The 72,089-nt window shown below is 35.5% G+C and overlaps 1 protein-coding gene across 1 annotated transcript; it reads right to left on the reverse strand.

Moving 5' to 3' along the window:
* Positions 1-16,041: 16,041 nt before the first annotated feature.
* On the reverse strand, positions 16,042-38,749 carry PXDNL (peroxidasin like). Its single transcript, XM_067290016.1, is given in 10 exon segments — positions 16,042-16,239; positions 16,241-16,470; positions 16,473-16,508; positions 16,511-16,567; positions 16,570-16,926; positions 16,929-17,086; positions 17,088-17,259; positions 17,262-17,376; positions 17,378-17,461; positions 38,651-38,749. Coding segments are annotated over 10 exon segments (1,506 nt in total).
* Positions 38,750-72,089: the final 33,340 nt, after the last annotated feature.

Consider the following 72,089-nt stretch of genomic DNA (forward strand, 5'->3'; position numbering starts at 1 on the left):
CAAAATGCAATAATGAAGGAGATGTTTCCTCCATCATTAAAGAGTACAGATCAAATTCATCTTTACATGTAATTGCTCAGGGGTTACCCTCAACTTTCTGGTAATGTGCAACAGTTGACTAATGGGTCTAAAGAAGTATTTTCTTGGTTACCTGAGGAGAGGTAACTGAGGCGGGCCCTTTTCATCCTTGATGTTCATCCCAGCCATCTGTGAGTTTCTCCCATGCCACAGATCATAGCCCTTTAGGGTGACTTCCAGACAGTCCTTGGAGGCAGGGCAAGACGGGATATAAAACAGACATTAACATGTGAGAGGTGGGATGCGATTATAGAAAGAGCTGAGGAAGAACTGAAGCCCCTGCCTTCCAAAAAAGTCAGGTTTGATTCTCCTGCCATATAAGTTGTTAAGTGAGAGGCTCTACATAGTCTTTTCAAGCAAAGCACAGACCAGAAACAAGTCTTTAAATTATCAGATGTGAGACTGAACTCATACATACTCAGCCACAGTAATTCTTAAAATGCATCATCTATTCTTCGATAACTGTCCTGTAACAAATTAATCTAAGTTCAAAAATAACGAAGAGACTTCATAATACTTGCGCCCCATCTTTCTCCTAAGAACTTACAGCCAAGTTATTTCTCCCAGGAAAGGCTACTTAGTTCAGAGGATACCAGTTAATCCTGTAGGTCGAGTACTAGAGAGCTGTGCAAGGCAATTTGAAAAACAATATTATAACGTTATTGAATCCCTTAGAGTCTATTACCTATTATTAAATCTATTATTTTCAAAGGATTTATTGAAGGAACATGGTGTTACAATATCCATACAATTATGACACAATTCAGAAAAATGAGAGTTTTTGAAATTTTGATAATTTATCTTGTGTTAAATAAGTGTACAGATATGAGAGATTTGAGCAAACCATGGGATGAGCTAACCAATAATACAGCATAAAGCCTAACTGTGGATACTCTAAATAAATCTCAATAATAACTTAAAAACTCATAGGTTTAAATGTGATTATTGCAAACCACTGGCTGAGCAATTGCAGAAAATGTCTACAGAATCACTCTCTGTTTATGAAAAAATCAGAAAATAAAAAATGGGTCAAAATAAAGTCTAGGGCAGGAACAGTTCCATTATCTCTGCTCATTACTTACTTCACTATTCTTTGAAATTCTTCAGATTCTAGTAAACTGTTATCTGACAGCCACATACTGTTGGAAGAGGTTAGGCATATATGCAAAGACATCTGTAAATTTTATCACCGCTAGTAACAAAAATATGTTGAAATTGTTGTTCCTTTTGTTTAGTTTTTGTTGTCATACTTTTGTATTTGAAACCTGACATAGGCTATTCATCTATCAATTTTAGATATTGCAGCCTCCCAGGAAGCAAACGCTTATGGGAAAGATACGCAGGCAATGCTGACAAATATGATACCTGCTGCATTTGATTAGATAAATTGCCTAAACACAAGAGTAGCTGCAGAAAACCAGAAAGGTAAGTGTTTCACATTTAGTAATAAAACAAAGTAAAAATTTTTCATCATACTAGAGAGTAATCAGAATGTGCTTTTATTCACTGGAAGCTTCTAGGGACATTTAGAAACCCAATTCCTGTACAGCCAACATGGTAAGGTTTCTGAGACCTGGTTCCATAATAAATTTTAATTTTAATTTTCCTATGAAAACTTGAGAGACTGAAAATTTCCACCACTTCAGCAGAGGAACAAATGTTGTTTTACAGAAATGTATGCTGTTCATTAGAATTTTACTATATGAAACAGGAAATATGCTGCAAAAGGAGCAAAAGTTCAGTATTACCAAAATTGAACTCTGACATGAAAAACTGATTTTTGTTTTTATTCTCTAAAGTATAAAGGATATTAATAAAGTAGTTCTGAGTTTTAGGTCATTTGAAATTCTGATGCGGTCCAAGTATTCTTTGTTCTTACTTAAGCTCAGGAATAATACATTCCTTTCTTTTCAAATTTCCTTCAGAGCTCTATTTGTCTTAAAAAAACAAAACAAAACAACCCCCCCCCCAGCAATATTCCCAATTAAAGGAGCAGATTACAATTATTCATTCTTTTCTATTGTTCAGTCCTGTGGAATTCATACCACTGACTTAAATAAATGTCATATGCTGTGTCACTACAACTGATTTCCTTAGAGTTGAATCACAAGCACACAAGCACAGTAAATCAAGTCTACGTGCTTCAATGGATATATTGCCCTAATGGGTCTGCTGCTGCAACATTGAATCTGCTCTTCTACAGGTGATGATTCACAGAACATTTCTTTTAAATCAGATGACAGGACTTTTTTTCAAAGCTCTTTTTTATATTGCTTGTAAACAAGAGTTAGCAATTTCCATACATATTCTCATTCTTCCTTTGGTCTCAAAAAGGAAAAAAGGCTACTCATGGAGGGGGTGGGAGGGAAGGGGGAGGATGGAAGAGGAGCCTTCTTTGTTTTAAAGTTTCATTGTTGTGTCCCACCAATGAAAATAAGTAGTTTCTGATGGCTTTGCATGTATATGTTCAGTAGTACAGTAATATAAGTAGTTTCTTCAAAAACAGCTTCTGAACTGTCTGATGTTATCTGTGTCTGTCCATCTATCTATCCAGTCATCATATGGTACTTCAACTTCTGAAATATAGACAACAACTACTGAATGACAGCTTTCTATTTGTTTTATTTGACCACAGAGCTTTCATATCAAAGTACAAGTGTTTCAAAAAGGCTGACAGATTAGATTAGATATTGACACTGACTTTTGCAATGAGGAGAATAGTAAAATGTTAGCTTGAAAGAAGGCATGATCCTCAATCATTCAAGGATGATGGAAAAAGGATGCTCATGATGACAGGGAACATTAAGCCTAAGTTAATTCATCATTTACAAACTCTTTCTAAATTATACTCTCAGTGTCCAAAATAAAGTATGATATATTGCTTATACACCTGTCTTCAGGCTATCAAAAACTAATTCTTTTTGTATCTCCCTTCCTCCAAGTAAATAATTACAAAGATTTAAGGCATAATTCTCACAATAAATAAATCAGACTTGGAAATTGATTGAATATGGCAGAAAATAAAATTTTGCCATTTGGCAAAATGTGAGTGAAGGGCACAATGAAATCTTAGAGGAAAAATCTGGCTTTTATGTAAGGATGTGAGGAGGTATATTTGTCTTTCTAGCAGTTTGCCATTCTATTTTTTTCACCTGTCCTAGCTATTGCATTATCAGCTCCCTAAAGGCCAATTTCTAATGTGTATGGTTTAACAACCAATAAGAATGAAATAAGCACTTTATAGTGTCCAAATAGTATTGATGTCATGATGCAGTCATAGTGCCACATTCATATATGTGTCCTCTACCAGCTGTTTATCAACTGGCAAGTTAAAAAACAAAGCCTGCATTCACCCATGTTAAATATATTATTTTTGTATTCAGGCATAAAACGCAGAGCGTTCATTTGAAGCACATTGTTTCATATTTCACTTACAAGGAATTTAACTATATGCATTCGACATTATATGAATCACAGTAACAAGAATTGTTTCTGGGTGAAAATCTATTGTGTATAAACTCTACCCAGCTCCTGCTGGAGAGGTACTATAGCTCACATGGTTCTGACTGCTTCTGTGATAGATATATTTTCTTCACATACAGCCAAATAATCTCAACCTTGCAGAAGTCAAATACATTTTCTTATGTGCTACTGACCTGTATGTATATAATATTCTCATCTCAGAACTGGTCTCAATTTCCTGATTTCAGCAATGGGACCTGCATGGCACACTGGAATGCACATAATGCAAGGCTGGCAGGAAGATCAGAGATCAAAAAACCATCCACCTCCATCATGCACTCACACAAATTCAGCTTCATGGACATGGATGAAGAGCCTATCTCATTCTCCAGAGACATGGAATTCAATTTCCACTTCTTGTGGTCTTTTTATTAAGATTAAGCTTTGTTAGCCTGCTGTACTTTCAGATTACATGTGACAACAAATTGGGTTTCAGTCCTGGCAGAATTTAGAAACAATATTTTCCCCACATCATTCAAAAAAAAAAAGGTCACACATGCTAATTAGGTAGGAAGAAAGGGACAATATCATACTACTAGCAACAAGGAAAGAACAATAGTAATAATCACCACTGCTTTTAAAATGCTCTGATTCAACACCTTCCTAAGGAACCTGTGTGCTCCATCATCATAAAAATTAATTAAAACATAAGAAAATACTTTAAAAAATTAAAACAAGAATCTCCTGAGAATTACAAAACACAAACAATTATTGCCTAAAGACAGAGCAGTAAAAATGAGAAAAACATCCTTAATGAGCCAAAGAGGAAGGCTTTCAAGTAAAGTTGTCCTTTTATGTCTAATTAAATGCATACTGTGTATTATTGCGCAATTTCAGGTAAGTGCTTTCATAGTTACTTCTTACAAAAGATGAAATTGTAATGTACTTCATAAATAGCAGAACACTGTCACTTTTCTTAATTAAAGTGGCCCAGATGTCACTTTCACTAAAATTTTAATTTCACTAAATTTACAGGAATCAAGTTATGCTTCTTTTAAGTAAAAACTGAACACTAGGAAGAAAGGAGAACAATATTTTCAGCATGATTTATAACTATCTTGTCTAAAAATGCTAATAAAAAGGTAATTGTTCAGGTTGATCTTTTTCTTGGTAACAGCAGTATTTATTGTATATGGGCAGCGCAAATAAAATATTAGAAAAGAACAGCTATTATTTTCACCAAGTACTTAAAGTTGGGGAGCTGTTAGCTAATTTTAGAAGAAAATGGTGATGATGTAATAAGAAATTATAATTTCTCAAATAATGACAGATCCAGTTAAAAAGTCTAGTTAAAGACATAGTCTAAAAGAAAACAATTCTAAACTTCTAAAGAAAAACAGTTCTAACTTCACATATAAAATAATGGGCTTAAGATAACCATTATTATTCAGGGAAAAATTGTAACAATAGGGTTGATAGTTCAATGAAAATATCAGATCAATGCTTTAGTAGCTCTCAAATAACACAGAATGCTAGCAATTATTTAAAGAGGAACTGTAATTAAAATAAAGTACATCAAAATGGCATGGTACAGATCCTTTCTATGTCTTCATCTTGTATATTCTGTGAATTCTGGTCTCCCTGTCTCAGCAAGAAAATAGTGGAACCAGAACGTGTTGAGAAGGGAACAAGGATGATCAGATAAGAAATAAAGATGACCAGATCTGAAATAAATCTCAGTTGGGTCAAAAACAGTTCTTAAATTTTGCAGATACAATTTTTTTCATTATTATTATCTAAGGGCTGAGAATCACATTAAATTGTGACTATTTCACTTCCTTTTGGTTGTTCAAAGTAGACTAACAGTGGGTTTAATAAGTGTTATTTTCAAGGCTGCCTCACACTAAAAACAGCACAAAGGATTGCTCCGAAAAAGACAATCAGGCTTTACATTGCTGGCTGCCACCACTGTTGAACTCTTGGCTGTCACTATAGCTAAGGAGTACTTGAAGGGATATTTGAATCCAAGATGCTACACAGAATTAATGTCATTACAAAACTATCCAGATAGTAATTAGACTCTGAAGGCAAAACGCCTAAGGTGGAAATCCATCTACAACCCCATATCAGCTTAATGGTGGGCACTACCCATTAAGGCTGAAATCACAGTTCTGTGCCATTGGCAGTCTCTGTTTAGGAATCTGGCAAAATAGATTCTTTGGGTTTTGTTTTCCTTTGTTTGCCTTTATCCTTCTCTGCTTCTTGATTTTTACACATGTTCCTGTGTGGCTGGCAGAAAGGTGCTTTCTACAGCACAAAACAATTCTACAATTTACATGGCAGAACAGCAGCTATCCCTTTACAGCTGATGTCAGGCCAGACACTTCTGTTATGCTTTGCCATCTACTTCAGATTATCACGTAGTGAGGCAGTAGTTGGCATAGACCATGTAAATTAGATATCTGATATGACAGATGCAATATTTTGTGAACGTGGAATACAGAATGTCTATTATACTGAAATACGTCTTTCGAAAGCTGGCTGCCACTACTTAACCCTGCCACTGCCTCTGAAGATCAGGATTACAAATGCCAAATTAAAGTCACAGTCAATAACATATCTGAAAGGAAATGATCATTTTTCTGACAGCAGGGTTACTTATCCAAAAAAAAGGAGATGATAACTAGGAACTAATATTTGAGTTCTGACTACTAATCATCACAGGGAACAGTTACATCAATGTCTTCTTCCATTTTTTGGTAAGGGACAACCTTACAGACTTTTGCCTTGATATGCATTTGACTGTTACTGAGAAATTATATGTGCTTGAACAACAGTGATGCTACAACTTGCTACACCAACACAAGCTGTTCTGCATATTTCATACATCTCAGCCATTCATTCCAATACAGGAATCAACATATTAACCTGAATCACCTGGCTTATTTCAATTTACTCAATACTTCCTAATGGACATGATTTGAGACAGGCATACGTCTTTGAGGGGGCAGGGAGCCTGAACAAAAACTACAGTTGTGAACTCAGGAAGAGCACTGACATTATTAGCTTGAAAAAGCTAAGGTGGATTTATGCCATTTATGCATTTTGAGGACCAAAATAATATTTTTTCATGAATATTTGTAGTCCCGTGGCATATAACATTGACCAATGTAGAAAAATATTTGACAAAAATCAACACTTGTGTGAGCTACATAAAAGGGCAAAAGATATTTAAAATGTAAGCTAAACAGAAATTCCCCAGAATGAAAATAAATTAACAACAGAATGGTATGTGTATAACTGAAACACAGGATTTGATATTAGAACTGATTTCTTAACTTCAGAATATACTTCAATGACCTAAATATTAAGGCTGACGAATTTAAATTGGCGACAGTTACTCAGAGTGACAAGCAGGAAACTTTTTCTAAGTAGAATCTCTCTCCTAACAGATACTTAGAAGAAATACCTAATTCTTATATAACTGCTTTTCAGTAGTACGTTTCAAAGCATCTCTTAACAATTTCGTGTTATGTACCTTTAATACCTTCTTGTAGACAAATCTGATCCATACTAGAATGTCTACACTCATACTGTATTCCCCAAATTACTGTTCACTACTCACTCAAGAACCAATTTTAATTTTCAATCACATGAGAACTAGCTGAGAGAATAATCAGTTTTGTAAGTTAGCTAGAAGTAGGTAATATTTTTAAGGGCACTAATAAACAATTGAAAATAAAGCTGCAACAACATCTTTGTTCTAACCTAAAATATCTCCAAGTTAAAACAGGACAGTGACTTCTAACAAAACTACAGGAAGATCTCAGATCTGTTTTTCTGACAGTTTCTATGCATAAAAGACTAACAAATGCAGAGACTTTGAAAATTTAAAGTAACAACCATAATCTTTTTTGTCCACACCTCTTTTTGCTGACTGTACATAAGAAGGCTAGTCCAACTACACTACCAGTTTAGGTCATTTGTTTTGTTCTTCTGTTCAGGATAATTATATTCAGGGAAACATTTGTTATGAAATTAATGTGACAGTTCTGAATTGTGCCCTTGCCCTACAATCTGGAAAAATAGTATTTCGTATTAATACTGTTTCTAAAATTATTACTTTTTATTTAAAAAAATGCAGAAGAGGTCTGTTGAGTTTCATCTAAATAGTTTATATAGGTTACAATTACTTAAACACATACTTAATTTTAAGCATGTACTTCAATTCTGTTGTAATCAAAGGTGTGACTAAACCTCTTGTTATATGCTTACATATTTTATTAATCAAGACCTTTCATTTCTTTGCATTTTATTTACTATTACTCTACTTTCAATCAAAACTTTAATTTATAACAATAGAAAGGCAAAAAGGATGGGCAAAACTGTTCCAAACTCTGTTCTTAAATGGTAAGCTAATCAAAAAAGTGTCATTCCAATACGTCTGTGTGCAATACACAGTCTGTCACACCACCATGCCAACACAAGAAAATGAAAAATGCCAGCATCCTAAAAAGTAAGAAAAGTTTTAGAAAGGTAGACATAACTTTTTTTTTTCTTTTTTTTCAGGATTCAATGGGGCAAGATGACAATCTACTGAAATGAAGATTGTTGTTATAGATTATGCAACAAAATACACCTTTTTCAAGCAAATTCAATCTGGAAGAGAAATCCTACTTACTTTAAGTGTGTTAACATGGCCTCTCTAAATGGAGACCAAGATTTCCTTGCAAACAAAACAGGTGTGAAGATAATTGTCAGCTGTAATAATTGTAAATTTTGAGTATAGAAGTATAAAAATTTGAGTATAAAAGGACAACGTAAGAACTTAAGAATATGACACTAAATTTAAATGAAAACTCAAAAGTCTTATATTTAAAAAGGTCTATCTTGAACCCAGGAAAGGAAAATCTCGTGGTGGCAGCCCTTTCCTGGAGCCCTTTTGCTAAGCTGGAAGGAAAAACAATGGTTAATGTAACAAAGGCAAGGTACTGGGTCTGCTGCCTGACGGTATTTGCATCATACATTTGTACAAAATACTCCTGAGACATTTATAATACTTAGCTGCAAACTACTAATCACTAACACATGGATGATTAAAAGATCCTAGTGGCTTTTTTTTTCTCCCTTACATTAATAGATCTGAAACATTGAAGTTTTGTATTTTGATAAATCTTCTTTTCTAAAGCAACGTAAAAGTGTTTTAATATGCAACCAATGTTTTCAAGAAACTGACAAAAACAAATTTTTAATTTTCTGTCTACAACATATTTTCCTCGGCTTCAGTCATCAAATTCCATACTCACACTCAGAAGCTATCTGTCAGAATCAGAATGTCAGTTAAATAAGTACTTTTGAGCCCATAAGAAGCAGGAAAGAATATTTTGATAGTAAAATTCTGTGTACTGCTAAGAAAATTACTTTTGGAAATTTATTTATTTATTTATTTTTAAGGAAAACTGTTAACAGTATTGCATCTTTAACTATAAAATTCAATATGTTCCATTCTTAAGTCTCAGAATATTTTCCATGTGACCTACTCTTCACTGTTGCTTTTGTAGTGTACAGATCTCAGAGCCCTGGCAACCCCTGGTGTCAGGTCTGATAGGGACCAGAGACCAGGGCCAGGCAGGAACCAGACTAAATGGTTGTGTTTTGTTTCAGTGAGTGGCAAAGAAGAGAAAGTAGTCAACTCATGATGATGCTCTCTACTTCAGATGAAATCAAAGTCTATAGCAAAGAAATTCTTCAGAAAAATTATGCTAGCTTGCACAGTAATATTATGCCCAAATATCAAATACAGTTTTTAATAAAGCTCAAACACTCAAAAAGCTCAAATATTAAAACTCAGCAGTTGATCCTGCTGTACATGGGTGAGACTGTATGTACGGACATATATGTGATGTCAATATAAACCTGAATATACACAAAATGTATACAGGCACTGTGTTCAGCAGCTTGTGGTACAGATTATAAGCAAATACACAACAAATTCCATAAATGTTATCCTCTTCACAAATACTTCTGTGCAAGTTCACAACCTGTACTGAAGTACTGGCTTATAGAATTTTTAGGAAGACAGGCAAATCAAATATTTAGGAGAGTTCAAATTTTGATAGACCTTGGATTTAGAAGTCTTTTTTTTTCCATTGGATTCATGGAATAAGGTAGAACTCTAAATCACGTTTCTATTGAGTAAACTTACCAACTTCTATTATCCTGCTAAAACTATTTCTAGATAACATCTCAATGTGGTGAAAAGAGATCTAAAAGGTAAATTCATAATCTAGGTAGACTTAAGAATTATACAGTAAGAATCTTTACTGGAGAATTTTACTCAATTATATTCATCTGCTCTTCTTCATCACGTTTCTGCATAAAACAATTAAAATCCACAGCCATCCTGTATCTGGTAGGAGAAATTACCCCCACTGCCTTCTACGAATGAACGATGACTTGTTGTACAAAGAGAGCTACAGGCTATCCTGATATAAATGACACAGTCAGCGATGTGCCAAGTTGATTAAATAAATCCTTCTTCAAATAGCACCAGTTATACAAAAAAGTGACAGATGTATATTTTCTGCTGGGATTTATACAACCATCTGGCCTTGTAACTTCCAGATGGAAGTTTCACATTAAGTTTTTACACTGAGATTCTAAGATATTTGAAAGATCTGTGTTTTCCTTTTTTTCAAGTATCTGTGGGATAGACGAAGCGTCCTCAGCACTTATGGGCTTTTGCTGACTAAGTAAAATTGCATATTTACATAGTGTGAGATCTATTACCTTGGCAAATATTCCCTTAATAAATTTATTCTATTGACAGTTGCTGCATGATTAACGAAAATAGTATCTTCAAAGCCATTTGTAGAAAGTCAGAATTCCATAGCTCATAGCAAACTTTAATGAGACAATTAAGACATAAAATTGTTTTTGTTTTTATTTTTGAGTTTAGTTGCTATATTTAACTTTAACCCATAAGGCAGTATCTCAGACTTGTCTTTTTACTGTTTCAGAACAGCTTGTTAGAAACTAATATCGCAAAGCAGGACAAAGACAAATATATCAGAACTAAGAACATTGAAAATCCAAGTTAAGGATGAGAGAAGTACAAATGGAGATAGATAACCCCAAGCAAAATAGGCATATATATATATATATATATGTATGTTAATAAAAGAAAATTTTAAATCTCTGGGACCTCACTATCTCATTAGCATGTAAGCTGTCTCGTTGGCTCAAAATCAGCCCAGTTTTCCCTTTTATACTTTTTATACCCTCTAAACTCTTTTTCTCTAAGACACCTTGCAGATATCTTTTAAATTTATACTCATATCAAGGTAATAGTCTTCCACACTCTAAAACATCTGAAAGAAGATCCAGTAGATCTTTGTAGATCTGTAGGTCTTTATTCTTGCTAGGGTCAGGAAAATAAAATCTCCTCCTTGTATAACACCTGATGTTTGCAGATTTGGTAGGCTGCATGGGTGTGTGCAACAGGTCCAGGGAAATCAGCTGCACAGCATATTAGATACAGCTAGGATGGAGGGGGACCATCTAAAGATGCTAAACTCATTCAGCTGATCCACAAGTGAGGCAGATACTTTTTAAAAATATAATCTGCAGCAGCCAGTAGCCTATAGCTCTCTCAGAGAAACTCTTCTTACTCGGGATTGCGCATGTTCTTCCCAAAACCTGCAACTCCTAGGGACAGCTCTACCACCTGACCAGAGAAATCAGAAACAGATCTATTCAAATTGTCTGTCCCCTAGGCCTGATCCCACTAAACTACTTGATTGCCTCTCTGTTTAAGCCAATGACTCCTTGAAGAGGGGAAAGGAAATGGGGATGTACAGAGGTATGAAAATCCTTGACAATATCACAACTCTTCTGGCTGCAGAAGAGGACTTGATTTGGTAATGACCACCTCTGGACTTCACACAGTATTCAATTCTTGAATTCCATGCTAACTTACTGAATCACATAAGGCTCACACCTTAATTCAGTTGTTTGGAGAAGAACATGTACTTCATGAAAAAACCTTCTCCTCTTACCTTGTTGAGCTGCAAAAGTACAAGATACTTCATACTTTTTATCTGCTTGCCTTTTAACTGATGGTTGAGCTTCAGACCTATTCTCCCTCTTCTTTTCCCTCCTATAGAGCATCATTTGGGCCACAGTCCCCTGTGAGACCTTGCAATCTGTATAAATTAAGTATTTACTATGCCAATCAGTATGTTTACTGAGTAGCTTCATATTTAGGGTAATGACCTGTAAACTCAAAAACAGCTTGACTAATTTTCTTCTTACTTAGCAGAAAAACACTTGAGAGTTATCCTGCAAAAAAAATAATTACTAGATGACTACATAGTATTAGAACACAAAGAATCGAACCTAGGTCATATAGTTCCAAAGACTGTGGCCTTGAGGTATGAGAAAGCTCATTTATAGTCCTGAAGTATGTACAGATATTATATTCTCTCTACATTGCCACCAAAGGACAAAATGGTGATTATTCAATTGCTTGTTCAGTATTATGCACACTATAATTATCACAGATACAGACAACAATAATTAATAACTTCAGTTAATGATACGCAATTTTCTTCAACTACAGTTAATACTTAAGGACATTTAACTAGGTGAACAGTTGGAAGCTGTTAAAAGGAAATAAACATTGAAAATAAATTTGAATCTGGATATTTACTTTAGTAGAGAAACTTTAGCCATTTTCTCATAAGTTTGTTAGCAAAAGAAAAATACTTTCAGAGGCTTTTTTTTTTTAAGATAGTGCTGGAAGTTATATGAGTAGCCAACCCAATCCCTTTTAACAGAATACTGTTAAAAAAAATGCAGTCTTTTGAAAGTAAAATTACTTTCTCAAAACTTAGTTCATCCTCTTTTTACTATACGTCCTGTCACAATATGTGATATTAACATGGGAAAAAATGTTTAATAACAATTCTGGGCTTTTTTTATATATACTTACTTTGGATTTAGATATTCCATCTGCTACTTGCATTCCAGATTATTACAGATCTTCACAGCAGTCTTGCTGTGCTGTCACATTCTGAGATCCATCTTTGCAAGACTGTTCCTGAGAATAGTCTGCTTTTACGAAGACATCAGGCTGGGTTTGCTGGATGTTGCCACAGTTGTCGCAAAGTAAGCAAGTCAAAGAAAATAAATTGTGCTGTGGTGAACACTCCAGGAGTTTCATACCAAAATCTAGTCAGCAGGCAATAAATAAATAAATAAAACAAAAGAATCACAGATCTGCTACCTGGAAATTAAACATATTGCACAGTAGTAATGAGGCAGAAGATAAATGCAGACAGAGAACATAAGTATTGGAAAGGGTATCATCTGTTCATACTTAAATTTATTTTAATTACTTCCACTTATTTCTTAAATCAATTTCTCAATTTTTATGACCTTACACAGTTGTTTCGGCTATGAACTAACTCATGTTGAAACAAGTTTTTGAACCGCAGGTTTCACACCTTATTTATCATTAAGACAGTTTCAAATAGTTCATTGCTCTCATAATTTTGATTTTTAGTAATTAAAAGTATCAACATGCAAAAATCTAGAATCAAAACAAGCATCTGGCAATTTGCAAAAAGCAGATCTGCCTTCATTATCTACATTACGATATTACAATATGTCATACCCTCTCTCTAGCAGCATTTTGCCTTCTGTTTTCAGAAGACTTCTGTTGAGGAAGGAAGGGGCCAAAACTTTTCTATTATTGTTGATTAAAGAAAGGCTTTTAAAGTTAATTTCTTCACAAATTCTTGAGCTTACTTAAGTCATGCAGTACTCCCAGTGTGATGGCAGCATGTAGCATCTTTCAAGAACTTTTAGATTAAAAACTTTTCATTATAGTGACAGTATATTCTAATTAAAAATCCTTATGTGCAGATTTAATAAGGTTAGCTCAAAATAAATAAATAGCTGCAAAGAGGAAAGGTTATGTATCTTTTCTCTCCTCTCTTATGGCTCACTGCTAAAATTATCCTTTTTTTTTTTCTCTCCGTTATGTCACATTTTATAGGATGATAACAAGTCTTGAGAAGATGAAAGGACACATTCATAGTGTGAACTGGAGTTTACCACTGAAGTCTTAGTATTTTTTATAAAAGGTATTAATGATATACCCTATTTGTTCTTGTTTCAGAGATTTTAAAGATTGAGTCTGGTTAGATCAGCAGGAGAACAGCCAATCCAAAATCCATAACTTGCAGTGGGATTTTAAGTACTAAAAGTGTTCAAAGCTCTCCCATCCCTGTAGGTAGCCATGAGAAAGAAGCATGGAAGGGTAAGTCAGTAATACAGCTGAATGTAAGTGATTATCTCACAACACAGTGGCAACATTCCTTAACCACAGTCAAAATGGAATCATATAAGTTACTACAGACTCCATCAAATCTGAATTATAAACTGTTAATACTATAAGATTAGAGTTTTGCAGACAAAACTATAATATCATAAAGTTGGTTACCAGTCTCCATCCTTAAGATACTGAAACTGAATTAAAGAAAAACACATTTGAGTTGATCCCACTCTTGTACCAGGAATTATATTTTCCAGCTTAAGTGCGCAAGCTGATGTTCAGTGGTGTGCCATGTAGTCTACAAAAATACATATAAAAATATTAGAAATTCAGAACTAGACTGATGTTTTTCAAAACTTAATTTTCACTTTTCTTGAATTGAAAATATTTTAATGGGTATAATTCGATGAATAATAATGCACTGTAAAAATAAAACTGGCTCATGAAAAAATACATTTTTCATGTCTTATGATCTCTGAAAATCTTCCTGATGTTCTCATCATAGTATTATAAATGAATGTTAATATCCTCACTATGCAGCTACTCAGATGTAAAAATTACACACAGGAAAATAAAATATATAGGGATTGTATAGATATAGCTCCTATCCAATACTAGGTTCCTCTTTAAATAGCTGATAATAAAGTAGATATGCACTTTAAAAACATAATCTTAGTGAGTAAAATTGTGGTTTCATAACATTAAAATATATTGCCTGACCACAAGTAATCAGTAGTCACCAACAGAAGTAGTTTTACTCCATTTAAAAAGGGGGGAAAAAGAGAGAGAGAAAAAAAAGTGTATTTTCCTAAGTCAAGTATTCCCGTACTCTGTAAAAGCATACTAAATTGATATTTGCAACTTGTCTATTAGAGCAAATGTGTCCCTCAAACTCTTCAGCTGAACTGGAACAACATGTTATAAAGAAACTTTTTTTTTTTAAACACAGAAAATATTAACATACAATTAGATTAGCTTACATTCGGTGACTATGATTCACTTCATACAGCCTTGAAAACATTCCAGCTTGACTGTCCTCTCCCAAAGGTACTATTCTCTATTTTCCCTTAAGTCCTTCAGCTCAGTGAAAAGCTCTCAAAACTTCAGTTTTATTGTCATTATGAAACCAGTTTTTCATAGACATTGTAACCTTCTAAGCATGAAATAGTCCGTTCCAAAAGCTCTCAGTCTTTTCAAGAGCATAATACTTTTATGAGCAATATTAGTTGCTGTTTCAAGGCCTTCCACAGCTAGAAACAGAAACTAAAATCAACACTGGACAGTCTGGCTCTTCCACAAAAGAACCTGTTTCTTTATAGATTTGGAGAAATTAGGATAGAGCCTTTTCCTCTCTTTTATTGGACTGGTTTAGCTTCTATAACCAATTTCAGTTCATCCAAGGGGCCTAGATAGGTTTAATCTTTTTCCTTTCCTGTCTTTTCCCAGACAGGCTGGTAATTAACCACTCCGGGATGACTAATCCCCATCATTTTCTGGGTAGTCACACTATAACATACAGACGTAACATTTTCAAATTTCAAAACTGAAAAGAAAGTTTCCCCTTCCTTTTTTAGACCCCACCTGTATTCATCTTTTAATGGAAGTATCTTACATACAGGGTCAAAAATTAGAGACTATGAAACCTTAACCAAAAACATAGATCCTAAGGCAGGGATAGGAACAGGTATCATAGTCCATAAGTAGAAGACGTAGAGAGATGAGGGAAAGGGATAAAAGATTATTCAGAGCAAGAGAAAAGATGAAAGTGGAACACCTAAAGAATAAATACAAATAAGATTTGTAAATGTCAGACATCAAAGAGAAGAACAAAAAAATGTTTAAGAATTTGAGAGAAAGAGGGAGAGGAAAGGAAATATGTGGAATTAAATAAATATTTCTGTTGCTTTTGTTTGGTCAAAAAGTTTCTAAGAAAATACATGGAAAGAAAAAAGGATTTTTTGTGACTCATATTTTAGAGGAAGCAATACAATTATAAAACTGTTTTAAAACCAACTCGTTACTGCTGGTGCTGACAAATTAAAATACCACATGAATTATCATGTATCATACCATGCACACATTTTAGCTAATACTCACTTTTTAAAATTCTCTCAAATTTTTGTTTCTTTAACCTCATTTTAAAGATCCACAAACTTATCAACTCAAGTTAAGTTAAAGAAAGCCCAATAGTCAGCATAGCGTGGAATCCCACAATCACACACCCTCTGGATATCTGTAGCTGCCAAATCCAGGGTAGAGCGTGTCATGGTGTAAAACCTTTCTGTCAGTTTGAATTTCAGAAGCTGAAAAGACACTCTGATTTTACCAGCCACACAAAGCAAACCACACAGGACAGGATCAGTCAATGACTCCCTCCTTGATTATTCAGGATGGTACAAAGAAGACGTTGTGAATCAAAAGGTGACCATGCATTATTTCTCCAAAAGTCTCATTCAACAAATAGAACAAGATTGATCAGCATGTGACCAAACATAAAGCATTTGTTGCAAATTCATTAACAATTCCAGCATTTAGACTGGGATTACAACCTTTGTAATTACCCATCAGCTTCATGCCATGCTCACCAAGATCTTGGGTAGCCAGTGAGTCAATGTGATACTGCCCAATCAATCTTTCTGATTTCATTATAGACAATGTCTCCATCCCAGTGCGAATTTATTTTCAGCATTCCCTTGCTATGTGGTTATGTTTATGAAACCACATCATGTGCAAAGCATTTAGACGCAACTTCTCATTTTCTCTATAGTCTCCTGCTAGAAAGCATGGTACAGCACTTTCATTTTCCTCTCTTGTACATTTAGTTGGCAGACCTGTGGCTAATAGCAGTAAGTGCTTTCTGGTTTGGCAATGAAGATCTTCTTTGAGGAGGCCATATTGAGTAGTTTCATCTCTTAGTTCTTCTGATTCTCTCTCAGAGCTTCCATACACTTTAGAAGCATCAATATGTGATGTCAGATGGTTAATTTGCTCCCTCACACTAGCTGAGTTCATTATGAGAGAGGGCATCCCACTGCTGCAAACTGGCTTGAGCAAACCCAGAACATGCATTTTGAATTTGTTACTTGGGGATCATCATGAGCAGTAATGATGGGAAACCACAGTGGATCATTAATACATGCTATGCTACATGGCTGACTATCAGCAAAACAAGGCATACTCAAAGCAGTCATTGTCTTATCCAAGTCAGTCTAAAAACTGGCCCTACTGCATGAGCATATGGCTGTATCTGTCATCAGGCTTTATTGTCTCTGTATCAATCACTTTTGTTGAAATAAGCCTTGGCTGTGGAAGAATATAACCACTATACAAAGATGCATGATTTAAACCCCAGGGTATGTTAAAACCATTTTCATGCATGGGTTAAGGATCTGTTCAAAACCAGTTGTAGAAGTGCCCCGCACTGGGTGTTGTGGACTGTTACATGTTCCATGATAGCTTCTGTACTTTAGATGGAAACAGATGTCAGAGCAATCTCGGAACTATTCTGTGAGCAGTACATCCAGAAATACTGGCAGTGAGACTGGGGTAGTGAGAGGAAACCAGGTCATCATAAGAGAAATTCTGAAATACAATGTTCAAAGAGATTAATTAATTTCTTATTAAAAAGTCAAACAATTCTTAGGTTCAGTATTAGCACGAAGTTTAAACTTGGATAAAAGCTTGTCTCACAATATAAACTACCTTGAATTTCTGATGGACTGTGATCTTGCTCTCAACAAAGCTGATGATGGAAAGACAACATGGCAACACAAAGAGAGCTAGCAGAGTCAGTGACAATTAGTTTAAACTACTAGTGTACACATGACAGAAAAGAAATATGGGCACAATTTTGATTTGCATCTTGTTTTGAGGCCCTATGCCACAGATTAAGGAGATAAAAAGCCTAAATGATAAGAAAACTACAGTACTAAAATCCATTTGCTGAACTTCAGAGCCAAAAGATGCAGATAAACTAGATAACCACAGCTGGTGTTACTTAAGGTGTCAAATGGACTGATATGTGAAGAAAGACTAAAAGAAACAATAGTATGACAAAACAAATTTTGAGGAGAGTATTTCAACTACCCAGAAGTGTTTGGAGGATGCCAGCTTGAAAGATTAAAAGTGCCTAAAAATGGCAAAGTAAAGATGAGCTTACTTTAAACAGGGTAGACTTTCTAAAAAATTCTTTGTCTGAATGATTTACTAAAAAGGAACAGAAAAATATACTCTGAGCTGATTCCTGGATCTGGATATACCTTAAACTAATCCATCCCTATTGTCCTCATGTTTTTTAAAACTGCATAGCAACATCTTCCAAAGATCAAAATATATTGTCAGTTAAGTACAATGTTTTACCCACTGAAGATAGTTGTTAAGAGCTCTTCAGTACTGTTCCATTTTTGCTCACTTGCCATCAGTGCCACTAAAAATGCATCTGTAACAAGCTTTTAAACAATCTTGTTACTTGTCCATATTTGCCTCATTGGCCTTCAAGACATTGAGAAGACACACCAAAACAGAGCTTCACATTTGAAAATCAATTTCAATCCTCTTTTGCTGTTCTGACATGATTAACATGTAAAGACCTAAACTGAAAGCAGACTGAAGTATCTACAGCCCTAAAGATCTGCTTTTTAAAGCAGAAGCAGCATGCCAAAAATTAAATTGATAACAATCCTTTGTGAGATGAATGTATTTAATCGAACTTAGAGGAGAGGACAAGTGTTTTCCTTTAGCATCATCCTTGAAACAGCATTTTCCTTTGACAAACCCAGTCACAAGTAGCCTAAGATAGGGAAAACCTAATAATTTTTACATTTAACACAGTGAAGAGAGTAATCCTTATGAAACTTATCTCCATAAATGAGGAACCAGGAGCTGGCTCATTCACAGTATGAAGAGGTCAAAACAAAACTGATCCAATAAGGGAGGGTTACACACGAGCTACAGACCTCCAAAGCATGGTCATACAAACGTGCAATTGGATTCCCAGCTAAAAGGTGGCTGGCTTAGGCGAGGTGTTGTCTTTGGATACCTGAGCCCAGCCTCTGAGGACAGATATGTGCATGACACTGAAGATTTGAACTGTGGGGCCCTTAGAAATCAGAGATAGACTGGACAGACTTAAAACTGGGCAAATGTGGAGAAAAAAAACCCTACTACCTCATCTATGAATGTTAGAGAAGAAAATAACTGCTCTAAATAACCCTTCTCATACTCACTCCAGAAACGGCAGGGCTTAGCACCCACAGGAAAACTATGAAAAAGTAGATAGAACACAATATAGATTTTAGGTGAACAAAGGACAACACAGAATACAGAAATACTAAATACAGAAAGACATAAGCCTCAGGATTTACAGAGAGAAACATAGATTTAAATGCTTATTAAAGGAATTCCATCAGCCAAGTACTGCATTCCTAGGGTAAGACCATGGTGATAATGTAAGAAAGAGTTGCCTTATTAAGCCAGTGCCAGCTTCCCTTTCCCCCTTTTTTTCCCCCACGGGAGGTATGTTTCCACCTTTTATTATTCACAAAAAGGCTTTGATTTGTTACACCTGATGAATAGTAGTTTTCAGCATGTCTGGGAGATCAACATTATACACTTTGGGGGAACATTTCATGTACTCTGAAGGTCTGAAAGATGAGTAATCCTGAAGTCCATGAACTACCTTTTCACAGTTTCACTATGTGATGGGAGCGTGGCAGTGTGCGAGGGGACACTGACCTCTGCATACAGAGCAGAGCTGGGTTTGAAGTTGTCGCCTTTGGGGATAGAATGATGTGGACCCAACATCCCCAAATCTCTGCACACTAGTTTGTACAAAAGGTTCAAAATGAATTTTGCAGCCAAGAAACCTGAGAAGCAGCCAAAGAAATACCAAAGCCACTTTAGATCCTGCTGACAGATTTAACCTCTCAAAAAACCCTCAACAAGCAAACTCAACACTGCTAGACCTGTAGTGCTGGATACCTCAGCCACCTAACTGAACATAGCTTCAGCTGAAGAAATATTTTTGAGCACCATGTAAACATAGTTTTAGATCTTAAAGTTATAAATCTTTCTGCAATATATGCAAAACAAATCTTTCTGATTTTTTAATTCTTTACAGCAGATTCGATTCAATGGGGTAAAGTTAGTTCAACAATATTTATTAGCATTGCTGATTAGCATAATTGCTGTTTTCATCCTTCGTTACACCCAGAAATCAGTTTACAAACTATCATCTATAATATTTTTCAGCAAATGCTGTTGTACTGCTATTCCTTACACCTTGTTTTTGAACAAACCTGAATTCTTTTGCCAAAAGAAAAAATGCTTGTAAATAATATTACATGCATTTTATTTCCTTTGCACATGGAGGATTTTAAATGAATGGCAGCCTTCATTCATTCATAAAGAACAAACTGAATTTTCAGTGCCTTCAGGCTAGCATGCAGGGACTGCTTTAGCCTTTCATGCTAAAATTACAGAAGAATAGAATATTCTGAATTTTCCAGTAAGACTTTCTTTTTGGGGAAGGAATCTGAAGACCCCAGTTTCACAAACACACACGTGCGCGCGCACACACACACACACACACACACACACACACACACCCAGAGCCAAACCAAACCAAAACCCTTTAGGAATGCTGCTGGCACTGTCAAATCTTTTCAGGGTTTCACTGTATTAATACAGATACCAAGTCTTTGTCTCCATTTGGCAAGGAGAAGGAGTTGATAAATAGCCAAATTTGCTTTTTTGAGGATATTCTTTGTAGTTTTGTCCTCATGTTATAAAACATGCAGATTTTATGTACAGATTGATTCATCATTATACCACACAAAGAAGCAATATGGAAAATGACTGAGAAATTCAGCGTAAATATGCATGCACTGGTGTATATTTAAATAATAAAATTATTATCTAAATAATAATAAAGACTAGAAGTATGTGTCCTGGTTTTGCCTAGTGTCAGATAATATGATATTAAAAAAAAAAAAAGATGTTGACTGCTAAAAGGGAAAAATACTTTTTTGACAATCATATTACCGTATCACTTTTGCAGTTCAAGAAGAGACAGGAAATAAGCAGAATAAAACTGTGACCAATTTCTGTGAGCAAAGATGAAACAAATTCTTACTGTGAAAACAAATTTCTTCTTGTGGAGTTAATTGCACTGTCAACTCTCTGGATGACACTGAGAATGGATGATTCAACATAGTTATCACCAGCTTGTCTACCTTATGCTCCTGCAAAAACAATTCCACAGTTTGAACAATTTCTCACTTTAGAAAGTTTAAATTTTATTTGACATAAATAGCACTTAGCTTCAACACTCTCAAAGTAACAAGTCTTAGAAGAACAAGGAAACTTCAAAATCTCCTACTGGTAGGTAGAGAATGAACCTTTGGCATAAAAATTCTAGCAGAGTTCTCATGGGATGGTAAAGAAACAGTCTTTTTAACCTTATGTAACTCATTCAGATTTGGCTAGTGATGATGGGCAGTTATGAACATTACTGCTGTTTAATGATTCTTATGAAACAAGGCCTTCTCCACCTTTCCAGAGAACAAATAGCTGTATTGTATGCTGTATTGCATGCTGTATTGCATACAGCACCATAACTCAAGTATGAATATGATAAACAGCAATTTTGTTACCACCTAAAGGAATATATTCAAGTTCCTTCCCCCCCCCCCCCAAATATATACATCTTCAGAAGACTTTTTTTGAGAAAGCAAGGAAGCAGTGCATTTGTTATGGGGTAGACAGAAACTGATTAACTTTTGATCATACAGTCTCATTCTTTAACAGGTCACTGCATTGCTGAGACTGAGGAAAATTCATTGAAGTGGGAGAGAAAATGACTTCTAAACATCTGGAGACATCTGAATCTACAAAAATGAAGCAGTTCTTAAATACTTTTACAGTCCTTCATAGAGACTGAGCACCCCAAGAAATAAAACAATAAATACATGAAATCTGTCAAAGCACACATCCTGCCTCCTGATTGCTCTTCTCTCTCTGTTAATGTCCAAGGACCATAGCTATGCACTAAAATGTAAAGATTAAATGAGGAAAAAATAACATAAATTGTTTGAGCAGATGATGTAGACAATGTATTGGTCTCATCTGTGAGCATTACAAAAGCTGCAGGAAGGTACAAAGGTGATAAAAGCATCTAAAAGCCTGAGCAGTGCTGCAATATCTCCATTCCTCTATTCTGACGCCAAAAGGAATGCAGGGCTCTCTGAATGGGTCAGACCAAAGCTCCATCCCACCCAGACTTTTGTTTCCAACAGTGGGTAATAGATCATGTCTGGAATAGAGCAAATATAAAGTGATACTTTAATAATTTGCAGCTTAGGGACTTCCTGAGACAGAGATTTGTATTCCACAGTCTGATTTTATTTCTCTTCCATGAACAGGTCCAGTTGCTCTTTGATCTCTTGGAAATTTGGGGCACCTCATTCATCCTGTGGCAAGAGTCTTACAAATTAACTGCACATGATATGAAGAAACACTTTCTTTTGACTGGTTTGAATCTGACACATTTCATCTTTATTTATTACCCCTTGTATGAGGAAAAAACAACAATCAATCCCTATTTATCTCCTACATGATGTTCGTGCTTTTATTAATCTCTGACATATCATTTTGCCCAGTTTTCCTTCCAGGCAGAAAAATCCTAGCCTATTTAAACATTACTTATATGGGAGTCATTACATAATTTAATCATCTTGTCACTTCTCTAATTTTTCTTCAGTTCAACAACAATTTTTTGACCATTATTGAAAACTGAATAGATATTTTCATAGATTGATTTCTTACAGTCCCAAGATTTTGATTCTGAGTGGCAATGTTCCATTCAAGGATTTTAGGACTGCTTTTTCCCTTGAAAGTTAGGATTGCTTTTTCCACATGTGCATTACTCCACAATTATAACACTTAATTTCATCTGAAATTTCTATAACCAGACACTCAACTTCATCAAATCTTTCTGAAATTCTTCACAGTTAGTCATTATCTTTATTATCCTAAATAGCTTGATATCATCAGCAAACTTTGACACCTTATTATTCACTCTTTTTACAGATCATTGATGTATATGTTAAACAGCACAGGTCCCAGTCACTTTACTGGTGACTTCTTTCCACTGTGAACACTTAAAAATTTGCTCTTACTCTCTGGTTTTACCTTTTATTATTATTATTTTTTTTAATCCCTGTGAGGTCATTCTTTTTCACCTGCTTAATTAGCTTCCTCGAGAACCTTTGAAGGGGGAACCTTGTCAAACGTCTTTTGAAAATCCAAGCAGCCTATCCTGAAATATGAAAACATATTTTGAACATGAAAATACTTGCCTCATACATGCCTATATATTATGCAGATTGATTAGGAAGCTACATGGAATGTAGCTCTGAAAAATTCTAAGAGCAAACCAGGTGAAGTAAGGGCACAATTTTATGTAAAGCAAAGCCATCAGCAGCATACTCTAAATTACTTTTGGTTCCTTTAGTCTTTAATTTATTGCTACAATATAATTTGTGGAACTGAATGAATAGAAAGATCAGCACAAATGGTAAGATTGTTGGAGCATGTTCAGAAAAGTATCCTATTATGACAATTTTATGTTTTGCACCTTATTACAGCAGTGACCTTTGAATGGAACCAAAAAAGAACCTGTAAACAATTATATACAGTATGAAAACACAATTAAGAAAAATCTCTCCCTGAAGTCTATCTGGTTAAATACAAAACAGTTTCACTTGAGAAAAGAAAGAAGATGCAGCTATACTGTCATGAACATAGTATGTTAAATCTTTTTTTATTACTTCAGGAAAGGACAGATATGATAATTGTAGTACAGATCCCAGCAATATCCCCTTTTGTTATATAACTTCAATGACATTTTTCATCATATAATACTATTTAGCTGTAATATATCTACCTATCATCACTTTGAGTTTTAAGAAGTAGTTCATTTTCTTATTAAGCATTTTTAAATTTTAAACATCAGAAAGACATAATCTATTCCATCTTGTCTTTAATGTTAAATTTTGTTTTTATATGAGATTTTCCTAGCATACAGCATCTGAAAATTACAGGTCAGAGATATTCAACAAATTAATAACTTGATATATCTAGATTTTACAATAGAAACACAGACATATTTCATCTATACCAGAAACATATATATCATAACTTGATTTTATGGCTAAAAAAGTTCTAGTAGGTGTTTGCCTTCACAGTTTTTCCTTCACTTTAAAAAGATATTTACCTACAGAGCAGTATATGTCTGGATATTTGATATAATAGTGATTTAAAGTAGGGAAATTCCTTATCAGAGATAAAACAAAACTCATTAGAAAAATGACTTTTTGGCCCTCAAAGGAACTGAAAACAGCCATGAACTCCTTTGATATGCATTGTAATTTGTACAAAATTTCTTGTAATTGAAATTTTCCAGCTTGCACTGGAAAAGAGTTAGATTGGTTGGACTTTATCTCATCAAACTTGTAATCTAAAATGTTGACCACACAGGCAAAAATAGCTGCTTTAATTCCCTCTCCAGTGAATTAAGAGAGACAAGCATCTCATAAGTGGGAAAATCATCTTATCTTACTCAGTCAACCACTGATGAATGAACCTAGACAGTCATTTTAAGATGAGAGTTGTTTATGAAGCTAAAGTTAAGTGAGATGACTCCCACCTTGCACATAGTACTACTATTAGTTAGCACTACTAATTGTACTATGCTGTATTCTTCCCAGGGAATTAATTTCCTGGAACAACTGTTAGCAATTCTGCTCATTTCACTTCTTCCATATTGACCCCGGAAGTATAAGTAATAAAGGCCTAACAAAACTTAGAACATAAGTGATGGGCTCCATAAGCAAGCTGGCTTTCTAGTTCTCAGCAATCCTAAATCCTGTTTCATATAAGCCCTGAGCTTTCTCTCTTGTGCTAATGGAAGATGGATCAAGCTACAAGACGGAGTCAAAGGATAAGCCTGTACCTTCTTTTCCAGGCACTTTGATTTCCGAATGCACTTCAAGCTGCTCAGTATTAATGTCACTGAGGTTAAAAGGCTGCTGAGTTCAAGCTCAAAAGCCCTGCTCCCAGCACTTTTTCAGAAGTAATAATAAAAAAACCCCTTTAACTTCTTAAACTTTACATTGCCTCAGCTGACTTTAAAATATAAAAACAACTCTACTCAAAACAAAAAGGTTTAACAACAATCTTTAATAAGATATTTACCAGTTAATTACCAATTAATAATTATTTACCAATCTCAGTAGAATTGCTTTTCTAACAGCAACCAGGATGAGTCATCCTGTTCAGTGACCAAACTATCCTCGCTTCAGAAAATTAACCATCAAATAAACATCCATGCAATTATTATTTCCCTTGAAATATGTTTTATTTTCTCTGGTATTTAATATTATAACATGTATTAACAGGAGGGAGGCACACACTTATTTAGAACTAAGGTGTTTAATAAGCTTACACAGACTTCCAGGAATTGAAACCTACTAGTAACATACTGCAACATACTGGCTATAGCAAGTCTGAAAATTTCTTGCCACACACTCATATCTTCCTGGTCTTTCCTACACCTCTGATAGTAAGAATGTCCTCAGTGTATACATGGAATTTGCTACTTTTAGTAACCTAAATGCCAGTCCAGAAATAAAAACAAACAAAAGCAATGTGCAGTTTAACAAATTCTTCTATTTTTTCATAAAAGATATTTCAGAATAAAATTTAAGCTAAAGCAGTTCAAATGTTGTGCTGAACGAAAGCACTCATCACTTGTAAAAGTAAGCCTGCCAGATTTTGTTAAGCGAATTGGTGGAAAGGAAGGACAAGGTTAACAAACACGGACAAACCAAAGTGTATTTAATCATCTCCATTCCCACTGATATGTTAATCCTTATGCCTCTATGTTTTATTTGCACATAGTAATTGCAGTCGTGATTGCTTATCTTTTTTAAAAACTCATGATTTATGAGAACAGCACTGTAAAATACAGATTTTTTTTTTCTTTAGTAGTTAGGTTCCGCTATGTTTTCCATCACTTTTTGGTATAGACATTTTCTGTTTCTTGGAATGAGCTAAATAAATTGAGGTTTGCTTCCTGCTTATCTTGTGGAAGACTGGATGGATGTAAACAGCTACAGTTTTTTTGTTTTTTTTTTTTTTTTAAGTCTTTGTTTCTATTCTTAGTTTATTTTGTGAAGACAGGTTCCCAGATCACATATTATTGCTAACATCTTTTCTTACACATCTAACACTTGACTGAGCAAATATGAAGGATCTTTGGAAAAAAGCTATTTTTGTCATTATTTTTGCCATAACATTCCAGTAAAGAAGCAAACCAAACAAACAAACAAAAAGAAAAGGAATGGGAGTTCCTAAGCTTTACCAAACCAAAGAAAAATTCCATCATCAGAAGTGCCACATTTTATAGAAGCAAGCCGCCCTACTCTAAACACCAGCACCTGAACATGTCAAGACAAAACTGGGGATAGAAGTAATCACATTGAGATTAAGAGAGGATCCTGATGGTACAGGGTCACGGTACCATTAGGCAAGTACCTAAGGCGGTTCCAGATACTTCCCATCAGCAGAAGTAACAAGTAGTTAGTAGGCATAAATATTACACAATAAACCTCTCTATTGTATTATTTTGAAAACAGAGCCAAAAAGGACTGTATATTTGCTTGCAGTTAAAAAAGGAAAAAAAAAAACACATTTAAAGAATAGAATTCTTTTTTCAGATGAATTTTAGAATATCGCATTGATACCATGAAAATTGGTTACTGCTTTAAAACAATTTTTACAAACATCACTTGCCATTAAAGATGTACTTCTTGGATTCTATGATCGGAGACAGAATTTGATTTCAGTAGCTGTACCGTATTACTTTTATGATTTTAAAGTAAATAGGCCCAATACTTTAGGTTACAAACTAAAATAGTTACTGAAAATATGTAAAGAGAACTAAACATATTCATTCCACTGAAAAAAGCGAGGCTGCAAGAAACCACCAGATTTTATGTTTATGGAGTTATGTAATACTTGGGCAGCTCTGATTATTGTAACAACATAGCCAAGTTAACTCTACCTTAGTGCAACTGGTGATGCGCTGTGGTGCTCCATGTGCACCCCAAGCAATCTTTACGTTTCTATATTTTACGTTTCTATACTTGTCTCCTGGTATATGAATAAACATGGGCAGGGCTGCAGAATGAAAACAAATATATATTCCTTATGTTAATGTCATCTCTCAGCATCCTCCAGACATCTTTAACCGCTGATTCTCTCTTCTATAGAATAAATTGAATAATTCAGGCCAGCTCATGAGCTAATGTAAATTATCATAGCAATGTTGATTTCAAAAGTTATGACAGAAAAATTTACAACAGCCTTGTAAAGCTATTGGAGTGACCAAATGACGCCATGTTGTAATAGAAGAAAAAAAATGAGAGAAATAACAAATTTTAACAAGGGTGTCTTTTCTCTCACATTACGATGACAATATCTGTTCCATTTATTGTTGGTTGAACCCTGTCTCCTTAAATCACACTATGGTCCATGGCAAGCTTGGGAGAATATTTGAACTCTGACAGTCATATTCATTTGTTTGAGACTCTTGAAAGTTGATAAAACAAAAATGACACTCTTTTGAAATGGCATATGTAAATTACAAAAGACAGGGAACACCTGCAACTGCTGAAGTCAAGAAGAAAACTTGGGATTACATTCCGATAGCTTGATTTGGATGCTCTTACTGAGCTGTTATATCTATAACATCAAGAAGAACAGTTGATTGCCTCATCATCCTAAAGCAATTTTATTTCAATTTTCAGGTCAAATTTGTCCTTTAACAACATAACCTCTAACTTCTTGTTCTACTGCTTTTAGAAAACCTGATCATTTCCTCTCCCTCAAAATTACTGCAGTTTAAAATATTCATATGGGATAATTACTCCACTTCAGAAATTTGTGAGGCTCCCTTAACTTCTCAGAAGAAACAAGGGCGAAATTTATAGCAGTGCATTAAATAGATTAAAACCTTTATTCATTTAGCAAAATTTTTCCCACTTGCTTTAAATATGCAAATGATCATACACTATAAAAGAGGTTGAATAAGTATGCCCTAAGCTCTTTGAACATACATCCTATATGACAACAGTATTGGAAACATTTCATGGTAACTGGAATCATCCATATAGATTTTGGTATATCAGTGGAATTGCTTTAATCACTGATTGTTGTTCTAAGCACCAGATCACATACTAACACGGTAAACACAATTTTGTGGAAATTTAACAAGAAAAAATGTGAGAAGTGTGTATGTATAAAGAGCACCTGTTATATCTCTGACGCATGCAGAAGCTTAAAAGCATAATTAATATCGAAAGTCAGGACACCAATAACAGATATGAGAACCCAACATGCTATAACAATAATCACTGTAAACTGGAAGAATCAGAAGCCAAATCAGCTCAGGACCTAGTTGGTCTTGCTTTGAGTGTTAGGGTTGGACTAGATGACCTCCATAGGTCATTTTAAATTTGAATTGTTGTCAGTTTCTACAAAAGAAAAGACAATGCTCCAAGCAAATGCTATTAGGTACTTTTCATCATAACCCTTACTTGTGTACAGGCCTGAGGAAGCCAACGGTCGCGTTGCCCCCAGTTCTCAAATGTCAGAATCCCTCCTTACACTAGGAAATATGGGCCTCTGTCGGGCACTACGCTTTGCATCTCCTGGAGTTTGGGCACGGACATAGCGAGAAGAAGAGTGACCAGGAAAGAGCAAGAGTTCAACATTGTAATAGATGGAGACAGAGTTTTGGAATAGATAGAGGTTTGGAAGAAGTCTTAATTGATACACTTTTTATGTTCTTAAGGATTTTGAGTACCTCCTAGTACTTTGCTCTTTTTAAAGAAAGGAGCTTGAAGAGAAAGCAGGGCCCTCTCTCCCCTCCTCAGCCAAGGCAAGTCAGTAGGTAATCTCTACAATATATGTCTAGGTTGCTCAGATAACAAATTAAATTTATTAAATAAGATAAATTAAATAAAATTTTAAAAATCCATATAATGAATAAAACACTCCTTTATTATTTTGGGTTGCACAAAGTCACTCTCATCACCCCCAATACACAGATAGCTTGGCATATACTGGCTGTGATCATGCTGGGACACATGAGCAATGGGGAAGGTTCCAGTAGGCACCACAGTGTAGCATCCATTGTGTGGCAGTTGGCTTCCTACAAGGTATTAAAAAGAAAAGAGAAATAAACATGGCAAACTACACTCATAGATCATTCTGTATTTAATGATTTGGGAGACTACACATAAAAGGCCTCTTCCTCAAAATTCTTTATTTGATACCCTAATAATTTTGCTTTCACCATTTCTACTACATTTTATTTTGGCAAAGAACAGGTCAGTTTAGCTACATTATTAAGGAAAAAGTTAGCATACACCTCATGGAGTTTTTGATTACTCTTGTTAATGCCAGGTTCAAAACAACTTGGATCCATAATTAGATCTTATTATGTAAAAAGATTGAGTCCAATAAAGAAGAAATTGAAAGGTCATTCAATCCAGTGAATTGTTAAAACAGATTTTCATCCCTGGAAAAATTAAACAGCTTAATTTTAGATACCATATTGTGTAGCAAGCGATGGGTTTTTAAGCACTCCGCACTGCATGCTTCAGTATCTGTGGTATAATGAGCTGTCACTTTCTATTGCTGATGGGTTTTATTGCTGGATGACATCTTGGAGGAATCACCACCTATGGTGAAGGAGAACGAAAAGAATCTAGATACGGAATCATACAATCATTTAGGGCTTTTATTTAGGGCTTTTATTTAGGGCTTTCTATTCATGCAGTATGCTTTAGACAAGGAAGGAACCATTATTTATCACAGGAGAAGAAGCAGATGTAGAGGAAGTTGATCATTTGCATAGTCAACCAAGTAGAATTTGTGAATAGTGTCCAAGCTCCGTGAGTCGCGGTGGCCTCCCTAGTAAAGAAAGTACCTGAAAACATGGTAGCAATTCAAATGACTAATGGAAGCAATTAGAATCTGCATTATAAGATCGTAATCAGATCCTATTAGCAATCCAACTTTTGTTCCAGAATTACATGCAGATTACAAGTAATCCTGCCAGGAACAAAGGAATAAAGTTAGCAGAACTTCTAAAAATGTATCTAACAAATTAAATACCAAGTCATCTACTAAACAAATAAGCCTTGATATGTAATTATTTTTTGATTGGCTCCACTACAAAGAATTGGAAAGTCACAAGATCCAATGAACTAACATTCAAGCAGTATTAAGTTGTGTGTTAATTAGCAGTACTACTGAAAAGTAATGCCCCCAGGAGTTATTTTCTAAACTAAAAGTATCAAGCAATTTACCATATCATGTAATTGCTATTTAGCCAGGCCAAATTTTGAGGTGCTGAATCCCTGTAAATCCCAGTGCTTTCAATGGCAGATTGTGACCCACAGTGCAATTCACTACATAGCTATAAACAGGTAACCCTTATGTTCAACCATAGAAAACAGCTCCGAAGCATTGCACGGCTGATATGATTTTATTTTATAGGCACTTCTTTAGAAATTCACTATTCATTCTAAACAAGTTTTGTATGCAGTGGCCTTGTACTCAAAATTTCAAGTTTTATCCTTTGTTCACCATGCATATTCTCAGTGAATGAAGTCGTACTTTGTACAATAAAGGTGTTTGCTCAGCATGCCAAATTAAAAGAAGCATCAAGCTAAGCAAAATAAGATTTTTGGCAAACAATAATGCTAGAAGTGACAAACTGTGGACACAGAGTAAGGGCATGTGCAGCACAGTTCAAGGGGTTGTGAGATCATTTTTACTTTTTAAATGTATGCATATAAAACAGTAGTCTTATATAAACAAAAAAGTTGCTTTCCCTTTATACTTTTGTGCTTTGTGGTATAACAGAGCTTGAGAAATAATTTTAATGGGAAAATCAAAGTTGTTCTACAAAGAAAGTCAATGAAAGAGTTCCAGACACTGTGATGTTTATGCAGAAAATAGGTAATTGCCTGTCAAGACAGCATTCTCTGAATGTTCATGTAAATACATGCACACGTACATGCATATCTTTGCATATTTAAGAAAATAAAATGAGAAATCAAAAATACACAATTTCTTTAGATGTCTCAACTACAATAGCTATAAGCAGCACTACATTAACAGTGTGTCAAGTAATAAAAGTGACTGTTTTGTTTTTTACATATAATACTTGCATATATTATTCTTACTGTATATATTTTGTACAGTCTAGGAATATGGTCTCATGTAAATTTGATTGTACCTGCTTTGGCCCAGGCAATCAATCACAGGTCATGGGTTACCTTCTGCTTCACATGGCAAATCCACTGTGTGTCCTGCCATTACAACCTGGTCCTTGGGCCTCACCATATACTGTGGAAGAGCTGAACGGGAGGAAAAAGTAAAAAGGACTGAAATGAAAGTACTGTCCAGGCTTACATTGTCTGCTTTACTTCCAAGTGATCTTCATATTACAATTTATGGTAGTTATAGGAGCTATAATTCAATACTATATACATGTATATACACATATATTAATAAAGAAGTATTGGCCACTTTGAACTCATTAAAAGCAAGAGAATTTTTTTATAGAATTTATAATTCTTTGGCACAAATTTGAAAACCTGGAAGAACATGAACAGGACAACGATACTTTATTATTACTTCACTGAAACAAGACAGCTCTTGTTTCTTGTCAGAATACAGAAACCCTGTATTTACCACAGCCGTAAACACAGAAATATCACACCTCTAAAAAAACACAATCTACTTCTTGTATCAACTTGTTCAAAATTCAAACAAAGAAACATTCTGAAATCAAAACTTTGATGCATGATAGCAGGGGGCAAAGAATATTGAGGATATCCAGTTCTCCAGATGTCAAAAAAACAAAAGGTAAAAGTCAGTCCTCATCAAAGGTTGATGGAGGAATGGTTATGGGAATGGTTAAGTGAGAGAGGGCGTGTTCTGATTGGGATGAGCAATCCCGTCTTCGGGGTAGAGGAAGGAATCTAGGCCAAGGCCAGCGAGCCTGCTGAAAGCGGCCTTATGTAGGCCAAGGCAAGCGAGCCTGCTGAAGCCTGCTGAAAGTGGCCGTGTAGCGGCCTTGAGCACTACAAAAGAAGGTATTCACAAAACTGGTAAACAAGTCTGGACGGAACTAGGTTCCATAAATGTCGACGGAGCGCGGTCAGCAACCTTGCACCAATCATGTATCCGCTTTATGTGCGTGGACGGAAACTGTAACCAATCATGTAACTATTGCTAGCGCATGCGTATTGCTTATCCATATACATACTTTGTGTAAACTCTAATAAAGGGGAGAACGATCATACTCATATTGAGACTCCGTCGTTACTCCGGGCCCGCCTCCCACTCCGGCGTCCTCCCACAAAAGGTAATACAGGCTCACTGTTTGCCTAAGGGTTGATGGCTAACCTTGCTTTTCCAAAAAGAAAGTCCCAGAAAAATAAATGGGGAGGTAGAGGGATAGAGGCATCGTGACTGGCTACAGCAGGGATTAAATGTGGGCTGGAAGCTTTGAAAAACTGCTTCTCATCTCTTTTGCCATGGAACTAGTTTGCTATGTTATATATATATATATATAAAATCATTCTGCAACAAGATAGAACTTTCAAAGGAGTGCAAGATCAATAAATGGATTAAACAAAGAATGAACAATAGGGGAAGACAGGAGGTAGGAAGGAGACCATGTCTCTCACATGTTATGTATTCCGTCCCTGTAGCCACAAGAACTTACTTCCTTCTTTTACCCCATTCAGACAATAGGGTATGAATTACCTCATTCACTATAACATTTACACTCATCTACATGGTAACTTCAAGAAGGAAACACATACATAAACATGTATACGTGCTTACATCCGTAATGATGAATTAAAACAAAAAGATTATTCCGAACATACTTTTCCAGTCTTAGTGGCTTTGAAAGAATTGGAAGCCTCACTATTTATAGTGCTATAAAACCATATTTTGTCTATAATTTATAAGAGAGAAAGGATAACCAAAATACATTTAAACAGAACCACAAACAGTGATGTTAACCTTCCCTATTGTGAGATTATATATATCATAACACCTGCATTTAACTACATTTAAATTTACTGCTTGTCCATCCCCCCACATTTTATCTCCACGTGATGAATGTTTATTTTGGGCTAAATGGACTGAAATGAAATATGTAATCATGTTTTGTCTTCCCCTAAATCAGAAATTCAAGTATAGCTAACGGGAAAGAAGTCTTCCAAAACTCAACACAATTCAGACTAGGTTCAGTTCAAAACACTGCAACGTGCTATCTAGAAGGTATGAAATTGAGTACAGCTTTTATTTGTCAGTTTTTAATATGTCAGTATTAGCAAAATTATTTTCAGAAGATACGGGCATAGAATGATTCTGCCAAACATGAAAAAATTAGTCTAAGTTTTGGGTTTTTTTAATAAGAAAAGGATTTCACTAAATCATTTTCCTGAAAACATGTAATGCATCCAATTGTTCTTATGTTCCTGCTTTCAGTGCATCTTGAAAGCCTCATACCAATAAATCATCGTTATTTTTACTGACTGCATATACAGGTAAGCCTCTATTATATCTCAGTGCTTATCTGCTAAACATGCCTATATAAATAAGGTAGTTCACTGAATGTGATTCCAGAATACACTACTGTGATTTTTTTAAAATTACGTTAGGTTTCTCTTGTTCCCTTATGATGATCTTCGAAGCTCAGAGTAATGATTATTCCTAAACAACACATTTCATCTTGACATGCGTGGAATCCTTTTAAATAGGGAATCCTTCTAACCATTCCTTTGAATTTCCTGGTATTTGGTTTCAGAAACGATACTGAAATCTCATACAGCATTTTAAGCCTAAGGTAATGATGTACCTACTCACCTGATTTTCACATTTGTTTTTTTCTCTGCCAATATGAAATGGACATCATTTCATAACTAAATTTAATAACCCTAGAAATCTGCAGCTACTATAAAATCTTTACAAGTTGATGGCTGCAGAGATTGAATTTATACATTTTAATACATTTTAATGACACCTGTTTCATATGTCTGTGAACAAAAAAGGAACATTCCCTACAGCAACATTGAGATAGCCTTTAAAGGCCTAACTCCCTAGAGACTAATAAATATTAAGACTTCTTCCCCCACAAGAGCTACCCCATAAAATGAATTACCATTAATTATTGTATCGCAAACAAAAGATACTAGTTTTGTGCCAGAGCAGCTCAGTAAAGGCAATATGTCATCAAATGTAATAAGATTTTTCTCTAATGTCCTAAGCAACAGTCCTTTCAGCGGATGTTATGGCAGTAGATGTTCTAGAGAATTAATTAAAACTACATAGAATATGTGCAAAATCTAATACTCACTATTGAAAGGGAAAAGCAAAGACTAAAACCTAAACTGATTTATTATTGGCATCTCTTTCTTGTTACTAGCTAGCTAGTATTCTCGGGAAACTATGCTTTAACTAGGAGAATGCTTGAAATTGAAATGACCTTTACAGTAGAGAGTTTGGCATTTATAGCCTCATGATAAGTTCCCATTTTCATACCTTTATTTATTTAAAATCTTGCAAGTAAACCTCTGACTCTGAAAATATTTATAACCTCACCAGAAAGAACAAATTTCCATTGGCAATTGTTATTAAATAAGAAAATAACGCTAATGTTTATCTCATAAATAGAGGTTTGTAGCCTGATTAAAATCAGTCAAGACAGTATCCTCATGGCCATTCTTTGTAAAGATGTATAGTGGGAATGAATTCTGTTTTACCATGTTAATTGTTCTTGGTCATATAAAATAGCATATCTGCCTTGCATTTTGTTTTAGACATTTCAGAGGGAAACCTTTTGCATTTTTATTCATCACTTGACTCAGCCAATATACAGAGGGAATTTTTTGTTATTTACTTCAGTTACTGCAGAAAAATAGAAAGATACCACAGAATCAGGACACAGAGATAAAGCATCTGCTAAAACAACAAAAAAGCATAACATCTTAAAAAAAAAGCAATTTGTTTTATTTGGAAATAAAAGCTTCTTTTTGCACACCAGTTGGTTGATTAATGATAGAACTAATAACAAAATAAAAACTACACTCTGTTACATAAAAAGTAACAAGGAAGCAGTAACGAATCTTGAAGGACAAGCAGACGGTGACTTCAATCATATTGTCTTAAAGATGAAAAGCCACACTTCACATTCTGATAATACCAGTGACATGTACAATATAGATACCCTAAATCCAGATGAAGGAGCTGAAATTTAGATACAGGTTGTTTAGGATGGAAACAAAGTTAGTTAGACAATTTTGGATGAAGAATAATGTTTTTATGTCAAAAAATACTAACCTAACATGGCATAATACTGCAAAGGGGTAAGAGATGGTTAAATCTAAGAGGATGTCTCTTACAAACTACGAGGCCAGGAAAAAGTAAAACAGTTATTACAGTTGGTGAAGATGAATGACTATACTAAGAATAAGAAAAAAATAATAAAATGAATCACTATCCTATGACACCTTCAAATCATAATCTAGGCTACAGTTTATGCAATGTTAAATAGTTCATTAATATACATAGAAAAAACAGAAACTGAAGGTTAAACATGCCTTTGGTGCTTTTTTATTTTTATCTTTCAAATCTTTAATAATATTTTTATTGCTATTACCTTTGCCTTTGTGATATTTCAAATGTAAACAGAAAATCAGGGAGAAATAGTTAAGTTTTGTTTTTTATTAATCAATTTTTGTTGCTTTGACACAGGACATTTCTCTCTGCACAGGCTTTTTATCTGTTTTTTTTCCCCCCCCTGCTCTTCAAAAGGAATACTAAGTAATAATATTTAATAATATTCCCCCACACCACCACTGTTATAGAAAATATACATACAGAAGCAACGGGAATTGTTTTGAAAACTGATTGTTCCATGGTTAGGAAGTCAAGGTATAATCACTACTTCTTGTGCCAGCGCTATTTAAGTTAAATTTTTCCTTTCCATCCTTGATTATATATCTCTTTTCTTTCTCCTTTCCCACACCATTTTTGCTGTTCTTTCATTTTGCAATGAAATTCAAAACGAAATGTTAAATTAATTTGAATGAATCAGTCTCAAACGTGGCTGCCCATATCTGTACATAGTACAACAAAGAAGGTCTTACCAGGTACAATGACTTTTCAGGTTTCTAACTTTCAAGTGGAAATCCCTTCTGCGATCCTTGTTAGCACTCTATTTGCTTTTTTCCTAGCAGCAGCATGGTATCAATTCATACTCTTTCAAAATGTACAGTTGTTTCTCACTGGTCGTTCCCAAAAGATAAGTTTCCATTGCAGTTCTCTTTATTAGTCTGCAAAACTACATTTACATACCACAGTGGAGTAGAAAACAGGACTATGTGGGTTTCTCTGAAAATCCTAGCAAATATATTGAAAGTAGCACCTCTGCAGCCATGTAGTACTCATAAAAACTAATTACCTCTACTTAGAAGAAAGGTGCATGGTCCACCTTGGTACTTGTCCTGAGCGCTCCCACTGGAAGATTTTAAGTATGATTGCATGATGCTGTATTCATCCCATCTGCATTGCAGAAGGCTGTCCTGTACACTATTCTGATCCAGCTCACGCTGATCACACATTGCTAATTCTACCATCAGCATATTTCTGCTTTTTATGCCAAGGTCGCTAATGGAAATACAAAACAAGTGTATGTAAACACACTCCTAATTGCCCCAAAATATTCTTACATAATCCCTAGTAAGGGTTGTTTCAAAAGATACAAAACACAAAGATACCAATCCTGTTTGTCCTCTGCACGCATCTTCTAGATGATTTCAAGTCAATTCAAGAAGCTCATGTCATCTTATGTATTTCATGTTATGTGTTACCATTATGGTAACAAGTGTCAGCATTTCATGCATTAGAAGAGTTAAAGTAATGAATGAAAAGGCCACAGTGAAGAAGCAGTACTTAAATAACCCAACAAATGAAAGTGCATTTAGCAGTTTCTGATTTGTGGAGATGCTCACCCAGCCCACCCTTGGCAAAACGGTTGGATAACGCACTGCCTGTGGGGACCTTGGCACTGTGGACCCCCAGGCTGTGTCCTCACCAGAATGTGCACTAGCAGATTGCACATAAAACGGGAGCACCCCCGTCTCTAGCAGGACAGGTGTGTACACAGGGGGACCCACAATCCCAGAAAGGGGGTGCACTTGTTCCCCACACTGCCAGTGAAGGGGGCGGTGCATGCATACAGCTCTGTGTGTCAGTGCATAGATGGCTGAGATTAAAACTTCTTGAGATTAATTATAAAAGGTTGCTTAGAAACCTGTAGGTATTTATTAACATTTTGTAAGTGCTTGGTATTGTTGTTTACCTGTTGTATTGCTGATACTAACTTGAATGTATAGTTCACTGACAGTTAATTACATGATGTTAATAAAGTAATAAATTGCTTTGATCCTGATTTGGTTTAAACTAAATGAACTGAGCAGATTTTCCCTGTGGCGCTCATTAACACAGGATTTAAAAACATAATTTCCCTAAACTTCAAGACTTATAGGGAGAAAGCTATCTCTGATACAGCTGTATTTATTTATTTATTTAATAAATATAAGTTAATGTATGTAGCCCCTAGGAAATCCTATGTTTCCAAAAGAAATGCAAAGGATAGGATTGGAGTTGACACTCAACAGGCCTCTGCTGGTGGCAAAAGGTGTATGGAAACCCTGAATATTTTTGTGCTAGAACTCTTCATATCTGAGTACTTTCCCTCTCACCTTGGAGCACACATCATTCTTCTACCCTCCTACTGACCCACTTCCACCTCTCACCAAATGATTGCCTCGCTACACACAACTGGTTGCCAATATCCATAAACACTCTCCCATTGGTGTTTGTTCCAAGTCTGGCTGGCTACTGTTGCAGAAGCAAAGACCTCTATTCCTCTTTTAGTGTGGATTTAAAAACATGGACACAGTCTACACGAGTAGAACTTCAAAAGGCAGAAGAGCAAATCATGTCAGGACGGAAGAAAAAAAGATATCAGACACAGCACTGTATAGCTCTTATTATAGCTATTAGAAAGGTTCTGCCTCATATCTCATTAAGGAATACATAGAAGTGTTTTGCTATTTAAAACATTTTTTTATAGCTATAGAAAATACAGGGCCTTTGGGGGCCTTAGTGCCTTTAAGTATTCTAGAAGCCAAAAAAAACATTGTGGATCTTTTTTTCTTAAAATTGATACCCACTTATCAGTGGAACTATTGGCTAGCCTCTATAAAACTATTTTAAATTGATAAGCAAAGCTGAAATTTTCTAAAGAAAGAATAACACTCATGCTGATCTTCTTAATTATACCTACAACAAATATTTTATTGTATCATACAATTGAATTTTTAACAAGACAAGTCATAGAAGAGATCAAAATCACTAGAAACAGCAGAGGGAATAGGAAGGTGGAAGGAAGCTGAGCTATATTCATTTGATGGAAGTTTGATGAAACACAGACTATTCCATTAGCTCAACTATCAAGCCACATTACACCATTGCTTAAAATTGTTACACAGAGTGTAAAAGACATCATCAGGCAGTCCGCGCCACAGAAGTCATGCTGTTTTCACCCACCTTGGTGCTCTGTATGATCTCTATTGAGAATGCACTGTTCAAGGTCTTCATCATGATTGCAAAGTCCTCCAGCAACTGTCCCGAGCTATTTGCTACCATCTCTAATTTTTTTAAAATGTGGTAATAAGGGGACATCCACTGTTCTTATTTGTGTGTTCAAATAATGATTTGTTCCTGAAGTCAGATGATTTGAAAAAGCTATGCAACTCATTTATACCTAGAGACGATGCAATTTTCAATTTATTTTTGCCTCCATGTTTTCCAGAAAATGGCCAATTTGAATTGTATAAATAAATGTTCTTACTATCAGCTGGGTATTAACTCTAGATACAATCCACTCAGGTAGGAGAGACTTACATGACAAAACTATTTTGAAGAGAATGCTATTTGTAAAAGAGGCAAGACTTAAGATGTGATAATCAATAAGTCACAAGAAATAGGGAGTGAATCTGCTCTCCACAGAAACACTAATGAATGAAGGAGATATATGAGGATCCTTGCCCTAAATCAAGCATATTGTTATCTGACAAGTGACAATCTTAAGCCACGTGGAGATTCACTTTTGCACTGTTCAGCACAACCCCAAATTTTCCTTTGCTAAGCGGGAAAGGCCTCTTTGGCCTAGTTAGAGGCCTAGTTTGGCCTCTAACAGCAGTTAGGGAGAGGTATCACCCAACAGCAAGGGGTAGCCAAAGTTTCTTTGGCAGGCTGCAGGATAGAAAGGAAAAAGCATAAGAATCCAGGATCTCTCTCTATTTTGACAGAAACATGTAAATGAATGGTTGAAATAGACTGAAAGAGAGCAGTTGCAGAGAGAGAAGTGGCAGTTTGAGATAAGACCCTGAAGCATATGTATCACCTGCCACCCCGTTTTACCTACTTGGGTCTCATAATGGATTGCATAAAGGAATACAGACACTGCTTCTCTCTGGTGTTTTCTCTCCCTTCGTCAAACCATATTTATGCTACCTTAGTTTCACTTGGCTTTGCTTAGCAACAAAACCTGTTGGGAAACTGCATTTATTTAAAAGCAATGCCTCACTCATAACAAGCTTTTGTACACCAGGAATGTATTTAGAACATCATTATCAATGAAGCATGGAAGGGGTAAAACATTTTTACACATAGTTATAATTATTCATTTCTAATTATTAAATTCTGCTTTTTATTTCTCATGTGTTTTCAAATATTATCTGAGGCAGAGTTTGATCTTTAGATATATATTGCTATATGGAAGGAATTGCAGAACAATGCAGAAAAAATCCTTGTGTTTCATTACGCAGCTGCAAAACCATTTTATCAAATGCAGCATGAGAGCTCTCTTTTGATTTTGAATCATTAAAATCTTGACAGCATACTCAGAGTGTACTTACCTTTTACAATAATATTTGCTGATGCTTGGAAAGAGTCCTAGTCAGGAAACATGGCAGGTAAACTGACTGTGGTCCTGCAGCATGGCATGTTGAATAAAAAGTCCTCCAGAAGAAGTGACAATAAACCTAGATGCACATCGTGACTCCCCATTTCCTCTTGTCCACAGTGTGTGTGGCCAGAGGGGGGGCTGCATCCATACTTTTTAGGGTGGTATTGCTGTCAATTAAGACTTCTGCTTTCTGAGGCTGAATAATGAAAATGGGTTTGGCTAGGGAAAAACAAGGAAAACAAAGTGGAAGAGGGCTTTGTTTATTATCTTTGAAAACTCCATAGTCGTCCATTAAGTTCTTGGTGCACCCTCAACTGAGATGACTGAATTTCTCTCTGCTACTGCTTGTAAAACAAATGTTATTACACTCCATTTCTCACACTCTGGTTCCTTAATTTTTGAGCTCTTTCAAGGGTACTCAGCTCATAATTGCATATTTTAGTAAAGCCCAATAAATTTGGGTCATGATCTCAGGATAGGAATGAATAAGAAAATATAAATAGCTTAAATTAGCTTTAAGGATAAAGCTTCAAATAGAAATTTTTTGTTCTCAGAATAAAATTTGATGAATTCATTTTGCATATCCAGACCAATTAAAATTCTGCCTTCACAATGAAGGCTAACACAAACAAGTAGAGAGAATTTACTTGGCACGCCAAAAGATTTGAGGTGAGCCCTGTGAGTCTTGCCTTCTCCCCAATGTCCTGGCCATACACTGTTTTACACCCTGGTCAGATTCTCTTGCATTCTGAATCATCAGGGTCCTTCTGCCTTCTTTCATACCCAATGGATGTCTGAAAAAAGAAAGTTTTCATATTTATTCTTCATAAAAGCTTTTTTTCTCTTTCTCATTGCAAAAAATATTTTTTCTTTGAGACAAAATACAGATAGTATCAACCTTGATCAAATGCATGTACTATAAATTCTCAGGTCACTTGTGTACCTTTTAACTAGAAAGATTTTGCATTTGGATTAGAAACTTGGTTATCAGTACAGAGAAGATGACCACACTTAAGTGCAGCGCTCAGTAAGCCCTCACAGTCCTCTGAAGCAGTGCAACCTATATAGTTGCCAGTAGCCATACTGTCCCCTAGGCACCCATTGCCAGTCACTGCCAGAGAGGGGATGTTCAGGGCTAGATGGATGTTTGGACCTACTGATTAGGTAACCTTACATTCCTTGCCGTCTCCCAGTGAAGTCAATGAAGAAACATACTTGTTTTCTTGCTTTATTTTGATTTTTTTAATATATATTTAATGTTCAAGACAAAAATTAGTTTCCTCAGCTCCAACAGTAATAGGATACACAAGAACTACAGCTTTCTGGTGTGCCTGCATCAGACTTAATTCCTGAATAGTCACTTTTTCAATCTTTTGAAGAAGTGACAAAGATATGGAACTGGGGTATTGTTGCCCCTAGTGGTATCAGCTAGCATAAGAACCGTAGAGTAGAATAAATCCCTAACAAAAAAAGAGATAACTACTTATGGGTGGCATTGTCGTACGGCTGTATGATATCATCTACTCACAGCTATTGCTAAAAATCCCCAGCTCTAGCATATGACTGCATCTCGTTGTTTATAAAATCAGCCTATTCATTACTTTATGCTCATTATACTTGGTTTGAGATGGTAGACAAGAAGATTTGTTTACTTGGGAGAGTCTTGCTTATGTTTGTTTTGCCCAAGGCAAACACTTTGTTGACTGAGTCAATGTGACCATTACTGGAAAACAAACAAACAAACAAAAACTTACAAACTTTCCCAATAAGGAATAATTTCTGTGAAGCTAAATTAGAATATGATTGTAGCTGCATTAAGGCTTGAACAGGGTTTTAACAATTCTTGTTTTATACTTGCTCTGCCACTTTGCAAAAGGGCAGTACAAGACACCTAACCATTAATGAATAGCTTTTTCAGAAATGGCATCCCTGTTGGGAAATATTGTCCAATTGTGATATAGCAGTGTAAATTCCCTAAATGAGCCATATGGAATATGCTGCATTTTTTCAGTGCAAGGTATTTCTCCTCCCCCTGCCCTCCCACAAAGCTTTCTAACTGAATTATGTTTCAAAAATATATAAGTTTATGAAGTAATAGCCATTCATCTGTCAACAACATCATTACTAAAACTATATATTTAAAAGCGTACTTGATAAGAATTTAAAGCCCAGGAATAAATACAAAACTTGTCCTATGTGTTTTGCATAACAGACATATTCATCGTTTCCTTGATATAAAAGATGAATACTTAATCATAACAAGCCATTTTCATTAGCTATTTTAGCAGCCTTGTTTACTATATCCATGTATTTTAAAAGACATTCTTAAATGGGAAATGCCTATTAAACAAATAGTTTTAGATATTTTGGGCAGGTTAATAATAAATATTCTCGAGAATAACATTGAATGTATGGCCTGAAGGGAAAATACAGTTTCTTTTTTCTCTCTTACAGGGCAAGTAGTCTGGTCTTTTTAAAAGAGGCTGAAATGTTTATACTATTTTTATAATGTAGGTGTTACCAACCAACACATTCTGTTGGTGTGGGGAATGCATGGGCACTGCATGCTCCCAGGAGATAGGATTTTGCTCACCAGTGACACAGATACAAGTTCACCATGTGTTCTTATTAGTTTCTTAGCTAAGAAACCTTAAATCTGTTCTAACCATGGAAACATATGAGCTCCGAACTATATGAATACTATAATATTTGTAGCACTGCAGCTTGACTGACTGAGTAAGCACCGTAAAAGCAAAGAAGGAAGAATAAAGCATTTTCTGCATCACATGTAAACACACAGGATGCGTAGAAATTCTCTTGCAAGTATCAAAGTGTAGGCTCCTTTCTAATGGAAGCAATAGGCAAAAATATCCATTACCTCCTTTGTGTTCAGAAATTAGGAGGAATTTGGAGCTAAAGGAAGAAATACTTTGCTCTAAAGATTTGTAGGTTATCAGAAAAGCTGTACATGTATGGCTGTCCCAAGACAATCCTTTGCTCCTAGGCATTTCCTATTTTGGGAAGCAGAGAGAAAAAAAAAACTAACTCTCCAAGAAAGAAATATGCAACTCTGTGTCCTCTAATATATCTTGAATATTGAGCTTCAAGGACAAGAAGATGGTTTGCAAGTCTGCTCTGAATCCTGCCTCTTGGTTTGTGTTATTTTGGCCTCTGATGATTGCTGCTTACTGACATCCCCTCATGCTCAATAACATCACTTTTCTTTAGAAGACCTTTGTAGTATTTTTCATATATTGATGATGATTAGTAAAAGAATAATTTCTTGGGTCAAAGCTAATGCTCTTAAAGTGAAATTTCTGTCTTAATTCTCAATTAGATGTTTTTTTCTATCTGTTCATTGTTTCCTTTTTTTATGTCATACATTTTTTAAAAATACAACAAATAAATATATGGTCATGACTTTTCTTCTGGAGCTTTTAGAGCACTTACAAAGTCTGCACAACTGCCAGCTGGTATCAGTAAATTCAATACTGAAAACAATCTTCATAGAGATACTCTGGATTAGTGATTGCACCTTGGAAATATGGACTGTTTACAGGAATACATTATCATAACCAATATAATCTTTGGCAAAGTATTTACACCCTTGCTTTTTACAAAGACCTTTTCACAATTTCCCTATGCCAGTAGGGCATTTTGATGAGACTGAATACTCTTACTACATCCTGTAATTTGCATTATTATTTTTTAAATAGCTAAAGTTGTAGACCATGAAGAAAATATATTTCATTACCATGTTATAACCACAAATTTCAATACTAAATAGTTATGATGTATTTTCATAGCTAGTTTCCTTTGGAATTAGCTAAATCAGAAAAAACATCACGTACACCCGTCAGCCATCCCACACAAACATACAGGCATGTGAACTATTGCAGCTATAGACTTACCATAGTCAAAGCGCTATTTGAAAATATACAACATTCAAATGAACAACTCGGTTACAATTTACTTGTTATATGTCGAAATCATCTTGAGTTTAAGATTTCCTTCTGCTTTGCAGGTGAAATAAATGGTATTCCCTGGTGTTAGATCCACATCTCAAGGTTTTGAGGTAATATGAGGTTTCTGTGGAGAAAGAGAGGAAAAAAGGTAAGAATAAAGTATCTAACAAATCTAAAAATAATGGTTTTTTTTTTGTTTGGTTGGTTTTTTTGAGGGGGAGATGCAGAGGGGGTGGTCAGTGTGACCTTAAAATGTAACAAGAGAGTTGGGGAAAATAAGTATCTGATCTTAAAACTGATTTCATTGTGGAGCCAAATAACGTAATAATTTGAACTATGAGTCTTAGTATCATTTTAACTGGATTAAAAATAACCTTTTGATTAGCCTGTTAAGACTTTAATTAGGCTAACAAATTATTGGCTTTGCATATAAGGTGTGTCCCTTTTGTTCACCAAACCTCGCAAGCTTTAGTGCAATAATTCTTGGAGAATGCTGGCAACCTAGTCTGTAATTTGGATACAAAAATTAGTAGGAGCATTATGGGAACTATTTAAAATCATCCCCACACCTGCACTAGTATATAATTTTCAACAACATGGTTTGTTGTTGACTTCAGTAATCATCATCAGTGCAATCTGCACCAGCCCATGAAAGTTATGGATTAGGGTCATATCCTACCATCAACAGGTTGTAGAAAACGTTCATTGGCTCGGTAGGAATTTCATTATATTCTAATGGTTGGTCATGGACTAGAAAGTCAGAAAACTGCTCAGAGCCATATTCAGAGTGATGCTGTAGTTCATTTTTGAAAAAAGATTTTTTTTAAATGGAGGATGTCATACTCATGCCTCTCCAGCTGGGGTATGTCCTTCTGTCTTGGCCTATAATACTTTAAAGTGGCAGAAAACCTGTTGTTTGAAGCATGTTTCAATGGATATGAAAGCAGGGGCAGAGATGGTGGTTTGGGAAATAAGCTTTCAAAACAGAAATTTTAATCAACTTTTTAATGTCCTGATAAACTAGTAAAGTAGTAGTCAGTATTTTAAAAATCCTTTGATAAAACTGAGAAGTCTTGTCACCTTAATCTGGCATAAAAGCTCACAAAAATAGGGTGACATTAAATTAAACATCTCTGGTAATCACCTCTCACCTGAGACTAAATTAATTTGAACTTAATTTAAGTTATGATTAAAGGTTTGAGAAACCTTCATTTTTCAATTAAAATTTAGAAGTAGTTCTGGTATAAATTGTAACTTTCAAAGTAAATTCTATTTTTTTCTTGCATCTTTTGCTATAGACAATAAAAACTTTGAGTTATTTCAATCTCTTAATAAAAGTGTTACAATTATATCTTTTAGACAGACACCATAATCCCAATATGATAACTTCAGCAAATATGTTTTCAAAGGCTCTTAGCTGGGTGGCACATACTCGATTTGTACTCAGTAAACCTAGGTAATCTGTAAGCCACAGGCTGAAGTCCTGCTTACTCTGCTCAAGAGAAAGTCCTCGATGAACCAGCTCACGGACTGAGGGGGACACTCAGATCCTGCCAAACAGCGTCGAAATCCCCTTAGCCGATCAGAGCAATAGCTCATCAGTCCGGTATCCTGTTGTAGACAATAGATAGTGCCAGATATTGGGAAGGAGAGTCAGGAAACCTTGTAATGAGCAGTAGTGAAATAAATTCTCCACAAGTGAAGTGACTTCCTAACTTCATGCAGACAGTAGTTGACATTTTCTGAACATTGACTCTTATATTTTTTTTCCCCTCTGCATAATGAAAATGCAGTAGGGTTTCAATCACTTCAAGCAAGCACCCTACTAACTACAGCTACAAAGCTTCCTGTTGGCTTAGCGAATGAAAAGAGTGATTATTTTTGGATCGAAAATGCCATGGAAACATACACTAAGATATACCGATGTAAGGTTGCAAAAGTTAGTTACATGTTCAGCTAAAGAGAATATATTCCCTTCACCCATATTAAATCCTGTCTTTTTTTAACGTTTGGATATTTTCTCATCTTCTATAGGCAAAGGCTTATCTTATTTTCATGTTTATATGCAGCACAATGGTTGCACAGACAGTGCTCTGTATAAATTGTTCTTTCCAGAAGGAAACAGTGTTCAGATACTACAGTAATGATGGAAAGACTGATGGGAAGACAAAATTAATACACTCAGAGGCTGTGGAGCACTCAGGCCAAAACCATTTCACAACTGCATACGTGCTAGAGAGAAGAACTAAATCATTATTCATATAATCTAGCCTTTAGCCCACATATAGAGATCATTTATTTATTAATGTACACATGTCTATATATATGAAGTGAAGTTAAAGCCCAAATTAAAACTAAAATTAAGTCTTCATGTTGATATTCTTTGACTGAAAAACACAATTTAAGATGCATCTTCCCACAGAGGATAAAACTCCATTATTAGCACAGTTTTAATAATGAAATCTCTAGTTAGCAACACCTTAAAAAAAAAAAAAACTTCAAAGAATTATGGGAGTTGTAAAGACATGAAAACAACTTAGATTCAAGTCCCCCACTTCCTGAACACATGCTCTAATTAGGAGTATTTTGAGTAAAAAAATAAAAAAATCAGCATCCCCATCATGACCTAGTACATTGTACCAAGTATATGACACAGGTTTCTGAGCAAAGAGGGTGGTTCAAAATCTCACTTACACTGAGTTACCTAAAAGTTTCAGCTTTTGCATAAGACCTAAGCCCAGGAAGGACACATATTCCTCTCTGTAGCATTTTCCATTAGCTAGGGCAGGCATGGCAGCATGTAGAGTATTAGGCATCATGAATTTTAGCATTTGGTATTTATTTCATCCACATCACTATACAGTGAATTTAGGCGCTTTACCTAACGCTACAAGTTATACTTTGGAGCTGAGTTCCTTTACTTTTTACTGCTCCTGTGCTCAGTAACACAACACAGAATACTGCTGTTGGATATAGTCTTAGGTTTTTTGTAGACCTCACAGGAATTTCACAACTGAGGTACCTAACAGAGGTGCAAACCTTAGTGCAAACAAGGATTATGCATCACTCACATGAAAAAACGTCATGTAAACAGACTGCTCATTAAAATCCCTTTGGAGTTCTGAGGTAATTTGATGCTTGCTAATCTAAGGAAATTTAAACTTTAGGAAAACCTGAAGTCAGCTAACTCAGTGTGCATACCAACTTTGAATACTTCTTGCTAGGCAGTTTCATTTTAAAACAGCTGCTCTTGAATGGGAAGACTGTGAATAAAATTTGTGTTAGTAACTTTCCCAGTGCTAAAGGTGATTATCACAAAATCTCCCTGTTTCCAGCGCTAACACCAACCAGCAAGAGTTCTAGCCATTTGAATTATTTTTTCAGCTAATGTGATTTTTCAGTGTGATCGAATGCATTGGGGATTACGAAGATGAAACAAAAACAACAACAAAAAGAGATACAACGTGCTTATCCAAAACTTACAATCTCTCCAGTTTGTGGAGGTCTCTAAATGTTTCTGTATCAACTGTTTTTATTTGATTTAAGTGCATATATCTGCAAGAAGACCATAAAGTCAGCTTATTCTTGTCAGATACTGTGACAGGAAAAAAAAAAAAAGAAAAAAAAGAAAGAAAAGAATGTCTTTGACTGAAAATACCCAGTTCACCAAAATCCTACAAGGTATCATTTCTGTAAACAGTGTAGAAATTATATTTTAATATATTTTGTCCCTTTTCCTTTTCCCTGCTCCTCAGAGCACCAGTCTGAAAACTGATTGCTAGTGAAGAGGTGAAGCTGATGCCTATCAGCCATTACTGTCTGTAACTCAGCAGAAAAAGTGGCTGACAAACTTATTATTCTGGTAATGAAATTCTTAAATCAACACTTACTTGCACAATGATTTAGACTTAAAAAAACCCAGAAAGTCAAGATGCATAAACACTGGTCAAGTCTGTCTTTTGCCAATGCAATAGTTTTTGTTTTCTTCAGGGTAAAGAAATATTGGAAGAATCAGATCACATGGCTTGATCAGGCCACGGCTGATTTCCTTATGGTTCCAAGGGAGCTATGGCTGTAGGAGACTACAGCAACCCTTGCATCTGTGAGAGTCAGCAAGTTGGGCTTCCCTCAGAACAAGATACCAGAAAGTATTTCAAAGTCTACATTTTAAAATAGGCTCCTGTAGTATGACAGACAGAAGATATGATGTTCCCAATGTTCAGGTAACAGTAAAATAAAGAAGAACAGGTTTCAAACAGTATGCCTGGAGCTACTGAAATTATGCATCAAAATCACTTATAAAAAGTGGATAGTTGTTGGCATATTTCCTTTAAAATATTCCTGTATTTCTGCTCTTGCCTATCACACAAACTTTTATAATACTTCTGTCACCATGAAAATATCTACTGTATTATATAAACAAGGGAGTTTGCAGGTCAGAGATAAGGAACAGATACTTTTACCCATAAATAAGCAGGACTCCACTTAATTGCTAAGCATATTACAACGAGAGGAGAACAGAGAAAGCAAAAGGGTTTGTTTGGCAGACACCTGCATAGTTTTGACTTCTGGTCTACTTTCAAAGCAGCACAAAAGATGTGTGGACATTCTTCAAAGCATTTGCATTACAATAGTTTAAAGATCTTGCAACTTATTGAAATTCAAGGATACTGCTGACTAAACCAACAACAGCAGCTGAAAGAGTTTGGAAACTTGTGTTAAGGGCAGCATCCTTAAAACTCTGCAAAAGAAGAGAGGAAGGAGAAAACTCCTCCTTCAGCAGCATGCAGTAACTCTTTATAATGACAAATGACAAGAAAAAAAAAATATATATATAATTTTGGGTGATCCAAGATAATATATACTAGACAAACATATGGCCTAAATCAGTTTTAACTTGGTTGTATAAAACACTATAAAGGCACAACTGTTGTATCTCTGGGTGGCAGAGGGAGAGGGAGGCAACCTACAGAAGGACGTAAGTAGAAAGAAAAGCCCAGTCTCCCTCTCTTCCTCTCAATTGCCCAGCTGAAGCAATGATTGTCAAAAAGCCGTTCAAATCATCCAAGATATAGATATTTTTAGAGTAGCACCAGGTAAAACAATGTCTTAACCTTTAGTCAGGATAGCAGGTAGGTTTTAGGGAGCTCTGAATGGGAATAGGGCATCTTTCTTCCCTCATGCCCTCCCATTCTCTGAAAGACCTATCTAAGCGTGGGATGAGACTTATTGACGGAGGACTTCACAAGAGTACAGCGGGACTAAAGCAGTTTGAACAGTACTGCTCCCTCTTCCTTTCCTACTTGTGTGCAGCTTCATGTGTGTTGAGCCTGTATACGCAGCATTTCTACTCAGCTCCAGCACTTTACCACGGAGAGGGAGCATCATTGCAGGGGGAGACGGAAATGGGCTTTCATGTGTCACTGTCAACTTAATCCATCAACTGGAGCTATTCCAACCCAGGCAGAGCAGGTCAAAGATACCTGCCAGCATGTAGAGTACTTTACAATTCTCCAAGAATGCTTTCATTGAGGAGTCCCAGGATTTTGACCTGCAAAGTAGTGATCATACCCCTACAGAGGTCCCAGCAAGAACCACAAGTGCTCCTTCACAAGAGTAAATACCCTGCATTAGGCCAAGCAAATCTGAGCACTGTGCAATTGTCACCCTGTACTACCTGCAGGCCCCAGTGATATAATGTACCATAATTTACACATAGATAAAACTAGATTCTTAAACTTAACATTGCTCTGCAGCACACCAGGAAACTGTCCCTATGCATAAATGTAGTTACAGCTGTCAGACTGGGTTATCCTAAACTGCAACGGCTCATCTGACATTGCTATAGATTTCTGCCTAACAATCATGTTTCTGCTACATAACACGAAGAGTTTTTTCTTTTCTGCAGAAAGGTTATTCAACATATATAAAGAGAGCAACCCCTCTCTAAACAACACTGTGATCCTATGTCCAACTAGATTTGGCGCTTGAACAAATAGGAACTAGCGTGCTTGATCTCTTCACCCATTATAATCCTGTAACTAGAGTAATGAGTACATGGCCAGAGAACTATTCCCAAGCCAATATCCTGCAAGAAAAATGTCAAGTGCATTATGTTTAAGTAGATTTTATTTGTGATATAGTATTTTCTGGACTTCTGGGGATTGGTCTAGGTTGTTTAAGGGAAGAGATGTTTTAAATTAGCCAGCTGAAGCACTAATAAGTCAGATTCTTAACCAAGAAAGGTTTCACTTGTAGTAGCTTTTGAGTTTGTTACATAGCGTACTTTGGCTGGAGCTTACGATGAATTTAGGCTGTAAATCCCTCTTCATGAAACCTTTGATTGCCACCTAGGGATTTCTACCTCTGAGAGAACTAGAAACAGCTTTGATGACAGCTGTCAACACACTAACATTGTTTTCTCTGAGCCCATAACTATGATGTTACATTATAATTCATTTCTGGAATTAAGCCATGTACTGATTCAATAAAGATTGTCAGCAACTAATAGGCTGGCTCACAGAAACCAAAGAAGAAAACAGCATTACCTTCCTTCACACAGTAAGCATCTCCCTGTTGAAAATCAGCAGCATCTAAATACCCTCTTTGTGCCATAAACAGAAAACATGTAGGACTGCGGGTACACCAACACTCAGGTCTAAAGTCCAGGATAAGCAGTATTTGAAAAGTGATTTTATGAAACTAAACACAGCAAAACTTACAAAGATGTGAAAATGGAGGTATGTGAGCAAAACGGATATTTTTCCTTCCTTCAGAAATCCTAAACTATCCAACAATTTGCTTCACACTTCTAAACATGCAGTGCAATATTTTCTCCCTCAGAAGAGCACTCAGCTACAGCTGATGTTATGCATTCTGTTTATTATAGCAGTGACTAGCCAAAAGCAGACCTCAGTGCAGCAGGCAATGTATAAAAAGGCAATATCAGCCCCAACAACTAATAATAGGAGTATTTGAACCAGGCAGTTGAGAAAAATATTATATCTCATGAGGGCAATGGATACATGCGTACTAATAGCTTTCTTTTTTTCCCTTCTTTTGGTTGCTTGTATTTTTTCAAGTGGGGCTGCAGTAGATGGGTATGAACTCTTTTGAAATACAAGGGGAAGGAGAAGACTCAACAGTTCAGAAGCGATGAAGAAAGAAGTTTGGAGGTATTGGAGCAAACAAGCACCAGACCAAAGAGAGGAATAGTCACAGAAAAATTTCCAGAAAGCTTTCCAAATAGATCATCTATTCATCACATTTCACAGCTAGATGTAATTTCCACAGCTATCTAACAACTTCAGTCTCTAGATGATTCTTGCATTTTCAGGTTCACAACTCATGAGACTGTCAGAAAAAAATGATGCCACACAGATCTTAGTTTCCTGAAAGGCAACAAAAGGACTCCCCAGTGTTACTATTTTGGGTCAAGAAGGGGCAGGAGGAAGAGAAACACGCATGCAGCAGCACCAATTTGAAAGCGTTTTGCTGGCTTGAGTCTTTGGCTCGGTTTTCCATGCTTTTATTCAATTTCTGTTCACTTAAGTGAGGCTCTTTTTCAAATTGCATACCATACACTATTACAGTTATAGATCATACAAGCCAATAAAATCATATTCCATTTCTTTTTGTAAATACTAATTAATTTTTGCCATAACATTATAGACTTCCTCATTACAACTGTATTTCAAACAGTTAAATACAGACTAATTTGTTAAAGCTTGTACCTCAGATTTAGATGATTTTGATAAAATAAGACAGATCAATATGAGACCTAGTTTATACATTAAGGTGCTTATTTCAGTAAGGTTTTGCTTGCAGTGCACTGCTAGATTTGTAAAACCCTTGAAAAAGATTCAACTTTTTGTTTTCTTTTTTTCCTCTGGAAATCTGGTTATATGACTTAGGTAAAAAGTAGTTAGCTGTCTCTGTGAAGCCAGAAACACAGCGCCAGTCCCCAAAGAGCACTGGGCATGGAGTAGGCTGCGTAAGGCAGCGAGCGAGCGGTTAGGGCAGGAGGGCTGGAGCAGGCTGCTGAGGCCCCGTGTTGGTCCGTAGCACCCGTCTGTGGCTTGCGCGTCTGAGCTGCGCATCCCTGCAGCAGCTCCTGACCCAGTCTGGGTCTAATACCATGTTCCTTAAGCTTATATATAATGTTGTGCTGCATGCAGCTTGGTGATTATCTTGCGTTTATTTAAAGTCATGATTTCCTATTGATAATGGCCCTCATCTCTAAATTAATATTTTAAAATTAGATACAACTCATAACTTCAGACTCAGTCCAAAAGCTTGGTAATTATACTTTAACTGAGTATGTCTTTCATCAAAAAATTGTACCCAGCAAACCAGCTCACAACACTGCTCTTAATTTAGAGCAACATTGGTTTGCTGGGTACCTTTCTACCTTGAAATGGGGCACAGCTGGATAAAATTCAGAGGAAACTTGAGATTGCTTTTGATTAACATTGGCTTCAATAAGCTGTTTCTGGCTACTCTACTTGCTTTCTTAATTTTTCTCTGCATAATGAGAAGCAAATATTTTTGATCAAGGAACTGCTGATAATTACTGAATTGTTTCCCTGTGGATTTCTTTTATGAATACAGTTACATTCTGTTCAGTGGGGAAAAAAGAAAATCACAATTACTACATAGTACCTGCATGAGTCTTAATATGCTGATCATCAAAAGGAGAATAATGAAAATATTTAATGCCTCAACTGAAGATATGAAGACATCTTATCAGCATTAATCAATTTGTCATTTGAGGGTAGGTCACATTATAGCAATTTCATAGAAGAAAACCCTGAGTTTCAGGGATTTACATGACCTGATTAGCACTCTTGAGCTATAAGCACTAAAATCCACAGCAGCCATTTTCCAGTCTCCTGCTCTGATCACTGGGAAAAATAGTAACACTGACCTTATCCCTCTCCCGCCCTTTTTATTTTTCCGAAATTCTAGTTTTAGGGGGAAAAATATATATTTCTTTAAAATACTGTCCCTGAAAAAAAACTAGATTTTCTTTAAAACAAAGTATCTTTTACAAGTGTAAGTGGGGGCATATGCACTTCTGCTATATCTGATTGTATCTGTCTTCATTCTGTAATATCACTTGCCTTTCACTGCAAGCTTTCCAGAACAGCGTTTCTTATGCTTGTGCAGCACCTATGAGATTTTGACCCTGGAAGACTGTTAATCCTTCATGTGCTCTTGCCAATTAAATTAATAATATTTGGGAATTTATACCAGGAAAAACTGAAGCTTTTGAGGCAATAATTATAGTGATAATAATGATAAGTGTTTGGTTTTCAGAATTTAGTTTGACACTCAGAGGAATTTGGTAAATCTACTAAATGTAATATCCTTATCTTGCTTCATCCCTGTTGTACTCTAGAGGCATTATCCATTCTCCTTCCTTCCTAATGTCATCAGCAGCATTGGCAAGTCACCAAAAAGCGTGATAAAAAAAAAGAAGCGAGATTCATCCAGAATTTCACTGGTTAGCAGGAGAACAGAAAGAATTTCAGAATGGACTATGAACCAGCTTTTTGTTTAAAAACTTACAGTCACAGAAGTGGTCCAAGAATTTTATTTTATTTTATTTTTAAGTACTGTTCTATCTACATATTTTTTAAAAGGAAAAAAAAAGCGTTTGAAATGTAGGGGAATTAAAATTGCCCCAAAGGGCAAAGAACAGGGATTATATTTGTGGGCTGTTTTTACTATAGATAATAATAAAAAATAACATTTACCCAGAAACATTTATTTTTAAGCGCTATTTTATTGTAAAGCTATTGCTACAGCACAGTAGAAATATACTCACAGTCTGCTGTTAATGGTCTGTATTGTTAGAAGTGCAAATTAGGTCACTTTTTAGCAAAATAGTCAAAACACACTTGTTAAAATCTTTGTTAGATTCATTTCTAAGTTTGTTTATGCTGAGAATATTAATGACATTATTGACTGTTATACAGTGAATGAAGGAATCTGGATAGCATTTTCTGTTCATAATCAGGTGCAGTGTACCTTTACCACATGTTTTTCATTTATTCAGTCATTCAAAAATAAGGCATTGGCAAAGAAATTTATGATAGGTACTAATAAGCTATGCAAAAAACCCTTATTTCAGTTTTACCAGAACTTCACAAGGAAAGGTAAATTTAACTATTTTCTGTTTTGTTTATAACATTTTGTATAAATGTGATATGACATATTTCATATTACAATTGGTTTCAGAAGATGAAAAACAAATTCAAAAAAACAAAAATGTTTCTATATCAGTCTTCTAAAAAACTATAATGTACTGGCTAGGCACTATATTTTGATAGCCCAATAATTATTTATTTATTTATTTTAACTGTCACCAAGCAAGGGAATTACAGAATATACATGAGAAAATATTTGCGGCAATAAAGCTAGGCAGCTAGAGGGGGAATCAGTTGGAGAAACAAACTTGACACAAGCTTTTGACAAGTGCAGTTCATTACTGGGGATTTTTGTTTAACATTCATTACTCTCTAGAGTAAAGAAGACGTTTGCTTTCTCTTGTAACACCTTATAGATCTGTTAAAATAGCTTTCTAGCTAAAATGGAACATATCCATTACAACCACTTTTTCCTTCAAATATCATCTGAAATCTTATCCCCTAATAGCTCCTTTAAACACCTGCTTCCTTTTCATCCTCCAGCTAGAACTGAAGTGTCCCTACCCACTGCCTGCTACCCACTGCCACGGATAAAAACAGGGAAAAACAGCACAGGCTTCCTAGCAACATCAAACTCACTGCAATTGCTTTAACTCTCTCTCCATCGTCTTGTGATTACTTTGAGCACTGTTGTCCACATTCACTTCACATCCTCAGACAGATGCTCCTGGAAACAAAATATTCTCATTGCTGCTTTGGGATCCAGAAAGGATTAGCAGCGGGATGGCTGGGAAGGTGGAGAAGCACTGTGAGCTGCCCCAGCAGTTTATCACTTTCCTTTTAGAAAGGTCAACAGATAACCAGTTCCAGTTTTTATTCTTCCCAGTTGGTCTTAAACTTTGTATTAAATGCGCATTTGGCCAAAGGAAAACCTACATAATTGAAAAGGACCAGCACAGGGTAGGACAGTTCAGCTGAGAGCGATAAGGACTTGTGGGAATGCAGAAAACATTTTTCAGGAGGTGGTTTCATGGATTAAAAATGGTAACAGTCAGGGGAGGGGAGGGAAGGGTGTGCAGCAAAGTCATCTATTACCATGCACTTCGTGATCTTAGCAGGATTCAGATAGCTGTGAAGAAGAGAAATGCAGTGCGTAAGACAAGTAAACACCCCCCCTGCTATGCCTCGCACTGTTTAATGACGCCAAAACTTCAACAGATTCATCAGAGGCGAGTTGAAACTTTTACCTAAAATACTGAACTAACATAGTTTGGAAGTTGCAGTTACAGATGGAGAAATCCAACTTTATACATCCATGCTTGAATGTTTTGGCAGAATTTCAGAATTTAAAACTGCTTCTGAATGTCAACCACTACATAAAACAGGTTAATGAGACTCATTTTAATGTGCTACAATCAAGTAACATCCTCTTATGAGGATGATACATGAAAGGATGGAACATCATGACCCAAAATTTCTATGAAGTCCTGATGAAAACATATGTTTAAGTAGAAAGAAAGAAAAAAATCATACTACTGAAAACTGTAGCCTAATTAGCTGACAAGCCAGCAAGAACTTGAAACAAATATATAAATCATGTTTTCCTTCTTGAAATAAGCTTTTTCAAGTTTTTAAGATGGTAAATCTTTGAATATGAGGTCTTCAGAAATGCACCTGGATGTCCTACCACCACTAAAAATTAACAAGGCTTTGCCCAAGTTTTATTTTCAAAATCCTAACCTACAGTTATGTCAAAGCTATCTAATCACAGCACTTTCATCTCCTACATGACTTTTTCAGATGGATTTCTACATAAACACATCGGGGAAAGATTTTGTCCTGCTCTTTCTAACTGAATAATGGTAACAGTGTTTTGAGCAGTGGTCACTAATGCAAATTTAGCCCCTGACATGGTATAAACATCCAGGGAAATATCCCAAAGATTCTGTCTGTACAATGGTAAGATGGAACAATATGAAAAGCATGCTTGATAGAGGAAGAGGGAAGGAATAATGATCTGAGGATATGAAAGCTTATTCTTTTTACGTATACTATCTCTAGGATTTAAGGACAATTTTCTGTATTTTAAAAACATAAGTAGTATAAGTGTCGTGATGCCTTCCATCCATTTATAACATTGTATGGCAGTTTTCAGGAACGTCACAATAAAGCTAGATTTTCAAGAGGGGTTTTGAAAGAGAACATGATTCTTGTTTCACTTTATTTCAATAGTACTGTTTCACAGTCAAGGGATCATTCAGAAGAAAAAAAAAGATGTAAGAAATGTTTATAAGCAAGTACTAGTGGATTAGAATGGATGGGAGGAAAGTAAAGATTGGGTGAGTATAACATATTTCCAAATGCACAGTATGTCCCAGAGGGGACAGAAAGGGTATGCAAGCTTACATGAGAATATTCAGTACCAGAAAGAGCAGTTTTTAACAATAGTTGAAAATGAATGATAAATAGATAAGTCTACTCTTTGCAAAAGGATGGGAAAATGTCATTAGGGAAAATTCAAAATCTCAACAGAAGCATTTTCTAGGACAAGGTTGTGCTGGGTAGAAAACAGGAGAAAGCCTAAAGTCACGAGGACTTGGATAAAAGTTCTATTATCAGATTAAAGAAAAAGCTAAAATACTGGAACTCTTTTTTGGAGGGAAAGAAAAAAAAAAGGCATTGCAGCAGAGATATAGTCTGGATGCAACTGAACATGGCAGCTAAAACAAAACGATAGGAAAGGTGTGGACCTTGATTGTCACTCTGACAGTTTAATGAGATTAAAGAATTTACTTTGACTCATTTCCTAGATTTCCTAGTTGTTACTAGGGGAACCAAACAAATCTGATAAATAATCAGTGGATAATTTCACTATATAAAAGAATCAACTTGATCTATTTCTACCTGGTAAGTAAAAACATAAATGATATCAATGTTAATTCTGATATTTAAATGTTATCTAGCATTATATAGAAAGTTACACAAGAGATGCAAGATAGAGCTTAGTCATTGTTAAAGATTTATAATGAGCATATTTACACAATACAGAAACATACCTTTTGAAACAGTTATAGTATCTTGTACCCTGACAATGGCACTTGCTTGCTCAAGCATTTTTAAACCTCAGAGTAGATGCTAAAAGAATAAGAAGAGAGAGCTACAAAAAAGTTATTTACTAAATACCAAAGACTACGGATTCCGTATGATACAGATTTTATAGCACATTATAGTCATATTGACATTTTATATAACATTTCATTTCTTCCCCTGGAAATGACTAGTCCGTCCGTTCTTTCTTTCTTTCTTTCTTTCTTCTCTCTCCTTTCCTGTTAATATCTTTATGCTCCAATTTTTCTGTCAGAGACGACCTATAATACATAGTTAAATCAGCTGCAAGACACTATTCTCACCTGTATTTAGCCTTGAGATCTGATGCTTCAATTTAAATATTGAAGCCAGGTTCCCATGTGTGAAAGCTTGTGCATTTTTCCAGCTATATTAGTTATCTAATAAAAAAGAATATATAATAATAATAATAAAAGGTCTCTACCTACAAATATACCCCCAATTTATTACATCCAAGATTTCAACAGTATTTTTACCTGAGGCATGATGACATTTGGCAGAGGAAAGAGTGACCTGGTGTGAGGTTGTTGTTAAGCACCCATAATTTGCCCCTTTTAGAGATGTTCATAAAATTTTAATGGAATTGTTTTTCAGTAGAGAATAAGTGTTTTTCCATGACAAGCAAATGCTTCATGAGATGTTTCAGGACATTTCAACATCATCAACATGAGATATTTCAAATTTTTCATTTCAAAAGCACATTTTGTTTAAAATTTATTATTATTTTATAGCCATAAGATAAAAAATTGGAAGTTGAAATAAAATAAATTGTAAGAGCAAACATATTTCAAGGACAAAAAAAGATTTTTTAATATTTTTTTATTTTGTTTTGTAGAAGACTATAAAATTTGGGGATTTATTTCCTCATTAAAATTAAAACAATCTTAATCTTTCACAATCAGTTCTTCCACCTCAGCCCAATTTTAGTATCTACATTATGAATTCACATGGAATATCCAATGAAGAATTATCCCTAGGTAAAGCACTTTCTCTACATAAACTCTAGTATTAATCTTCAGCTCTCTGTTGATCTTCTTGACCTCCAAAGAGTCAGATCTTTGTGAATTAGTTTCTCTGTTGAAAAACGGGGTTAATATTTCTGACTTGACAAAGTTCTTCAAATTTTTATGACAAACGTAGTCAAAATCTCATGCAGGGCAGAATACCTTATAACTGGCAAATGACAGTGAAACACAAGGAGCCTTCAATCAGTTTGTAAGTACTATCTGAATTTTTCCATTGGTATTATTGTAGATGTTTGTTTCTGTATTTCAGATGCATGCTCAAATATACTCAGTTATGAAAAAGTGACTGTTTGCACTGCATCTATTTAAAGGTGAAGATAACAAAAGAATTCAAAGAAAGATACATTCAAATGAGATATTTGCTCTGTAGCATAATTAACTTGCTACAGTGACTTTTATAGTAAAATTAAGTAATGACACAGACACATTCAAGAAATAATTAACTAGCCTTTGATAATTATGCGACCTTAAAATATTATTCTCAGCAGTTTATCTTCATTTTGTTAACACGGACATCTGCTTATAACAGGAAGTAAGTAATGTTTGTTTTGATCTAGTTTTATAACAGAAAATTAAAATCTTTACTTTGGCTGCAGTGAAAACCCCAAAGTTATCATTAATTTTGAAAATGCTTTTCAACTATTAGGGCTATCAAGGTAAATATTCAATGATTAATAGCTACAAATATGGAATACCATATCAAATGCTATTTCAGTGGCACTTGCTCTACAGAACACACATTTTTTTGGTTGTTTTGGATAGGATTTTTCATTTCTTTTTATTATTTGATCCTTTAATTCACACACCTGTAGTCACACTACCAAACATGATTTGTGCAGGGTTTTTTTGCGTGTTTGGTTTGGTTACTGTGCACCAAAATCAGGAATCTAGTAACCCAAGGGTGTCTTCATATAAATGGAAATCAGGAGTGTTTTCTAAGGAGCAAAACAAAACATACAACACTGGCGCTTTCCTCAGCAGGTAGGGGTCTTTCCACAGTGAGAAGGGGGCTTGAGCAACAGCTTCCTACTTTAGGAACTATAGTTACGTTAGTGTCACTCTTAAAGAAAATAACATTTACAGAATTTATAATAACTATAGCTATATTTACAGAGTGAATTTACATAGTCCTAATATACAGCTTCCCATATTTCAAGGCAACAATTAAAGAATAAACATTTCTAGGAATTCTATGGGAGACATTTCAGTCAATAGGGTTGGGTTACTTACAGCTGTTCCAGAGACGCAAGCCTTTCGATCTATTGCGTGAGTTTTGTTCTTGTATAGATAACTGCAAAGACAAAATTGTTTCAATGAGGAATAGAAGACATAATAAGCACCCTGGTACTTACTATTTTTATAAATATTACTTAGTTTCCTTGAAAAACAAAGCAAAACACAGACGTGTTGGATACAATTATCTTCTATTCAAATGGTTAGCCTTCCTATCATCAAATAAAGTGGCATTTAGGAAAAGAAATTCAGGTTAGATTCTTCCAATTGATGAAAAACAGATTACATGCAAAAAATACTTTATCTTACTTGGATGATTGTAATTTTTTTCCAAATAAAATGTTTTTTTGGATAATATGCCATGCAAAATAGTTTCTAGAAAAAAATATGCTCAGAATCTCATAGCTGGTTTCTTCTTCACATTTAGTGCTCATTTGCAATAACATCACTTAGTGAAAAATAAAAGTGGTTTTGGAAAAAGCATTTAACCACTATAGGAAAAGAAAGACAAAAGAAAATCCATGATACCATCTCCTAACTCAAATTATTATCTAAATAAATCACCCGGTTTCTTATTATAAGTCAGCTTCTATGTGACAGATGAAAGAAAGGACTTTAGAATGTCATATTCCATAATTAACTAATGTCATATTTCATAACCAGGAACTGCACACGTATTTGTACCTACCACTGAAGTATCTGATATTGGCCCATTATTGATGAAATCTTCACAGGCACATGACCAAATACAGCATTGCATATGTTCCTCTGAATATCTGAGTGTAAGAAGGCAATCGTGACAGCTTTTCCTTGCCTGAGCTGCTTTTATTACTGTTCTTGGAGCATCAGTCTACTTGTACTGTTACAGACACCACCAGCATGCTAATTGTATCACTGAATGCTAGCAATCAGCCTTAAAATAAGTGCATTAAAAAGTATAAAACTATGATTTCTCTCCATCTTGCCCACAAGAAGGCAAAAGATTTAAAAAGTCTTATTTTGTTGATTCTATGTGGAAATAAATGAATAAACTTGTTTTATTTTGATTGAATTGAAACAAAAAGATGCAAAGTTGTGATTAAACTCTGATGGGAATCATATGGCAACAACTCAAAGTTCAAGTTACTTTTCTTTTCATTCTTGTGCCCATTCTTTGAGGGGAGGGAGGGAATTGTCACCAACCTTCCCCTTTCCTCATTCCTCCAGAGGTGGGGGGAAGAAAGGAGCTTGTCCAACAAAACACATACCATCAAACTGTATTTGAGTAAATTATCTCAATTTCCTTAATAGCTAAAAGGAGAGAAAAAGGCAACTTCACTGAGTGACTTATCCTACTCTAAACTAGACATCTAAAATAGGTTAAATGTATGTTTATTGCCTGAATGCAAATTACCTAAAAATGGCTGGTTTTCTCCACTGATTATAAAGAGAGCCTAGAATGACTATTTTATATTTTGATAAATAATTTGTTGCTGTAAAAAAAAAAAAGATGACTATGCTACTAGAAAAACTTAGTACCTGCAGGAGATGCCTTTCTGTAACTCTTTAACCCTGTTCCCAAATCCCTCATAAAAGGTCTGTTGCCAGCAAAAAATTTTGCACGACTAATGTACCCAGACACTTTCCTAACAATACGTCACTTCCATCCCTAATAGCAATCAAAACTATATGAGCTTTTTGAACAAAATCTCAATTCAAAAACATCTAAGAAAACCACAAATCCGGTTTCTAGAAGGAGACTCTTGGGGCAGAGTTCCAATATTAAAATTATGAAAGATCTCAGATAATCCTCTCTCTTCACCAGCTTCTTTTTAATTATTTGGAAAAAAAAAGCCTAATATAAAAATAATTCTTAAATTCTTATCATAAAATAATATAAAATTTTAAACAGCTATCAACTACTGTGGCCTCTGAGTGAACACATCTTCTAGCGTCATTCCTGAATTTGGCAGTCTCCTCAGGTCTCTTCTTTTTTGTAGGGCACGAGCTGTTCTTGCAGGGTTAACTTTGTGTCAGAATTCATGAGAGCTGCACCACTAACCTGTCACAAGATTCTTTTGTCTTACTTAATGCATTGGGAAGCTTAACACATCCCAGAAGTTCACTTTTTGTGGGTGGATAAGTAGGGAGAAATGAGAAAGTCTGTATTCTGGTGCTTTCTTTCCCTTTATGCTTCAGTGGCTGTATTTTTATCTACATCAAAGGGCTCGGCTTTGCTTTCTCACCTGGGTTCCCTCCTCTATGCTAAAGTGGGAGTGAGGAATTCAGCACGCTGAGAAGTGAACTCCAAAGGGAACAATATCTGTTCTTTTAAGCATGGTAAACAGATTTCTATTATAGACATTTGTACACTTTTTCCTGCTACTTTTTAACTATCCTAAGCAAAAATTAACTCTTTATTGTCACAAGCAAAATACACAATAAAACAAGCAGCTGAAACAAAAAACAGACAAAGCCACGACCTTCTCAAATATGAACATTAATTAGGTGATCAGAGATGGGAGTTTCACTTGAATAATGAACAGACTTTTTCAAATAGAAAGGCTTTTTTATAATGATTCTACAAAAAAAAAATAGTTCATGGATTTGTCCTATCACCTCTGTATAGAATCAGTTTTATAGCTGTATCCCTTCAACCAGAAATATTTTATCCCTGAGACTGCATACGATTTATCCTGCTTACAAACAGGAACCAAATATTAATGGCTTTCCCTAGTTGCTTTTTTATATTCCCCAAAACATATTTCTCAAAAAATCCTACTATTTGTCCACCAGAAAGTCGGGTTAAAGATTAATCAAAATTCACAACCTACAGAAGACTGGTTTGTGAATTTCAACTGCATACACTAATACAGGATAGACAACATGAACTTGCCAAGAATAAACCTTGTCAAATAATTAGGGCAGATTTTTTTTGCCATATGCAAGCCTGGGAAATACAGCTAAGGGTTTCCAGATGTCAGTGATTGCTGCTTCAGTTCCTCCTACTTCTGTGACAGACCAAATGCAGATGATCATCAAGTTCTTTCTGATGTTCAAAAATTATGAGCCACCTCTACCACTTCCCCTTCTCAAGGTAACAAAAACAACAGTAGCTCCATGATTTCTAGAAGATTATACAAAAGCAAAGCAAAGTGACCATAAAGTTGCCCTTTGGCTTTGTGCACCATATAACACCTTTGGTTTACGAGACAGTCATCTATGTAACGTAGATTTGGCACCAAGGTACCTTGCAGCGTCCAAAAGATAAAAACCTTTTTTTTTTTTTTTTTTTTTTTTTTTCTGAGACATACTGTGCACCAGACTGCAATAATAGGGGAGGCAGCAGCTCTTCTTCCCTGCCTCGCTCCCTGGGCTACATACAGACTCCAAGGAAGAGCCTTATCTTCAGCACCACTCCTTCTTCACATGGTGGTGCAGAGGCAGCTCTCAGGCAAACAGGTATAGAAAGACATAATTCAGGTTTGTTTGCTGCCCAAGTGGTCCTTTCCTCAATGGAAACAGTGGGTGACCTGTAGCCCACATAATACCACTGGCAGGAGGTACTGAGAGGGAATTGTTCTTCATCCATCACTTCCATTGTTCTTATTAATGATGTGAGTATAATTCCTTCATTTGCAGAGCAGGAAGTGGCACAAGGCTGGAATTCAAAATATTCTTCACAAATTTGAGAAACAGTCTCAAATAAAAGGATACAATTCAGTGGGGATAACTAAATAGCAATACACATATAATCAACTGCACAAATACTCTGTGGAGAAAAAGGAACAAGATAGGAAAAAAAAGACCTAAAATTATAGTGGATCTCAAAGTGCATGAAAAAGTGAAAGCAATGTGAAATAGTATGCATCACATCATGATGTGTAAGTCGGAACACCATACATGAAAAATGTAAAGTAGTCATTTTACTCTACTCAGCATGACTGAGGCCTCATTAGCATACTACATAGATGAATTATAAGAAGTCCAGAGAATAATATCAAAAGGGACTTGAGGCCTAGAAAACATGTCCTCTGAGGAAATAATGGTTGTATAATCCATAAGGAAAAAGAGAGAGAGAGAGAGAGAGAGAGAGAGAGAAGTGGTACTAGCTCTCAAAATGTAAAAGATTACCAAAAAGTGAAAATAAAGTGTGCTCCCTAATTCCTGTGGATAGAACAACAACAACAACAAAAGTCAGTGAACAATGGTTTAGGTATGGATGGTTTCTTTCATGCTGCCCCTGTACGCTGAACAAGTTGACTAAATATGAAATATCCACTGGCTTTCTCTGTGCTGACTTTGGTAGCCCTGCTTCTACTCAGAGTTAAAGTGTCAAATCAGTGAATTAAACTCAGTGAATCAGTGAATTAAGCTACATGACTTTCCTCCCTCCTAAGCAGTCCTTTCACTTTTGCAAGATGTCTAGTTCATCATGCACACTGCATGTCTTCTTGATATTAAAAATGAGTCTCTACCTGCCTCAGGACCTCTGCACCCATAATGCCACCTACCAGTGAAGACACAAATGAGGACTAAAGTCAAAAGAAGAGCAGGCTCAGAGTGATCTGTATCCTCTATATGGGACTTGGTAGGAGGACAAGACCCAGAGATTTATACCCTGCTCACCCTCAACTGATGGAAGCATCCTAACACAGATGTGATGCACGTATTCATCATGGATATTACTTATATGGTGCTGGATTGCCTTCTATGAAGGCAACGTGGCCAGATTAACAGACATGGATCCCATTCTGGATGCTCTGATTGATTATCGGTGGCTACAAAAAGCACTGTAGTACATGACACCCATACGTTTAGACATTTCAGATAATTGTTTTCTGTGCACAAGCTACAAATACACACTCTGGCACCCAGCTGTAGAATTGGGTGATTATATTTCCTCTGATGTGTCAATGACATTCCCCAATCTGCAAAACTGTGGCTGAAAAACAGGCTCTTAACTGGTCCTGTGCTCCAGCAGTGCAGTTGCGACGACCTTCCGTGACAACTGTAAAACAGCACCCCTGCACTCCAGACAGGCTATGTCCAGTCCTAGTGTATTGTATCCTGTTCAGTCAACCAGAGGGCAGCCCTGCCTCAGGACCAGTCCCAGTAGGACAACAAGCTCCAGGCCAGCTACATACAAGCTTCAAGTGATGGTCCCAGCTCTTGGGAAGGACAATTTGCAAAGCAGTATGCCTGGCAGCCTTACATTTAACTGAAAATACCACGGCCTCCATTACTGCACACACGGGTACCTTATAAAACCCCCACAATCGTTCCCTTACTAAACAAGCCAGTTTCCTCCATACACCAACATTGCTCTACTCCTGTCTAGATCCTCTCTAGAATCTCCGTATGTGATAATATATGCACAGAGATCGGTGTGCCCTGAAACTACAGGAGGTACTTCACTCTCCAAGTCCCTTCTGTGCTCATACAGCACCAAATATGAAAGCAATGATCTGCCTGGAGCTTCTTGGTTCCCAAGGAGGAATTCGAATGGGTGCCTAAGATAGGAATCAAATCCAGCTGTGAGACTGCAGGAAACTGAAAGGTAGAAAAAACTTTATTTCAACCAGCTCTAAGAATTACATTTGAACAATATATACAAAGAAAGAAGTGTGCTGACTGATTTAAAAATAGGGATGTCAGCTCAGTCATATTATTAAATTTAGCCCTCCCAAAGACTGAGGGAAGGAGGGACATAGAGATAAAAAGAGCAAATAAAAAAGAGAATTATAAGAAGCAGTTTCTTAGAAAAAGTTTTAGTCTTCTAATTAAGATATGTTTGCCATCTGCTTATAACTATTATCAAAATCTATAAAAAGTCACGACTTGGACCATCTGATTTAAGATTCCTTCAGTTAAAATGTGAGTTTGATCAGTATCTTAATTCTGTAAAACTTGTATTTATAAGAATAAGTACAGACTTATTGACTCAACCATCTATATTATAAATATTGGGCATAAAATAAATGATTACTGCATAACTTGGAGACTAATTTGAATTAAATATTGATCCATACAAACTCTCAACAGAGAAAACAGACCACTTGTCATGGATATTGAATAGTCTAATGGCTTAGATGAACAACACTAAAACACATAAAAAAGCACATTAAACTGCATTTAAAAAAATAGACCATACCTTTGCAAGGTTATTAGATGCAAGTTGTAAAAAACATAGTGACAGTTGTTAGGAGTGAAATATCTAATATATAATGGTTAAGTGTGAACAGTAAACTCAGTGCAGTGATTAGCATTTGGATGAATGAAGCCAATTTCTAACCCTTCTGGTAGAGATGAAGTGCATCAAGCGAACAAGATTACAGAGGGAAAAAGTGACAGCATTAATGTTATTCTTTGAATTGATACCACTATATGTTGTGACTGGTTGGTGGGCACTTTTGTTTTGTGTTTTCTTCAGAGCCTTAAGGAGAAACAAATTAACCATAAGCTTTATGTCTAGCTGATGCTACGACAGGAAAAAATATAATAGAAAATATAGATGTCAGTTCTGCCTTCCAAGCTGCAACGCAGATCTTCAGAACTTGAAAAAACCTATGAGTTACAGGAACAGCCAGACGTCTTTATGCTGCATTCTTCCTCTGGCTAGATTAGTACATTTTCCCAAAACTATATAAAAGATGACTTGCATGTTCCCTGCTGTACTTCATCAAAAAGGACATAATTTGACCTGCACTGAACAGCCAGCTTTTGTATATTATCAGGAGCAGAGTTGATGTAAATATAACAAATTCAAATCACAGTGAAGCTGAGGTGAAATAAAACTTGTCTACATCACTGAATAGTGTCTGGATATAACTAGTTGGTAAATCGAACTGCATTCACAACCTACTTTTTCTTTTCCCTCAACACTTTTCATCCATAAGTACATTGGCCTGGGTGTTGCTTTTATTACTTATTTCTGACTTTCGGACTTTACTCACTTTATCCTTCCAGCCTAGCAGTTGACAGCTTAGAGCTACTATCTAAATCAAGTTTTTCAGCACATTGATTACCCACCAATCAGTTGTTTCATCTAGGCCATATTTCCATAGCTTGCTTGTGAGAACATCAGGAAGTATGTGAAAGACTTTACTAACCCTAAAATAAATGCTGTATGTTACTTCTGCCCTATCCAGAAGACCTGATAACGTGTCACAGGAAATATTTAGTTGAACTCCATCAGTACTGGATAAATCTGTTTTGGCTGTTCTTATCCTCTAAGTGCTTATAAATCAACTATTAAAATGTTTGCTTCAAAAAATCTGCTTCCTGAGATGTTGAAATGAGCCCAGTTAGTGCATAACTCAGAGTTCTCCTTTATTTTATTTTATTTTTTCAAATACAGGTATAGGCATTCTCTAAACCTTTACATCTTTGATTTTCTTCAAAATTTCTTGGATATAGTGGTTAATTTTTCCACATTTATTTTGCTTTAAGTCCTTTAAGAACTCTCAGATACATTTTATTCCATTCCTGTTCAATAGAATACCATCAAACTTGTCTGTTTCTTTCTTTCACCAGTCAATTCTTTTCCTAATCTGGTCTGTGCTCACTTATTGTAAATATTAATTGTATTAAGCTACTCAGTATTAAAAAAAAAAAAAAAAAACTTTTTCTGTAGATTCATGTTTTTCACATTTCGCATGTTAATTACAGAATCATTAAAGCAGTCTTTGGATGAAAGTTCCTGAAATGCTCAAAGCTTTTATGTATCCAAGTGGGACCAGAATCAATGAAAATGTTTTTTACTCAGAATCTGTTCAATGTTAAAGCTGCATTGAACAATAACTTGTCATTTGTGTATGATGTGAAATGGAGGGTCACAAATTCCCCCCAGATTTAAACAAGAGCAATAGTTATGAGCAATACTTATGGTTAGGGATTTAAACTTTAATGCAAACCAATGAACGCAGCAATAAAAAGGGACACCTTACACAGCCCTTCTTCAGATTTAAGCAATTAGGCATAAAACACAAAATCACACTACTCATTGGTTCATTAGTCCAACCACGTTGTGGAACTATATGATTTTCAGTAAGTATAAACTAAACGTGGCAGGCTATGAATAAACAGTTTTGTATTCAGAATAAAATATTTTTGATTATCTTTAGTAACTAAAAACTGCAGTTTAGCTATTGAGGTATATCACAGAATGATGCTTCTATTTTGAGTTATAGATATTGCAGACTTTCAAGCGCTTCAAAAACATTTCTTGAAATCTTCTGAATTTGGTTAGTGTTCAATAGCCTTTAAAAAAAAACAAACCAAACTAATATATTTCAGCTCAAATGAAACAACAAAATTAATACAGATTATCCAGTGATTCATCCAACAGCCTTGTGCAATAACAATTCTTTTATGCATCATGCCAATCAACATAATTTATTATTTCTAAAACACTGGAAATATGTACAACAGGTTTTTACTGTTTCAACTTGATACCTATCCATATCAATACTACCCATATTGATAGGCACCAGTGCCAGACAAAAGGCACAGGGTACATATCAATATTGATATTTATCTAAAATGATATCTACCAACAGAAAATTATACCTATCAACATTGAGGGGCATCAATACCTACCGATATTTTTACCTATCAATAGGAATTATTCAGTTTGGATACCTAGTGATATCTGTTAATATTGATATCTATCGATACCTTTTGATACCTGTTGATATCAGTACCTATTGATATTGGTACCTACTGGTACCTATGGATACCTATTGATATAGATACATTTCCTAGGGTATCAAAATCCAGAGGAATTCATGCCTATCAATATCAGCACCTATCAATATCGAACGGTATCCAAACCTATCAAATTCAATACTGATTTTAATATCAATACCTATTGATATTGGCACCTATCAATACGTATCAGCACATATACTTATTGGCAGGCAACAATATCTATTGATACTGATAGGCATCCATACCCATATTTATCAATCCCCACCAATTTCTATCAATACTGATATTGACAGGCATCAGTACCTATTAGCACTGATACATATTGATATTTATTAATATCTATCCATTCTTATCCGCATCACCTATCCATACCTTTTGTTACCTAATAATACTTACAGACATCTATATCTATCAGAATACATTGATACTTAATGACACCTATTGACATTAATACCTATCAGCATTGATACTTATCGAATCCTCTTGATACCAATACTAGAAGGCATCTACACCCATCAATATATATTGATACTAATACCCATCAATACCTATTGATACTGACACTGACAGGCATTGACACCTTCTGGCAGGCATCAATCTCTATAGGCACCAATACCTTTTGATACCAATCACTACCTATCCATATGTATTGTTACCTAGTGATAGCAACAGGTATCGATACCTACTGGCAGACATTGATACTTAACAATACCTACCAGTATTGATAGCTATCCATACCTATTGGCACCTATCAGCATTAATAACTATCTGTGCCTACTGTCATCAATACTTATCAGTGCCAATACCACCAGATATTTACACCTATCAATACCGACACCTATCAGTATGCATTGGCACCTATGGATTTCTGTTGTCATCGATACCTATCAATACCTATTGTGACCTAATAATTCCTATCAGCATCGATACCTATCAGCAGACACTGGCATTTAACAACACGTATCAGCATCAATAACTATCCATAACTATCAATATTGCCAAGCATCTATAGCTATTGATGCCTCTCAATTCTGACTCCTACCCACCCCTACCAGCACTGACACCTACCCACCCCATACTGATAACATGAGGCATCGATACCTATCCATCCCAAAAGGCAACAATACTGACAGGCATCGATACCTGTCCATATCGAAAGGCATCTATATCTAATGGCACCAATTGCTGTTGATTCCTGCCCACACCTATCGATGACCATTGAAACCAGCTTACATCAATACCTTTCAAAAGACGCTGATATGTACTGGCACATATTGGGACCTATTCCTATCGACACCAGCACCTATTGATACCTCTTAGTATCTTTCGATAGCTATTGATATTGATACTTATCCATACCTATCAGTTCCTTTTGATACTGATACTGACTTGCATCAATCAGCAGGCATTAATAAATGCTGGCACCAGCTCCTATCATCAACCAGCAATACCATTACCTATTGATACCTATTGGCACTGACAACAACAGGCATTGATACCTATTGATTATACCAGGTGTCAATACCTATTGATACCGAGAGGCATTGATATCTGTCAGCAGCCATTGATACCTATCCATACCTATCAGCATTGATACCTATGCATACCTATCAACTCTTTTCAGTACCAATAGATATCCATACCTATTGATGCCAATACCAACTTGCACTGATACCTATAAGGAAACACTGAGACCTATCAGCACCTATATATACACTTATCAGCATCAGTACCTGACCACACTTATTAACATTGATACCTATGGATTATGTAAGGCATTGTCCTTTCCACCAGCAGGCATTGATGCCTATAGGCAGTGACACCTATCGTGACTGTTACCTGTCAATACCTACCAGCACCAACACAAACAGGCACTGACACCTATTAATACCTATGGCTCCATCTCTTCACTGACCATACATACGGCAAGCAATTTTTGGCCTGTCTGGTCCTGACCCTGTTTAAATTAAAAGATTTAAATCAGATCTCAAAAAATAATAGAATATTCATCTTTTATTTATAGCATCAATCATAGCTTGCACCACATATATCCCCTGAACATAATGAACACACATGCTTAAAAAACTATATAAAGAACAATAATTTTAATATTAAGAGTCACAATTACTATTAAAAAGCGATCTCAGTTAAACTCAGAGAGGTTTGAAGGAGTAATGAGATGTGTGAAGGGCATCACTGTTTACTGTGACTCAGTCATCTCTGAAGACCAGCAGAGTAGGTAATGAAAAAGAACAAACAAGAGCAATGGAATCAAAGAACATAATGAAAAGTGGCAGAGAAATAAACTACTGCACAAGACCTAATCATGTAGTGTTTATCCTTCAGGTAGGGAAGGAACTGTCCCCCCTCCTCTCTATAAAATAATAATAATAATAAAATAATAATAATAATAATAATATCATCAATCCCAGGAAAATTCCTTTTTCACAGTTGTTTGATCACATCTTCCACATCAATAAATTTGTCTTTTAAAAAGCAATAACTATCGGTATTCATAAAGAAAAATAATTTTCTGAGGTAATCAGCTTTCCTTTGGCAGTGCATTTCATTCTGATCATTTGAGAACATTCATGTCTTCTTTTCATTTCAGAATGAAGTAATTTATTCAGTTGTGCATGGTTTCCTCCCACCCTCCTCACTCACTCTTTTGCCCTTTATTTTACTGAGCTATGCTCTGTATTTTTCTACTTAACTGCTGTAACAAAAACCAGATTGTCTCTTTTTATACATTTGCCTGTTGTGAGAGCTGGACGTTGCAAATGAGCTCCCTGTGAACCACCTGCAGCATGAGAGATCAAGCAGGAGGAGGTCAACCTTTATACAACAGAATAACTCTAAGCAAAAGAGTCACTCACAGTTTTGTGGTGTTGCAGAAGTCTACTCTAAATTTGGCAGTAGAGTCTACCAGAAGGTCAACGTATTCTTGCTGTGCATTGATTCTCTGCATTTTCCTCCTAAAGAAACTACTTGTATTATTCCTCAAAGCAGCTGATGTCACTGGACTTCAGTTGACAGGCAGCATGCAAAACACTGTGTAACCAGCAAGGAGGCTTCTCACACACAGCATATCCTTGCTATACTTGACAGCTTATATTTAAAGAATAAGAGTACTATATTATGTTCTTGAAACCTGTGAACTAATTTACCTTAGTATCAGATGAGTGCAGGCCAAATTAAAGCTATGTTACTGTACAGGAGCAACCGTACATACTGCATCTGACTATCTTCTATTGAGAAGAGACCAACATGAATTCTATTTTTTAACAAAAGTCAGCTGAAGGATGCCTGATGGGTTTTTTTTTTCTGTTTTTCGTTGTTTGGTTGCTTGTTTTACTCCTCATTAATCATTTATTCTTGCTGACACAGAAGTTCAGGGGGGAGGAAAAAAAAAAAAGCCTGCAAATGACAATCACCAGTTGGAAAGATTTGGAAAACCTGAGCAAAAGGCAATGCAATTTTAGATCGTGCATTTAGATCTTAACTATACTCATAATGCAAAAGAATGAGAGTTGGTTTCCGGTTAGAAACAATTTAAATAGATCTAAAAATGACAGTATATTATTCAATTCCAGCTTATAATTTTTATGTTTTTCTGGGATATGTTTCAGCAAACATCAGAAAGAGAAAATTACTGGCGCATTCCCTATCAATATTAGCGGAAGTTAAGTATGTACAACATTGAAAACATATCCCTGTACCATGACAAACCAGAGAAACATTAAAAAAAAAAAAATCACAGTAATGTTTTGATTTAGGTCAGGAACTCCTAATCATTCAAGCAGACTGAAAATAAAGGAAAATGAT

This window comes from Apteryx mantelli, chromosome 2 (genome assembly GCF_036417845.1).
Source record: "Apteryx mantelli isolate bAptMan1 chromosome 2, bAptMan1.hap1, whole genome shotgun sequence".
Lineage (NCBI taxonomy): Eukaryota > Metazoa > Chordata > Aves > Apterygiformes > Apterygidae > Apteryx > Apteryx mantelli.